General features: G+C 32.8%; 9 protein-coding genes and 1 pseudogene across 19 annotated transcripts in view; 2 read left to right on the plus strand and 8 right to left on the minus strand.

Annotated features, from left to right (window-relative positions):
• The window catches only part of LOC121211109 (type I inositol polyphosphate 5-phosphatase 2), a 4,895-nt gene extending 711 nt beyond the window's left edge, over positions 1-4,184 (minus strand). Inside the window, exons 1-11 of one of the 2 annotated variants that reach the window (XM_041083400.1) lie at positions 3,817-4,184; positions 3,191-3,291; positions 2,981-3,086; positions 2,805-2,897; positions 2,357-2,444; positions 2,163-2,267; positions 1,135-1,948; positions 740-924; positions 430-538; positions 197-345; positions 1-41 (exon numbers count right to left, since the gene is read on the minus strand). The exon at positions 1-41 is cut by the window's left edge and continues 185 nt beyond it. In XM_041083400.1, the coding sequence (XP_040939334.1) occupies positions 1-41; positions 197-345; positions 430-538; positions 740-924; positions 1,135-1,948; positions 2,163-2,267; positions 2,357-2,444; positions 2,805-2,897; positions 2,981-3,086; positions 3,191-3,220 (1,720 nt within the window). In that variant the 5' untranslated portion in view covers positions 3,221-3,291; positions 3,817-4,184. The other variant, XR_005906484.1, reaches the window with a different exon arrangement.
• A 17,210-nt stretch (positions 4,185-21,394) lies between these two features.
• Positions 21,395-25,483, minus strand: LOC121211111 (tobamovirus multiplication protein 2A). Of its 2 annotated transcripts, none has more exons than XM_041083402.1 (7): positions 25,334-25,483; positions 24,499-24,811; positions 23,746-23,845; positions 23,487-23,567; positions 23,289-23,393; positions 22,228-22,437; positions 21,395-21,739 (listed from the first exon to the last, which is right to left on the minus strand). In XM_041083402.1, exons 2-7 carry the CDS (start codon positions 24,735-24,737, stop codon positions 21,632-21,634), a joined length of 843 nt encoding a protein of 280 aa, XP_040939336.1. In that variant the 5' UTR covers positions 24,738-24,811; positions 25,334-25,483; the 3' UTR covers positions 21,395-21,631. The 2 variants fall into 2 exon arrangements, with proteins under 2 accessions (XP_040939336.1, XP_040939337.1); XM_041083403.1 differs by having other exon boundaries at positions 24,499-24,750; positions 25,334-25,478.
• A 6,894-nt stretch (positions 25,484-32,377) lies between these two features.
• LOC121211112 (two-component response regulator-like APRR2) lies at positions 32,378-38,101 on the minus strand. 3 transcript variants are annotated; one of them, XM_041083404.1, is made up of 12 exons: positions 37,840-38,101; positions 36,929-37,130; positions 36,260-36,339; positions 35,809-35,875; positions 35,589-35,635; positions 35,207-35,284; positions 34,555-35,109; positions 33,772-33,912; positions 33,239-33,493; positions 33,020-33,103; positions 32,854-32,931; positions 32,378-32,759 (listed from the first exon to the last, which is right to left on the minus strand). In XM_041083404.1, the coding sequence occupies exons 2-12, from the start codon at positions 37,056-37,058 to the stop codon at positions 32,580-32,582; spliced, it is 1,695 nt and encodes a 564-aa protein (XP_040939338.1). In that variant the 5' UTR covers positions 37,059-37,130; positions 37,840-38,101; the 3' UTR covers positions 32,378-32,579. The 3 variants fall into 3 exon arrangements, with proteins under 3 accessions (XP_040939338.1, XP_040939339.1, XP_040939340.1); XM_041083405.1 differs by having other exon boundaries at positions 37,917-38,063; XM_041083406.1 differs by having other exon boundaries at positions 35,216-35,284; positions 37,840-38,057.
• Positions 38,102-41,581: 3,480 nt separating this feature from the next.
• On the minus strand, positions 41,582-46,926 carry LOC107946720 (probable methyltransferase PMT14). Of its 3 annotated transcripts, none has more exons than XM_041083407.1 (8): positions 46,556-46,926; positions 46,238-46,366; positions 45,009-45,675; positions 44,174-44,384; positions 43,725-44,007; positions 43,065-43,451; positions 42,412-42,489; positions 41,582-42,131 (listed from the first exon to the last, which is right to left on the minus strand). In XM_041083407.1, the coding sequence occupies exons 2-8, from the start codon at positions 46,285-46,287 to the stop codon at positions 41,891-41,893; spliced, it is 1,917 nt and encodes a 638-aa protein (XP_040939341.1). In that variant the 5' UTR covers positions 46,288-46,366; positions 46,556-46,926; the 3' UTR covers positions 41,582-41,890. The 3 variants fall into 3 exon arrangements, with proteins under 3 accessions (XP_040939341.1, XP_040939343.1, XP_040939342.1); XM_041083409.1 differs by having other exon boundaries at positions 46,354-46,366; positions 46,556-46,915; XM_041083408.1 differs by lacking the exon at positions 46,238-46,366 and having other exon boundaries at positions 46,556-46,915.
• Positions 46,927-47,900: 974 nt separating this feature from the next.
• LOC107946721 (uncharacterized) lies at positions 47,901-48,404 on the minus strand (annotated as a pseudogene).
• Positions 48,405-50,638: 2,234 nt separating this feature from the next.
• Positions 50,639-51,633, minus strand: LOC107946719 (non-specific lipid-transfer protein 8). 2 transcript variants are annotated; one of them, XM_041083410.1, is made up of 3 exons: positions 51,499-51,633; positions 51,010-51,415; positions 50,639-50,923 (listed from the first exon to the last, which is right to left on the minus strand). In XM_041083410.1, exons 2-3 carry the CDS (start codon positions 51,354-51,356, stop codon positions 50,914-50,916), a joined length of 357 nt encoding a protein of 118 aa, XP_040939344.1. In that variant the 5' UTR covers positions 51,357-51,415; positions 51,499-51,633; the 3' UTR covers positions 50,639-50,913. The 2 variants fall into 2 exon arrangements, with proteins under 2 accessions (XP_040939344.1, XP_016736644.2); XM_016881155.2 differs by having other exon boundaries at positions 51,010-51,562.
• A 2,082-nt stretch (positions 51,634-53,715) lies between these two features.
• Positions 53,716-56,604, plus strand: LOC121211114 (pentatricopeptide repeat-containing protein At1g32415, mitochondrial). 2 transcript variants are annotated; one of them, XR_005906485.1, is made up of 2 exons: positions 53,716-56,123; positions 56,467-56,604. XR_005906485.1 is itself a non-coding variant. In XM_041083411.1 (1 exon), exon 1 carries the CDS (start codon positions 53,748-53,750, stop codon positions 56,025-56,027), a length of 2,280 nt encoding a protein of 759 aa, XP_040939345.1. In that variant the 5' UTR covers positions 53,716-53,747; the 3' UTR covers positions 56,028-56,138. The 2 variants fall into 2 exon arrangements, 1 of the variants encoding a protein (XP_040939345.1); XM_041083411.1 differs by lacking the exon at positions 56,467-56,604 and having other exon boundaries at positions 53,716-56,138.
• LOC107946717 (expansin-like B1) lies at positions 56,171-57,552 on the minus strand. The gene is made up of 5 exons (XM_016881152.2): positions 57,419-57,552; positions 57,224-57,330; positions 56,938-57,119; positions 56,674-56,806; positions 56,171-56,599 (listed from the first exon to the last, which is right to left on the minus strand). Exons 1-5 carry the CDS (start codon positions 57,540-57,542, stop codon positions 56,396-56,398), a joined length of 750 nt encoding a protein of 249 aa, XP_016736641.2. The 5' UTR covers positions 57,543-57,552; the 3' UTR covers positions 56,171-56,395.
• A 3,407-nt stretch (positions 57,553-60,959) lies between these two features.
• Positions 60,960-62,824, plus strand: LOC107943055 (haloacid dehalogenase-like hydrolase domain-containing protein Sgpp). Of its 3 annotated transcripts, none has more exons than XM_016876781.2 (5): positions 60,960-61,335; positions 61,676-61,790; positions 61,919-62,070; positions 62,163-62,424; positions 62,521-62,824. In XM_016876781.2, exons 1-5 carry the CDS (start codon positions 61,307-61,309, stop codon positions 62,710-62,712), a joined length of 750 nt encoding a protein of 249 aa, XP_016732270.1. In that variant the 5' UTR covers positions 60,960-61,306; the 3' UTR covers positions 62,713-62,824. The 3 variants fall into 3 exon arrangements, with proteins under 3 accessions (XP_016732270.1, XP_016732273.1, XP_040939346.1); XM_016876784.2 differs by having other exon boundaries at positions 61,246-61,335; positions 61,714-61,790; XM_041083412.1 differs by lacking the exon at positions 60,960-61,335 and adding an exon at positions 61,496-61,563.
• A 62-nt stretch (positions 62,825-62,886) lies between these two features.
• LOC107943054 (dynamin-related protein 1E) lies at positions 62,887-67,583 on the minus strand. Its single transcript, XM_016876780.2, has 15 exons — positions 67,199-67,583; positions 67,042-67,105; positions 66,523-66,630; positions 66,121-66,222; positions 65,937-65,987; positions 65,782-65,843; positions 65,454-65,544; positions 65,301-65,365; positions 64,903-65,097; positions 64,707-64,826; positions 64,542-64,612; positions 64,196-64,421; positions 63,900-63,950; positions 63,437-63,805; positions 62,887-63,293 (listed from the first exon to the last, which is right to left on the minus strand). The coding sequence occupies exons 1-15, from the start codon at positions 67,334-67,336 to the stop codon at positions 63,165-63,167; spliced, it is 1,842 nt and encodes a 613-aa protein (XP_016732269.1). The 5' UTR covers positions 67,337-67,583; the 3' UTR covers positions 62,887-63,164.
• Positions 67,584-69,070: the final 1,487 nt, after the last annotated feature.

Genomic DNA, 69,070 nt, shown 5'->3' on the forward strand with positions numbered 1-69,070 from the left:
GTTGTTTTATGCCTTTTCCTGACCAGAGTATACGATCACACCTACCAAGCGAATTAATACACATTATAAGCAATCGAATAATGTGGCAGTTTATGAATAATCAGTGACATTGTGCCAGAAATGTTGGATTTCCAGAAATCTTTTCTAACTTTTAGATCACATTTTTGTTCGTTACTTTACAAAAGCTATTGCATACCATGCCGGAGATCTCTTCTTCTCTCCTTCTCTAGGGATCTCACCAACATATCTATCTGAGTCCATTTCATACTTATAGGTGGGAGGAAAGTCTATTACCCCTTCTTTCCATCCATCAAATACATGGCCACTACACAGTTCATTATGAAGCTGTGGAACAGAATTGAAGCCATTAAGTTTTGTTATTAAAAAAGCCTGTACACTAAGGTAAAACTAGATCACTCTGATACTCACCTGATCATAGTTGATTAGTTTGTCCCAGCGCTTTAAAGCAACAAGCTTTCGCACCTCGGCATCCAACAAATCGAGACGATAATTCAAATCCCCGAACCAAAATATCTGACTGTCAAGAGAATAGCCATTTACAAATTAATGTCTCATGTAGAATTCACTGAGAATATAGGTGACATTGATTGACATTAGCTGTTTGTTTGCTTCAAATTAATGCAAACTGCTCCACAAAAATTGGCAAACTGACTAGTTCTTGCGTACTTGTGAAGTGTGAACAGAATAAATAAAAATTAGATGCTGAAATTTTACTTACTCATGAGATGGAATTGTTAGGGGCTGATCTGTATCAAGGGCAGATGAGAAATGGGTACGTCGTATAATTTCATACACATCGGAGTTACGTTTTTGCTCAGCTCCGACCTTATGACCTGAAGTCAGATGAGAACACACAAAGCACAGCCTGGACTGAAAAAGTGTCATGCTAACAGAAACGGATCCCTGCAAAAGCAAAACCCATTTAAGAAATCAATAATAATAATAACGCATGCATGTTCAGTGTTTGATCAGTGCTAATGGTAAATGTCATCCACTTTGCAGCCGAAATAATTCACTAGAAAAGTATTTGTGGTAGCTATGAATCGTAGTTTTGGTGCCAAAGACATCTGTAAAATGCCTAATCCGTTCCTAGAATAGAAGAATAGTCGATACCTTGTTTCCCATGTAGCCCATAAGACCAATTCCAACGGGAGAGACTTCCAAATTGTTTATATGTCTCCTCAGCCTCTTTCGTACCCATATCGATATGTATATTCCAACCATCTGTTTGCTAACTATCCTTACGTAATTTGGACGTGACTTTGCCCCATCATTATCTTGTTGCTCCACTGGTACTTCTAAGAAAGTATCATCCTCCTCTTCAGGAAACTCGTCAGATATCTCGGAGAAAGAATCAACAACCTCTAGCTTTGGTTCCTCATGCACGATTGACTCTAGGTTTCCAGAGCTAAAGTGTGATCTTTTCAATCTTCTTCCTGTTAACAACGCATGATGCGGACTACAAAGGATGGAGTTTTCTGCCAGAGTAAAGCCAATTCTAGCTGAGCTGCTTAGTACTCTCCGCAATTTCGAATGTGAAGAGACAACTTGTGGGGTTGCATCTAACGAGTGTTCTGGCCAGTCTAACCTAGTGTCAAAATCGACTCCATATATTCTCTTCATATTTAAATTTTGTCCAATGTCAGAAACTTTCTTCAACTCTTTTTCTTCTAATTCATAGCCATTAGCAGTCTCCAGATCACACATAATTCCCAACGGCGTGGCATCTATTTCATCTGCTAATGCATCTGCGACCGAGGAAGTCCTTAATACAGGAGAAGGTGGGGCACTATAGCATTTGTGCTTGCTTTCAGGTTCCGAAGATTTGTTCAGAGTCCTTCGAATGATTGCCTCCCATTTAGGAATCGGTCTGTTATCCTCGGCTCCGAATACATTTCCGGCATTCAAAGGGACTACCTCTTGGAAGCTGTCCAAAGCAGATCTAGTATTAAAATATTGGATGAAAAAAAACAGAAGCATCTAAAAACAAAAACCAATAGTCAAGTAACAACCAGCAATTGAGAGAGAAAAATATAAAAAAATTGCATATGCACATGGTGCTTACTCATCCATAGCAGGCAAAGATGTGGAAGATTAAACCTCAAATGGTATAAGGTCCAGCAGAGAAAGGAAATACTCACCCAATAATGTAAATATCTGCTAGCTCTTCGGTGCAAAGCCAATCATCAATCTTGAGATCCTCGAATGGAAGTCGTCCAGCAACATTCCAAGTGCATATTCTCAACCTATATATGCAACCACAATACGTTTCAATAAGAATTAATACCCAACACCTTAAGGCGTTAACTTTAAGCATAAGCAATTTGCGGCCAACCTCACATCCTTTATATTGATGTATTGTGCACGCAGAGTTTCTGATTTCCCCCGCCTGTGTCTGAATCGATAACCCTTACTAGGTGAATCTGAACAATGAGACATCGAACCATAAAAAACAACTTCAGACAAACAAATTATTAGATAACAACAATTTACTTAAGACCTTAGCCAGGCTCATATTTTGATCTCTATAATACAGGGGTATGGACATTGCATATATATTTTAACAGTTTTACATATAGGTCACATGCATGGTTAAGAACCAAGGCCATCCGAGGGCGACATCAATTGAAATCAATGTTTACCGCATAGCCAAAAACATGCATGGCAGAAGGGAACCAGAAGAATCAACACAGATAAGTTTGAATATGCTCTTAAGCTGAAAGAAATATTGAACAATTTTTATTCTAACAAGGCAAAGCACAGATGTAGAAAACAAATATTGCCTGAAATTCGGCTTCTGCAGTCAGATTGCTTTCCTGGTGTCCTATGGGTCTGATCCTCATCATCGTCCAATCTCGAGTCTTTAATAGAGCAAGCTGGATGAAAATTGAAGAAAAACATCATCAAAAGAAGAAAAGTATAAGGAAAAGATAGATTGATCAATGTGACATGACATTACCATCATCTTCACTCTCGGTTTCGGTGTCAACCTCATCTTCACTAAAATCATGCACTTTTGGCTTTATATTCAACCATTTCTTCATCACAATGGATGGCCAAAAGGCCTAAAATCAAAACAATTTGACCAAAGTTAAGCAATTCAATCATCACTCTTTACATTATTTCCAAATTTGGATAAAAGCAAAAACCAGTAAGCACCAAAGCATACCTCAGAACGCCTTCCCCTCCTAGTTTTCATAATCTTTTATCAAAAAAAGAATAGAAAACTGAGAGTAGATATAAGCAGCTTCCAAAGAACAGGTTGTGGACCTTGAAAATGGAAGCAAGAACAGGAGGCTAAATTGTCTGATATTCACAGTTCTGTAAGATTAATATATAGAGTTATAACAGACAATTACAACAAAGGACTAAAGTCGGCTTATTTGATGCCAAGCACAAGGAAGATTCATGCTAGGCACCAAACAGAGAAAAACATGTTTCACAGACATATAAAACCTCAACTTGCAAAAAAAGATAAAAAGGAAAAAGAAAATTCTCTATGGTCCTCTTCTCAGACGTCCAAAATTCCTCTGCTAGAAAATTGGCAAAAGCATTTTTTTTTATATATTATAAAATATTCAATTATAACCAGAAAAACAGACCCAGAAAAATCAAAAAGTCACTTTCAATATAACATAACTACAGTCATGATTCAATTGATAATGCAACACGCTTTCATGTCAAGCAAATCACTGGCTATGTAAAGAAAAAAAAATGTTATTTTTAACTCAAATGAAAACCCAACAAGATTAAAACTTTAACAAATGCAAACCCAAACAAAATAGCGAACTTCACCTTAAGGTGGTAAACAATTAGAACCCAGATCATCAATCTAACCCCTTAAACTAACAAAAAAATTTTCCGACCACAAATAATAACTTAGAATGATGACACTATAAAAGCAAAGAAAAACACTGATTAAGACAAGAACCAATAAATTTGAGGAGGGAAAAAAAAGACAAGAAATCATAAATGGGGAAGGGGGAAAAAAAACCGATGATCGTACTATTCAGCAGCCAGGATTTAGTTATACCCCACCATTACAATAAATATAAAAAAATATGAAGCAATCCAAATAAACAAAAAGGAAAGTTGACACTACTGGGGCACTTTAAAAATATATAAAAGTTTTTAAGTCAAATGGGTAATCAACATTCAACACAAAGTAAACCAACAACAGCTGTAGAGCCCCATTGGCTGGACGGTTTTCATGCAAAAACATATCTTCTATAAATAGATTGTAAATACAATAAAATACTATAATAATAAAGTAAACCATATTTATTAATCATGAAAAAGAAAAGATAATGAGGTTAGATGTTCGAAAATTTGACGCATGAACTGTAACACAAAAGGGACCACATAAGCTGGATCATCCGCACTATATGTGAAGGTAAATAGCTTTCTGGGTATCAACTGAAAAATCCACATCTGTTTTCTTTTACTTTTCTTTTGTCCATATTAAAAAAAAACCTTTATGGTTTTTCTTCTTTTTTTTTCCTTGGGGGGTTAATTATGGGAATGCTGACTTTAAGGTTGTGGATTATGAGGAGATTTGGGAATTGGGATTATAGCCATGTAAAAAGGAATAAGAATTAACTAAAGCATAAAGGCATTTCCTTTTTATCCTCTAGTTCTCCTATCTAAGTAGGGGACAGGTGAAGTTGTGAACATGCGTACGGCAAGTCGTACTTAAGGTTGTCTTTGAGACAAGAAGTATATAGGTTGAAATATAGAATGTAAACTCAACTATTGGGCTGTAGCAATACTGTTCTTTCTCTTTCTTTCTTTTTTTGGTGTCTAAAACTTTAGGGGGATTATAATGTTAAAAAAAAATTAGGTGATTACAACTTGTCTCCAATTTCAACTTGTATTTGTGGCTGGGCTTCCATTATTTTTTGTATTGAATCAGTCAAATAGTCCATTTTTTTCTTACTTTGTATATGATGCATTAAAAATTGCTATAATTTTGTGTATTATTAATAAATACATATTTTTTTAAATATTGGTGATGTATAATTTTATAAATCAATAATGTAAATTTATAAAGAAGAAAAAAAGAAAAATAGGTTTCACTGTCAAGGGAATCTATTATTATCCAAACAAGTGTACAAAATTGTTAATCCTATAATAGCTGGAAAACATGTCAAGCCAGCTCAGCTCCTAATAAAGAAAATCTAAGTTTCTTTCTTAAAAAATCAAAGACTATGGTCTATATGCATTGCCAAAAAAAAAAAGAGAAATTTAATTTACATTGGCAACTTTTTAAGTAATATATTGGTTAAGGTTTTGCAAAAGTAATGATTGGAATAAAACTATGCCTTTTTTTTTCCAGTTGTTTCCTTTTTCTCTCATAGATCGTTTGCCATATAGCACACGGATTTTCTTAGTCCTTCATTTTTTTTATAAAAAATTTCTTTAAATTAATTTTTTTAATAATTTTTATGTCTATTTTATGATTTATATTTGGAGTTTATAGTTATCCTTCAATAATGTGCCTTATTACTACACCTAACACTTATTGGTTAAATTAATATTTTTTTAATTTAAGCGTATAACAAAATTTAACTTTTAACATTTATCTATTTTATTTATTTGACCATTAAAGTTTAAAAAAAGTTGAACTGTTGTTTTTCTACCTACAATATTAACTAAAGTTAAATTTTTAAACATGATAACATGCATATGTACTTCATGTTAATTTTTTTATTTTTTTAAATTGAACTTTTTTAATATTTTTATAATTTTAAAATTATTTGTTGACATAATATATAAGACAAATATTTTAGCCTTAAATGCCAACATCACTAAAAAATTAATATTTTAGTCAGTATTTTTATTAAGAACACAATTTGACTTTTTTGAAAGATTAATGAATGAATTGACAAAAAAAGTAAAAATTAATTGATATCTAAATTTGACATTATACATTTTATTTAAGACATGATATTTTTTGACATAATGATAAATTTAATTCCCAACATTCGCTTATTTTATCATTTTAACTTTGATTCTTTTTTCTGATCACTTTGGTCCTAATTTTTTAATCACTTAACCCTCAATATTAAAAATTTAGTTAAATTGTTTTTTTGGATGTAAAAGTTGATTAAACTACTAAAATTTTAACGAAATTAACATGGTAGCCCATGTAGCAATCTAAATGTACATAAAATTCAAAAAAAACATAAATTTATTTGAAAATTTTAAAAAAAAATATCAATAATGGAACACATGTAAACTATCACACAGACTGTCATGTTAATGTCGTCAAAATTTTGACATTTCAATCAACTTTTTCTATTCAAAAGAAAGTAACTTGACTTCAATTTAAAAGATAAAAGTCAAAATACTCCAAAAAAAATTATGGCTAAATTCATTAAAAAATGTAAATATTAAAGATAAATTCATAAAAAATTGTAAATATTAAAGCTAACTCATTATTTCTTTTCTTTTCTTTTCTTTTCTTTTTTAAATCGAATAGGTCTTATTCTTAGATTTTTAGTCATGAAAACAATTGATTTTTACTAAAAATACTAATTCTTTTAGAGAAACCAAATACCTCAATTACAAACAATTCTTGAGATATCAATTTGGAAAATTTATTTCGATCATTTTTTTTTAATTTTGATAAATTAAGTAGTTTTAATAATATATTAAAAATTTAGATAAATTTCTTTTGTAATAAAAAAATAGTGACACATCAAATTATAAAGTTTAGAAAAAAAAAAGAAAAGATATTTTTGTATATATGTCAAATGAGCAAAATTTAACTCAAAAAAGGGCTTACAACCCCTAAACTTTTTCAAAAAAATTAATTGAGTTGATATATATTTTACTCAATTAAACTTTTGAATGTTAAAATTATAATTAGTTAAGTTTTTTATCGTTAAAGTTAACGATCAACTATTATAGAATAACAAAATTCATTTTTTTTGAGGGGGTGTTTAGCCACGTGACATGATAGGATTGTGTAACGTGGCGGAAACTAGTATTTTACCTTTAAAATTTATAAAAAAATTTATAAAAAAAACATAATCTTTTAATAAAATTATAAAAATATTTTTAAAAATTATAAAAAAACATTAATATGCAAAAATTATAAAATTATTATAAAAATATATAAATTATGAAAAATAAAAAATGTAAAAATTATAAAAATGTTTAAGATATAGAAAATTAATTAAAATATTATAAAATAAAAAATACAAAAAATGTATTATTAAAAATTATTCAAAAAGAATATAAAATATTGAAAAAATAAAATAATATAAAACTACAAAAACATAAAAATATAAAAATATTTACAATTTTATATATAGGCTCATTGTCACTTGCCTTCTCAACCTCTTATCTCACTTTAGTTTACATATTAAAACACTCCCTTCTCATCGATAATGGACGAAGAGAATATAAGCTTTTGGGAGGTCTGTGGTAAACGAGCACAGCAAATAACTTCAAGGATCAAATAAATATTTTATAATTTTTAATAGTTGTAGTATTAAGATGGTTAGTATGCAAATAAAAAATATTTTTTTATATTTTTCATATATTTTTATTTTATTTTATAGTTTTTATGCTTCACATAATTTTTTATAATTTTTAATATTTAAAAAAATCAGTTTTTTTATATTTTTTATAACGCATATAATATATTTTTTCAATTTTAATTATTTTTATAATTTATATAAAAAATTCATTTGTAATAATTTTTATAAATTTCTATATTTGTCATCAAATGACAAATCACACTTAAAAAAAAAAGGAAAATGGATACCTCAAAAAGAAAAGGAAAAAAGTTGGTCCCTAAGGAAGAAATGTGTAGAAACAGGGCAACTTCAAAGTATATTTGCAAAGCTCTCTCTTTTCCTTTTCCCCCTTAAAAAGTCCGGCAATGCCTTGCCTTTAGTCGATGTCATTTGGTACAAACACAGCATAGATCAATCTTATTTTCATCCCTTCTTTTACGCAAGCTTAAGCCTTACTTTATCTTTTCTCCACGGTGTCCACAAATCAAAAAATGCCATTGAAATCTCAAAAAGAAAAAGATAAAAGGATAAGAATGAAATGACATGGAAATGGAATTAGCGCTAACTATTCTATGTACATGCGTTCATCAAAATCCACTATTGTAAAGTTTCTCTATCACTCGACACAAAGTATATATATCTTTACAGCCTTCACTTCGAAGCAGCATCCATGTACACTTTATTGGCTTTATACCCTCAAGTTCATATCTCATGACATGACAGTTCAATGTTTAAGCAATTGGCAAAGACAAGTCTGATGTTGCTAATTTGGATGTTATGAATTACTTAGTTATTAATCAGACACGGATTCTCAACTGTGAAAAGAGATGAAAGAACCTTAGAACGTGAAGAGATAACTTTTAAGTGTAAAGAAGAAGTGTTAAAAAGTTGTACATGTCGAATGCATCTACGGAATATTTCAATTTTATTTAGCTATGTGTCTGCTGTTTGGTTGGCTAAGAGGTTTTGAGCACATATTTGTATTGCATGGTCTGATATTCTTAAATTATAATTTTTTCTCTAGAGCAAATTCAATAACTCTGAAAATTCCATAGTCAGAACGATGATCTATGTTACTCTATAACTGTTTTGTAGAATCTGATTAAAGCGGTAGTCAAATCCATCATGTGGGTCGGAAAGCTGACATTTGTACGGCTTGAATATGGCCTTTTCTATAATGCGAGCTAACTTATCCTCTAAACTTCCATATATCAACTTTCCTCTCATATTTATATTTCATTTTACTGAATAAATTAATTAATATCGAGTAATGAACAACTTTAATAATATTTGATTAGTGTAACCATAGTTGAATTAGTGATTAATGTTAGGTGAAAAAATGATTTAGAAATATATAAAATAAAATTATATAACATATACTAAAAATGAAGTAAAAACATCATTCTAATCTCTTTCAATTTTTATTTTGAATAAATTATTTTTTAAGTCAAAGCAAATTTAATTCACAATAATTTCAAAAGTGAAAAATATAATTAATTATAAAATTAATATTTTCTATCAATTGTATGTAATTTTGATAGATATAATAACAAATTAAACCTTCAATATTTACATATTTTATCATTTGGTCTTGATTATTAAAAAAATCTAAAAATTGTATAAAATTTTAAAACATTTAAAACACTTCAAAAGAATATATAAAAATATTTTAGCTTCAAATATATATAGAAAATGTATAAACCTTGAGAGTTAATTTTGTTATTATATAAATCAAATTATGCAAAATTGATCAAAAACATTAATATTTGGTTAATTGTTATTAGATGCTTACTTTCTAAAATTGAAAAATATTAAATTATTCCAAATTTTTTAGTTAGGTCAATTTGCTCAAAATGAAAATTGAGAGGGATTAAAAATATCATTTTACCTATTACAACTCTTCTCTTACTTCGCCTCAAAAAAAAAAACTTTATTTCAAATTGTGTCCAGTATCACCAAGTGAAAGCTTGTAAATGGCTCTAATTTAATTTCTTTTAATTTGTATTTTTGATTGTGTCCTTACGTTTTTTATCAAGTATTGTCAAATTTGTTAGGAATTATTATCAAGAGAATTTTCTCAAAATGAGGACAAGAAAGAGGAAAATAGATTATTTGGTACTTCGATTTTCGTGCATCATTGATGCAATATAGCCTATAGGAGTTTTTAACAATGATATTGGTTAACTGTATTTTATCATCAAAGAGATCTAAAAATGACGGAATTAAAATGCAATTTTTAATTAATGTGACATATCTCTTTAATAACGCAATATTGTTAGTTTGTTTCTTTCTTCCATTGATAATTATGTAAGAATTTATAGTATTTTTAAAGGTAAATTACACCATCAGTCACCCAACTTTAGGGTAGTTGACCAAACAGTCACTTAGGTTTCATTTCAGTCACTCAACTTTTGAAAAGTTACAAAACAGTCCTTTTTTTCTGTTTTCAGTCACAAACATCACGGCAAAGTGACATGGTAGTTGACGGCGTCGTTAGTGTTAAAAAACCGTCCAGCTGGTCGGTTACTCTCACTTAACGGCCCTACCAACACCATTTTAGGGTTAGAGAAAAAGAAAAAAAAAAGAAGAAGAGGAGGAGAAGAAGAAGAAGGAGGAGAAGAGGAAAAATGGAGATGCCTGAAGTGATTCCGGTGTGCTACTGTGGAAACCTAGCCAAGTTAAACATATATTGGTCCAATGACAACCCAGGTAGGAGGTTTTTTGGGTGTAACAAATTTGGCTCTAGATTTCAAAAACCATATCGATTTTTCAGCTGGTTTGATCCGCCATTCACGCCCCGATCACGAATTATGTTGTTGGGTCTTTTAAAAAAAGTGAGGACATTGGAGGACGCAAAGAGGAGGGAGAGAAGAACCTAGTTTTTGGTGCTTGTATTTGTAACTTTGTTGTTGTTTTTTAAACCTTAAAAACCAGCTTATGTTGTTGTTGTTAGCATTGAAAATTGGCTTATGTTTTGTAATGTTATTGCTGGTATATTGATGGTTGTGTTGATATACATAGCTGCTAGTATATTGTTGCTTAACATATGTTATACATGGCTGCTGGTATACATGGCTAACCAGCTCATGTTGTTGTTTATAAACACTTGAAAGACTTGAAATGAGATATTTTTGTTGATTACAAATTGTTTTGTAATATTTTTGTTGCTTACAACAGTTAGAAGAGAAGATAACAGATGGAAAAACACATGTATTTCTCAATACTCAAAATGCAGAAAAAGATAACAAATGAAAAAACACATATGTATTTCTCAGTTCTTACACATTTGTTTTTTCAATACTCATATGTTAGAAGATAAGAGATAACAAAAATAGCATGGATCAATGCTCATATATTAAGGCCAAAATGCCAAACTATTTACAAAAGGAATGAGGGGTAAAATATTGCCAAATTTTCCTACAATTAACACAAGTGAACAGATGTGACTTGTAGGGAAATTTACAAAAAATTCCAGTGACTATATGCCTAAGTTTATCAACAGTAGCAATCATAGGCAAATTTACACATTTTCAAAAAGTTAACAAAATAAGGTTTGTTCACATCATCATCAATGGTCTGTCATGGATGACCTTTGAGTAGGAGGCATCCATCTAACAGTGGTTGGTCTTCTTTTAAATGGGAGATTTTCTCTTAGGTTAGATTGTTGATGAGTTGGGGCACTAGGAACTGTGTTGGAGCAGCTTGTTGAGTTGGGGTACTCTCTTGTTGATTTGGGTAGCTTGTTACTGAGTTGGGACACCAACTTTATGTCCTTTGATCTAAAGAAACAAGAGAAATCTGTTAAACAAATTCATAAACAGAAGTATACAAAAAACTTAAAGCAAATGACTTACTGGAATGTTTTGGCCAACTTCCCCTTTGCAACTCCTCTTATTGTGGCCTATTCTTTTGCATTGATAAACCATAATATATACATATTTTTACCCCATGCTTGGCATATTTTTGGATGATTTATCATAAGATTTAGTGGAATGGATGCTCCTGGTCCTTTAATTTCATGTTTTATATACAGATGAGCATAGGAAAGTGAAAAGTGCAAGAAAAAGGCCAAAAACAGACAAAATGGGCCTAATTCAGTGTTTCACACGGCCTAAGCACTCCCACACGGGTAATCCATACTCCCGTGTGTGACACACGGGCTGGCCACAAGCCCGTGTGTCATAGTCGTGTCGACATTAAACCACATCAGAATTACACATAGCCTGAGCACCTTCCCACGGGTGTGGCATACAGCCGTATCCTTGTCGAGCCCTAGTCTAATTTTATTCGGAAAAGGCTAATTTTGGGCTATTTTAGGCATTCCAAAGTCTATATAAACACCCTAGAAGAGGATCAAAGGGGGACACAAAGAGTAGAAGGCTGAAAATACTCGAAGACAGCCATTGGAATAAGCTTGGAAGTAGGAATTACTTCAAGATTGAAGATCTCCATTCAATTTCTACCGAAGTTTTTGGGTTTCTTATGTTTTGTTATTTTCTTAATTTTGAGATGTTTTCCCCTATCGTTATGAAGTAAACTCCCTACATACCTAAGGAAGATGAAACCTAAGATAGATCTTATTATTATTTGAATTATATGATAAATACTTGTCTTATTCTTAATTATGAGTTTTAATCCTTACTTTAATATTCCAGGATATTAATTCAGGTTTTGATGTGCTTATTCAGTAGAGCAAAAGTCCCTATTTAAGAGTAGATCTTCCATAATTAAGCGGAGTTACATGCAATCCTAGAGATAGGATGACATAAATCTGCCGAATTAGAGTTAAATCTAATAAGGGAGTCCATAGATGTAACAACCTAATTTCAGTGAAATCGGAATAGTGGTTTCGAGACCACAAACCCGAGTCCGAAAAATAAAATTATTTAAATTTCATAAAATGATAGGTATTATGATAGGAATATTGCATGAAAATTTTTATCGAAAAATTTCATCAATTATGTGTCTAATTGCAAAAAGGACTAAATTGAATAAAATGTCAAAGTTGAATTCTAGAAGTTATAAGGATTAAATAGTTATAGAATTAAAAGTGAGAAGTCCTTATATGGCAATTAGACCATTGATGAAAAATATGTAGATATTTTTATGAGTTATCCATGGAAAAATTGAAAAAGTTGAAGGACTAAATTGAAAATTAAATTAAATAAAGTATGATAAATGATTAAATAGAATAAAACTCATTTTATATCATCTTCTTCATCATAAAATACATGGAAACCCTAGGAGAGAGAAAGGAAATTTCTCAAGCTTGAATTGATAAGTTCTATGTCCCGTTTTTAGTAATTTTTATATTTTTGAGATCGGGAAAGCTTAATTTCTTTATTTGAGTAATTAAATTAAAAGAAAACCAAAGTTTAGAAAATTACCCATGGATGAATATGCTGTAAATTGAAAGTTTTTTATAGAAAATGAAAGATTATTGATAGATAAACCACTTTTACAAAGTGATTTTTAATGAAAATATGTGTAGGGATTAAATTGTAAAATAATGAAATTCTTGAAAAAATTCTAAAATTTATGAAATACATGTGCTGTAAAAGTTATATTGAAATTTTGAATAAGCTTGGAATAAGGAGTAAATTGCATGAATTTCAATTTCCGAGCCTAGGGACGAAATTGGAATTAATAAAAGTTTAGGGGCAAAATGGTACTTTTGCCTAAAATGTGAAATGGGCTTGATTGAATGTAAAAAATCGTAGAATTGAAGATTAAATTTATTTATATAGATCCAGAAGTGTCGAACAAAGAAAAAGATCGAGGGAAAGAAAAAGTCTCGGATTAGTAAATACGATCAATTGTCAAGATAAGTTCGTATAACTAAATTAAGCATGTAAATGTGTTGAATTGATTGTTGAATATTGAGTATTATGATTTGTAATTGGTATGTATATGTAATAAATCAATCTTGATTTGTGATTTATTACATTAATCCGTTTGAATATTGATTTTCGATTGGACAAATGATTACCGTGTATATGAGATCCTGCACATGTTGCAGGAAAGGTTGTTCCAAAAGGGATAATCTTTTGATCTCATTATGAAAAGGAATGTAACCCGAAAGGGTAATACTTGAAAAGGATTTGTGTACCCGATGGTACAATTTGAAAAGGTTAGGTATACTTTGTGTATACCATATGAAAAGAAAATGTATACTTTGTGTATACCACTTGAAAAGGAAAAGTACACTATATGTGTACACTTGAAAAGGTTATGTGCACTTTGTATGTACAAATTGAAAAGGGTATGTACATTTCATGTGTACCACTTGAAAAGGGAATGTGCACCTCGGGTGTACAACTAAAAAAGGAAAGGTCCATCGGAAATTCAAAGATTCAACGGAAATGTATTAACAAATGAAATAAGAATAAATGACATGATGAGCTCATCTATGCATAATAATATTTTTGTACTAACCAATTTGGTTGAATGATTGTGTATAGGCCATATTTGTTAGTTTGCTAAATTGATGGATAAATTGCCTTATGTGTGATTTACTTGTTATATATGAATGGTAAGTGTAGTTTGGTTAAATAAACTTACTAAGCATTAATGCTTACTAGGTTTATATTTTTCCTATTTTATAGTGCTCAAGGCTTGTGAAGGTTGGAATTACGTTGGAGCTATCATCACACTATCAAACCTTTCATTTTGGTAAAAATGATAAACCTATTTTGATATAATGGCGTGTATAAGCTTTTGTGGCCAAATGATAAATTAGTATTTTGGGCTGTAATTAAATCATAAAAGTAGTTAGTAATGCGTGTTTGAGACGGATATGTTGTGAATTATTATGAAAACATGTTGATTTGAATGTTGGTAATTGGTTGAATTGGTTGGTATATACTTGTAAGATTTCATGCAAGTAAATGAATTGGTTTGGGGTGAGAAATGAAGCTAGAATGGCCTTATTTCGTCTACACGAGTATGACACACGGAAGTGTGTCTAGGCCGTGTGTGACACACGGACAACCCACGGGCATGTGAAATGACCGTGTGTCCCCTGCATTCTTAAATATGAAATCAGGATTGTACACGAGCAAAAGATACGGCCGTGTGTCTTAGACGTGTGAAGAACACAGGTTTCAAGCATGGTCGTGTGTTAAAATCATGTGAAAATGGCTTAAAAATGGTGAAAAATCAATGTACCACACGGCCTAGCAGTACGAACCTGTGCCCAGGCCATTTGCCCCTTTGATCCTTAAAAATTTCAAGTCAGAATTCCGCACGGGCTGGCCACACGGGCGTGTGCACCTATCTTCAAGGATAAATTTCCAAAGTTGCTAGTTTAGTCCCGAACCACTTCCAAAGCATGTATTGCGCCCCTTATGCCCATATTAAGGACTTTTTGAAGAAATTTGAAAAGTTTTGATTTGGAATGCAAATTTATGAATTGGTTTTGTACAAATACTAATGTATAAATTCGGTAATGCCTCGTAACTCTATTCCGGTGACGGATATGGTTTAGGGGTGTTACAATAGATCTAGTTAATCTGACAATAAGGGTTTTAATTAGAAAGAGATTTCGATTAATCAACCTAGAGTCAGTTGTTTTTAGTCTCAAGAGAGATATTAACATAAGTTAGGGATTTTTACGGATTAAGTCAAGTGAATAAATAGTCTAATTCAGAAGTAATAAAGTGAAGTCTAGGTGGATTCTTCCTTGGGTATTGTCTTCTCCATCAGTTTTCCAAAAGTATTTTCCAACTTTAATCGCTGTCGTGTTCTTAGTTAATTAGATAGTTAATCTTAGTTTAAAAACATTCATTTAATCCTAAGGCTAGATAGTAAAAAAGATAGTAATTACTAGTACTTTTAGTCCTTGTGGATACGATATTTCCGGTCTCACCATAACTATACTACTGTTCGATAGGTGCACTTGCCTTAGTCAAATTTTTAGTTAGTTTAGCGACCATCATGCATTTACTGCACCTCATGTCCACCCTTCTCTTGCTCAACCTTTTTATTGTTTGTGTTTCATCAGGTTTTTTTTCCTTCTAACCTTAATAGGTCTGCCAGGTGGTCTTCTTAGAGTAGGAGGCAGTATTGGCAGCATGTTTGACAAAGAGGCCCATTGTTTAGGACCCCTTACTGGACTTATAAAGTTGGAGTAAATTTGAAGTTGGGTTTGCTTGGTGTACCAGGTTTGTTTATAGGTCCCTAGGAACTCATTTTTTAGATGAATGACAGCCAATGCATGTATGCAAGGGATGCCAGTAAGATCCCAATTCCTGTAGAAGCAGTAATTCTCAACTAAGTCCACCATATGCTGGCTGCCAAGACCACATTCAACCTGATACTTGTCCCTACCAGCATGTGATGGAACACACCTAAAAAACAGTCAGCATGCTTGGTTAAAAAATAATCACTAAAACCACTTTTTGAGCAGCTCCAAAAACAATGATACACCCCCTAAAAAACAATCACTATATGTATATTATAAAAAAAATAATCACTACATGCATATTAAAAAATAGTTAACACACCAACAATTACTGCATGCATATTAAAAACATTCACTAAAACAGCATGTGACTAGCAACATGAAGTCAGAATAAAGGCATTAAAAAGATTAAAAATGGTAACTTTACCTCAAGGAATCTTTTATATTTACATCCAGCTTTTTTTTTTATCTTTGGACACAACATTCCTTTCCATTTGCCAGCTTCTTCTTTCTTCTTGACAATAAGCAACATAATCTTAGTCCTTATTGTTTCCATCATGGTCAGAGTAGGTTTCCTTCTTGCTTTCAGTATCATTTGTCAGTAAACAACATAAATGATTAGTGAATTGCTAATGATTAATAAGAAACATAAAACATATGGGTTTACCTTGTTAAATGATTTAGAAAGATTATTCACCAACATGTCAGAATGGCTCCTAATTGAGAAGTGAGACTTTAACTAGTGAGTAGGGTTCTTTTCCTTCAACCAATCATAAGCATGTTGATTGGTTTTCCTTAATTCATCCATAGCATCCTCAAAATCCCTTGTTGTGCTTGCTCTAACAGCTTTCCAAAGCAAATCTTTTAATTCTTTTGTTCAGAAACCAGCCTTCTTGAAATTGGCATACAGATGTCTAACATAGTGTCTTGTTGCTACATTAGGAAACAACATACATATTGCTTCTAAAAGTCCCTGCAATTAGAAAAAAAACAGTTTAATTCATTGATAATCCCTAAATAAAAACAACATAAAAAATAAATAAATAGAGTTTTACCTTTTGTTTGTCAGACATGAAAGATATTTGGTACGAGCTCACAATTTCGAAGTCTATTGCAAGCAACTCCAAGAACCAAAGCCATGATGCTTGATTTTCACTTTCGAAAATAGCATATGCAAGAGGATAGATGCCATTATTTGCATCTATCCCAACAGCTGCAAACAAGTGGCCACCATAGTAGCCCATCAAGAAACATCCATCTAAACCTACTATCCTCCTACAACCAGCCCTATAGCCATCTTTGCATGCCTGCAGACAGACATATATCCTTTGAAACAACTTGTTATCCAGATAACAGATTGTTTTTGTTCCTTTATTTTGTGTCCTAACCTCCAACAAATACTCATAAATCTTTTCATATTAAGCCTTATGAGCTCCTTCAATTAATTTCAATGCCCTAAGTTTAGCCCTCCTACATTTGGTTAGTGAGACTATGCAACACAAATCTCTTTTGACATCTTGTTGTAATGATTTTAGAGAATAATCAGGATTAATAATGAATTTTTTTTTATAATGTTCACCTATCCAAGCTGAAGTTACATTCTTATTTTTATATACTTTAGAACAAGTATGGTTAGGGTTTAAACTCCTAATTTGCCAAGTCTAGTCAGTAGGGTCATTAGTTTAGAAACTCATATGAACCAAGGACATTTTTCACTGCAGACTGCCTTTAACCTTTTAAAATCATTTTTGGGGAACTTAATAAAATAATTGTTCAACCTACCATACTGCTTGGCAACTTATTTTAGACTGTCCTTAGACTTAAATACATTTCAACCTTAAGTCTAGGATTACTCATGTCATTCTCTAGGTTGAACTCAGGCCAATTTTGGCCATCCGAGTCAGATTCATGTGCACTATCTAACCTTCCAGAATCATCACTTTCACACAGTTCATCTACTCCTATACCATCCATGTTTAAACCATCTAAATTAACATCTATCCTATTAAACACATCACTTTCAGATGCATCGCTACCAGACACATCACTACCAGACATGTCTTCTTCATTCTCATTAAAATTGTCATCAATTAAACCTACCAAACAAAGTACTCATCAATAAAGGCAAACAACAAAGGCAAACACTTTAACCATTTCTGTCAGAAGAACCAATACAAAATACCTAATAATTTAATACAAACACAACCATTTTTGTCATACACATGGAAAACAATAACAGACAATAACTTGTACAATAAAAAAGGTAAATAACAAATTTTGATTTTGCCACTTACAATATAGTAGCTTGGATACAAACAATGGCAGATATACGCAGCAAACATCAATTTGATAATGGCATTCAAATTTTAATTTTGCCACATACAATATAGCAGCTTGAATACTAACAATGGCAGATATACACAACAAACATCAGTTTGATAATGGCATTCATACAATGGCAGATACAAATAATAAACATCATACACATGGCATACAATACACATTATATGTCATACACTTTAATAGCAAATAAAATCAAAATCAGAATCACTGAGTGTTTCAAAATTGAAATCAAAATCAAAATCAAAATCAGAATCAAAATCAAAATTAAAATTGAAATAACCCTAAATCGAAATAACAACATTATAATCCAAAAAATTTAAAACTAAATGCAACAACTTACCCATTAAAGTGGATGTAACAACATTGGTAGCTTCTCTTCTATTGCCCATTGTCGCTGAGAATCAAAAACACTGAATGGTTTCTGGTTTCGTCTTTTTTTCTCCCCAAACAAAAAAGACCAATTGTCCCCTTCTTAATCAATTATTGAAACAATTTTTAACCCCAAACCCTTCTTAATCTATTTTCGAATCAATTTCAACCCTAAAAACCCCAAATCAAAATCGAAATTTCCCCAAATCGATTTTTTTTCCCAAGCCCCTAAACCCCTTGAATCTTAATCTATTTCTAACCCTAAAACTAAACTCATATCCCTTCAATTTTTTTCCCTAAACCAAGACCCCTCAGCCGCTTCACCAACGTGGCAAGTTAACTTGCCACATCAGCTGGTTAACATGCCACATCAGCAGTCTCGTTAACCCCCTAACGAAAACTGTTAATCAGTAACTATTTTGTCACTTTTTCATAACGTTAGTGACTGCTTTATAACTTTTCGAAAGTTAAGTGACTGAAATGAAACTTAGGTGACTATTTTGTCAGCTACCCCAAAGTTGGGTGACTGATGGTGTAATTTAGCCTATTTTTAATTATGTTATGTGTTTTTATGCATGTATTAACTTTGATTTATGGGGGTTATTGGGAAAAAGAGAGTTTTAATAAAAAAAAGTTAAAGAGTTATTGGGAAATGGGTTTCATGTCACAGTCGCACAAGAGCCTTGTTGAAATTATACACCAAAAGCCCCCAAAAATGTCAGCATCCAAACACTTCAAAAGAAGAAAAAAAAAACCCAAAAAATTAGAAAAGGAGTTCACCTGATTCACATCCCCCCAAATGGACAATTCTTTCAAGATCAAAGTATAGTATTATTTTCACCAAATTTCCATCTACTTATCAAGGCACATATTTTTACCATAAAATTGTTGTTAATCTAATAAAAGCACGGTGATTAGTTAATTATTTGAGAAGGTTGTATCACACTAATTTGTTAAATATAAATTTTATTTAGTCCATGAATAATATTGCCATAAATCGATTAAAAGTTCAAAACCAGAGACAAATTGCCAAAATCTCCCCCTGTTTTTAATTTTTTTTTCTTCGGATCCGTTGATTTGTTAAGTCATGGACCACCACAAAGCAAAAGGTACAAAAATTTTGATAAGTAGTTGTAATTAGTCATTTTCTTGTACAATTACCCACCATCACTGCATATACAACTCAGAACCCTAATTTTAATTTTAAAAGCAGCCAAACTTTCCCATCAATATCCTGATTATTTGAGGTATTGTCAGGGGAATGAGCGGATCAAGAATAAAGCTTTTGTTGTGTGTCATTCATCCATGTTTATCGTTACTCAATTAACAAATCATACAAAGACAAAAATGAAAAGTTAATACGGGGAGTAAATTTCGATTTAATTTAAAAAAGTTAAAAAAAAGTTGAATTTCAAGTTATTTGAATTATTTAATTTAACTCAAAAAAATAATTTGAGTTTTAAATTTGAATTGAGTTTAATTTTATAATTCGAATAATTTAAATAATACATTTGTATAAATATCTTTTTGATATCTGTCATATTTGAAAATAAGTAAATTGGTCTCCCTCAATAAAAAAATTACAAAATAATTCAAAATAATTTTTAAAAATTCAAAATATTTATAAAAATTTCAAATTTTATATTTTTTAAAAAATTATAAAAATTTCAATAAAAATTCTAAAAAATATAAAGAAAGTTGAAAAATAAAAAATTGTCTAGAATAATAATTTTAGAGAACTGAATAAGAATTAATGATTCAAGTTTATTATACTAAGTATTTTTTTATTTTACTTTGAAATAGTTTTCAAATATATATGGTTTTAAATTTATATGCTCTAGCATGGAATTAATTATATTTATACTGTAACAATAATTTAATTTGAGAGGTTTAAATTTTTAATTTAACTCAAACAATTTTGATTCGACTCAACTCGACTCGAAATTCATTCTGCTTGACTCAATTCGAAAAAAATTCAAATCGAATTAATATAATAAAATAAAATTTATTTAACTCGATTAACTTAAAATTTGTAACTCGATTCGATTGAATACTCACCTTTATGCATTACACATAATCCTTTATCGTCAACTTTCATCACTACCAACTACTCAAAATATATTAACCCAAATGAAACTGGATATACATTTTGGGGGGGGGGGGTCATAATTGATTTGTTTTGTTGTGTTGTGTTTATGAAATGGGGAATTTGAGGGTTTGGACCACATTGGAGAGTGGACAAGGGTTTACCTTGGGGGCGTTTAAATGAGAGCTGCGATGGGGACGCTATAAAAAAGAATAGTGAAAATGACTTCCACTTAACAATGCTACTAAATTACTATCTTTTATTTTAACCAACTACTGTGTTCGTGCGTTGGGAAATCAATTTCGAGGGAATAGAAGATGATGGTACGTCTGTTGACTTCTATCTTGGGCGCTCTCCTCTCAACCACTTTTTACCATTGGTTCAGACTTCAACTTCACACCCATAGGTTGAAACCTACAAGGCTATACCACGAGTTTGAAAAATAGCTGGTATTATTCAAAGAGAAAAAAACATGGTTTATGTAAATTGATAATAAAAAAATACAACATTCTAGTCTGACCATAATTGTCATGTATATAATTTTATTCCAATCATTCAATTATTTATATTTTATATTGATCTAATTTGAATTTATTAACTTTTTTTTCCTTGAATTCTTAACATATGCAATTCCTAACTTTTTTTTTTTGGTAAAATACTATGGAGCTTGTGGACGTCCATTATAAGCTTACTTTCTTTATCATTTTATGGCGTATTACCCTTTTACTGCATGGGAAAGAAGAGATAAGTGAAAAGGCAGAGTTGTATTTGCCTCCTCACTATATCTAATTGATGGGTAGCTACGACCATCCTTGATGGCTGCAAAAGAATTTATAAGCCTAAACAGTTAAGCTCAGCTGCAACTTATTGTGAAACCCAAGTGTAGCAGTCCAAATTTTACACACAAAAATGGTTTAAGCATTTGGAAAATGTTTGATCTCTAAAAGATGTCAAATGGAGTGGGAGTGGGAATACATATAAAGTAACTGAATTTGTGTATCCTACACAAGATCAACCAAAAAAAAAAAATTAAGTTCTCATGCTATCTTTTAGGAAGCCAACCAAATCAAGATTTCTGCCAAAAACCCGGAATATCATTCTTCATCACATAATTGTGCAACGGCTTCTTTCTTCGGCTGGTGGTGGCACCACCTGCTGGTACCTGTTTGACTCTGCGGGGTTGTATGTGAACTCAGATGTATCCAGCCCATACTGATTCAATACATAACCAGTGAAAAACAAAGTTAGAGCTACAAATTAAGCAAAATGTTAAGAGAACAATAAGGAGAGCTAAACATTGGGGTTAGAGGGAGGGTTCTCCATTCTGATAAACTAAAAATGCTTTTTGGCCCACCGGCAACCAAAATATGTTCAGTCCTAAATATATACGGAGAATTGCAGAATATTTTAGAATTTTACCAAAAGTAGTAGTTTGAGATTTTCTTATTGTTATTTATTGTCAGGTAGGATGTGTTGGCCAGAGAAAGAACATTCATTTAACACAAGCATTTGATTCAAGATTTTAGTATACAAATTTACATAATAATCTTAAACCCTTAATGTTAGCACTTATCAGATTATTAATTCAACAGAAGGATCCCAGTCTCCAGAAAATCAAGTTATGATGTGAGAATTGGTGCAAGCAAAACGTTACAAGAGAAGACAATTATATGTCAATCTATCAAAGAGAAAGAAAGCACCTTTTCTCTCATACGTGCACTCCAAGCATCATTTCTGCTGGGCCGTTGATCAAGGCTGACAGAAACAGGTACACCTGAAGCTGGAACTGAGGGTGGCCTGCTAATTAAAGGCTGTCTTTGTTCCCTTCGTGCAATGAAATCATCATCACTGTCATAATCAGCAGGAATATTGGCAGCCCTGACCATAAGTGCTAACCAGAAAATGAAAGCCTGCAAGTTCAAGTGGTTATCACACCCAATCTGTAATGTTAGTGCCCACAGAAATTAAAGCAGCCTGGATGTTATTCTAGGAGACATCAGTGACAGTTTTCAATTGATTCAAGGCTTCATTTTGATGCATAAACAGCACCAAAGCAATAAATATTCATTTTTCTGTGCCATTATCATCCAGCACGGGAAAAAAAAGGTCATAAAGCACAACTCCATCTGGTTTCATGCATACAGAACATACAAGGCAACTTATCAACTTACTTTTGCTTTTGACAAATATAACACAGATTTCTCCAAGTGACAGTCTCTTATGACTGAAATAATTTCGATTACAATCAGCTTATAATCCACACAGAAAAGAACAGAACAGAAAATGTCCCCATTAATGATAGACGATGAAGTTTTCAACTTCCCTTCATTATGATAAAATTAAATGCATTTTGACTTTAATCTTTGATTACAGCCTTTAAATATGATCATATCTATTTGTATATGCAGAATATATTCACCATAGATAGACATCCAAGGCCAAATCCTATCTACTTAGTAAGAACAAGGAATCGTAGGTTATTCTGGGCATTGTCATCCCAAAGCATCCTGCCATATTTCCAAAAGCTAACTGAAAGTACAAAGAAACAAACTGCAAATGCCATGAATAAAAAATGAAGTTTGCATGTTTTAAATTAATAGGAACTCCAAGGGGAATCCTTGTGCTAGAATTAACTTCCTTCAACAACTCTCAATCTATCAACTGAAGCTCAGTATTGAGCATTAGAATGAACATGAGGGTGCTTGCATGTGAAGTAATCTATAAGTCCTAGGGATTAGCAGCACAGTCACATTACTCTTACCTCTAGGACAACAATTCCGAGAGCAACCCATTTGACAATAGTCCAGTTTTCTTCCAGAAATTCATATATCAAGTCAAAATCTCCTGTCTTATCTGTAGGAATCTCCTAAAGAAATTAGCACAAATTAGATAAACAAGCAGACCATCTTCAATTGAATAAGGGTGCAGGAAGGGACCAAAAAGTTAACACAAAACTTACATCTTTCCAGCTTTTGTCAAAAAAAATGAAAGCTGCACATCCCAGTTCCACCAAGATCAACATGAATACGAGCAGCGAATACTATGTTGCCTTAAGGAAACCAATCATCGTGAAAGAGAACAAAAATGATTGGAGAAGGAGGATTAACCAATTAGCTATCCGTGAACAACTAGATTATAACTTTGCTATGATGCTACATGATATCCACGTGACATCATTATTGCCACTTTGGAAAACATCAAATGAGTAATTAGGATACACAAGTCAAGCAACATAAATTCCTTGTTGCAGTGCCAATACAACCAAAACAGGATATAATGAAGAGAACCACACCTACTCCAATAAATAAATATAAAAACCTGCAAAATTAGAAATTCGACAGTCAAAACTCGAGAGAACATGCAGACAATTCTACTCAAATGAGCACTTGAAAACAAGCATATAAATAGATAACTCAGCACTATATCCTTCAATAATACACATGACCACGAGAAATCAGAGAACAAATAGTTGACAAGTCATGAACCAGAATGGTGGATACAAATTGCAGCTGCTCAATCTCAGCCTAGCTAGCCTCGGACTTTAAATCAAGATCAACACAATCTAAGCCCAAAATGATGAAAGCCTGATTGAGTTCTTCTCTTTCTTGTGAGAATCATAGATAACCAAGGGGGGAAAAAGGAAGAATTGTTAACATTGCGATCTCACTGCCTTGGAACTACCCTAGCTGTTACCTATTTTGCAGGAGTCATCAAGAGTCAAGACTAGCAAGCCTACGAGGTAAATCACATTCCAAATATTAACTGCCACCAAGCCAACGGTAACATTGTATAACAAGTAAAATGACCCCACCACCAAGCATCAGGGGGATCTTGGAAGAAAAAACCATTAAAGCTAGTATGATTGAAATTCAAGGGCAGTGAATGAAGGGCAATTTTACATATTCTACATAGCCATATTTTGAAATAAGACAAAAAATATCTAATTATAAGCAAATATTGTGAACTCATACCATGCTTTTGGTAGATTATCAAATATACTAGACGAAAGAGAGACAGCCATGAGCATTGGCCGACCAAGCTGTATCAAGTCTTGATCACTGCCCACAGGTGAGAAAAGCATGACTGTATCAGCAGCATCTTTGTACTTAACAAACAAGTAGATTCCATATCCAACCATTGCCAAACCAGCAACAGTCACCAAAAAGTTCAAGAGCTTCAGCAAGCATTCTAAGCATCCTCTACAAGCCATCCTCAATAATGATCTTCGTTGATTTTATTAAAGTTCTAGTAAGTATCTCCTATTTCACCAACTTGTAAAATTACCTTAAAAAAAAAACTCACATTTACACATTACATCTATAATTGAATCATCAAAATGGGTATCTCAAATTGTAGAAGAAAATAGAATCATGTGAACTATTACAAACTCTTTTCATTATTTTAGAACTTTTTGCAGATAAAAAAGAAAGCAGCCAAAAACCTAGCTTCTTTCACATACAAAAGAAAAAGCATAACATTCTTTAAGAGCGTAAATTTCTGAAGATACAGATTTTTTAACTTACAATGTTATATACACACACACGCACACATACATAAATATCATGTTTTTCTCCTGATTTTTCTGAGGAATCAATTTGGGTTTTCAGAATTCTTGGTTCCAATGAGATCCCAGAAAAAAACGCTTTAATAAAATCATCTTATTTATGCAATGTAAAAAAGACATTAATCAATAATAAACAAAATTTCTACCTAACTTCACAAGTAAAATCAAAACCAATACAATGCTTAATATATAATTTCTAGTTTAAATCGCACGAAAAAAGATAAATTGATTCGAGCACTTACAGTTTTCGAGTGAGGAATTCGATTACGAAAAGTATTCAAAGGATAGGAAAAAATAACGACAGTTTTTTTCTCAAAATTTTAGCTTATTTCTGGCATATTTATTTTTGTTTGCTCTTGTCAAAATCAAAATGCCATTGTTGCCCCTCTTCTAAGGATGCTGGATATTTAAATATTAAATATCAAATTGTTACAAACTTCGGTCCGAATAATCACAATACAAAATCAAATCATTATATCATAAACAGATTAAGAACTAATAAGAGCTAATAGAAACAAAAACAACAAATTGATTGCACTAATTGAACTAAAACCCATCCATTACAATTGCATATGAGAGAATTTAAAAACCTATACATAATATTGTAAATGATAAATCTCAAACTTGAATACTTAAACTTAGGGTGGGTTTGGATGGGCGATTGAGTGCGGTGTGGTGCGTTTAGTTTACTTTTTGTCTCACGCTACTGTATCACTACAGTATCTAATCTCACCGCCACCGCTGTTTTTACACTAAGCGCAGGTAAACGCACCGCCCATCCAAACTCACCCTTAAACTCAGGGACTTTCATATTTTTCATCAAATATATATTAAATGGATTATATAGGTCTATCAAATATATGTATATATATCATTACATGGATGGTATTTAAAAAAAAAAAGAATGGTATTTTTATTTAAGGAAAAAGATAGTTTTAAAGATATGATTTTAAAAGAGTGAGTTAAGTTATTTTATTTTAAAATATCATATAAAATCTAAAAAAATAAAAATCCACATATTTTCTGATTTATGAAATGGGATTTTATCAGAGTTTTATATAAATAAGTATAAATATAGCTAATATTTTATAGGGAAAATGAGATTAGAGATCCAAACCATTAGCAAAGAAATTGCAATAATTAGTTCAATAAATAGATTGATTTGCATCTCATTCTTAATGATTTAATATACTTCGATCTTTTGATTAATACTTTGTTTTTTCATTTATAATATAATTTATCACAAAAATTGTTTTTTTTTTCAAGAATTATAATTTTTATCTACAGTCACTAATTAATAATTTAAATTAAATTAAAAACTAAGTATAAAAATAGAATTTCACAACATTTACTATTATAATATTTATATTTTAAAAATAATTTCAAAAGATTATTTATTTAAATTTAGTCTAATAACAATTATCATGTTTCTAAAATTGAATTTATATATTATTATGTTTTAATTTTGTCATCATATAGTTCAATTGGCATAGATATTGTTGCTAATGTAGGAGGATATGAGTTTAAATGCGTTTAAGCGCATTATCCTCTTATTTATGAGTTGAAAATGAATTATGAATAGTTTTAGGCATTGTGTAAAAAAAACCTTTACATTTTTTTTAATGATAGAATGAACCTAATTGTAAAAAGACACGTGTCATGATTTAGAAAGAATTTGTTAAAATGTGATATAAGAACAAGAATTTGGGCGGTGAGAAATTAGAATAGAAAACAGCAATGTTGTGGTGGAATAGCAATTTTAATAAAATCTTTTTCCTTTTTACATTTTGGTCCGTCTTTATTATCTTATAACTTCTATTTTTATTGAATCGAGTTACACAAACGATAAAATACTTTAATGATTGTTGTCGTTGATATTATTTTATAATAATTATCATTTTTATATATTAGAGAGGAAAGTAGGGGCGGGAGAATAATAGAATACGTTTAGAATTTGGAGGGACCGTAACCGTCGTTCAAAACACCAACTAACTGTCCATATTTTATTCCCAACTAACCCTATCGGATGCTTCCATATTTATTTAATGAATACATATTTCTTATAGTTAAAAGTATCATTAAAATTCTATGCTAGATGTTCAAATTGTATTTTGCTCATTTTACTTAAAAATGGGTAAATTAATTATTTATATTAGATTAAAGAGTAAATTAGTTATTTCATTAAAAATTTCATCTATTTATACTATTAAGTGATGATGTGGTTAACGGAGTAAATAGGCAGCAACATGTAGAGTGACATGTGCATCTCATGTGCGATGCCAGTAAATATTAAAAAAATTTAAAAAACTTAAAATAAATATTTTTAATTATTATTTGAAAAACTACGTTCAGGATAAACTTGGACAAATAATAGTTAAAAATATATAAAATTATTTTTTAATCATTTATTATTATTTTCATAATTTTAAATCATTTTAAAATAATTTTCTATATTAGAGTGTAGGTTGGAGTTAGACTCCAACACTCAAAATTTTGAAGAGTTCTACACATTTATCACATATCATTCGTATAGAAGAAACGAAAATAAGAAAAAAAAGTCTTGTTAAGTTAAACAATTATTTTATGAATCGTTTGGTGACTCAATCGGTAACTCAAAAGTGTAACATAATTTTTTTTATTATGCCAATGGGTTAGATTGTATTCACTTTTGACTTTTTTTTCTTTGTATGGATGATGTCAGCAACAACTTAAAAAGCATCTTATGAGTAACACCATTCGAACCCATATCAATGAATTACTCTGTTACTTCAACTTGACTTCATAAAAAAAAGAATCCTATAAATCAAACGCCCTGTGAATCTGTAATTTTTTTTCCCGACTTGATAAAAATGATGGCATCGGAGTATGAAATAGTTAAAAGTGCAACAAAGAAGGGTGGTCCAAAACTATTGGAATAAAATTTTGTTGTAACTTAAAATAAAGAAAGAAAAAGGCTGGGAGAAAAGAAAAACTATTGGAATAAAATTTTGTTGTAACTTAAAATAAAGAAAGAAAAAGGCTGGGAGAAAAGAAATATGGAAATAATTGTTGGTTGATTCACATTTTTATCTAGTTGAAGTGCTATTTAAATACAAAAAAAAAATATCTTAGAATCATAGGATTAGACCTTTAGTATCGCAATTCGTGCAGTCTAAGTTAACTTAACTCTCATAAAATAAAGATCCTTACAGAATTTCTTCAAGGCACCAAGTTATATAACGAAAGCAACACAAGCCAAAAAAAAAATTTGCTCAAAAGAACAGAATAACCATATAAAAACAATGCACGAGAGGTGTTTGAGTAAATACTCTCAATTTAGTATTCACAAAATGAAGGGAGGCTCCCTATTTATAGTTGAGCTCCCCAAAATATAACGGTCTAGCCAAATTTATATCACAGACGAGATGAAGCTTATCCCTACAAGGTATTTACAAGATTTACGCAATCAAATCAAATCAAACATTTCCCTATTTACTAATGTAACCTAATTTTTCATATCTGCTTCATTAGGTCACCCAGGCTTTAAATAAATAGGTTTCTCCTTCAGTTTTTTGAATTGGGTCAATTTTTGTGGGTCAAATGATCCCATCCAACTGATTGACTTCCATGGGATGCATTTTGCGCGATGGTCACAGGCTTTGAATTGCAACCCGTGACACTAGAATCAAACAATTACCAGATTTTATGATCAACAATCCCCTAAATTAGCAACAATAGTGAAACAAAAAATCATCAAGGTTGTTTTGACTAAATCTTGAGCAGTTGAAGCACAACTTGAACACTCCTTCTTGCTTTGGTTGCTGCAAACTCCAAGTTTCTCTAAAAAACTCAAACTTGCTTCTTAGTAAGAGCTTTGTAAATATATCAGCTAATTGAAATTTAGATTTGCAGTACTTTAAACCAATTAAACCTTTCTTCAACACTTCTTCAAGAGAAAATAATTTGATATTGAAATGCTTCATTTTTCCCATGAAAAATAGGATTGTTAGAGATAGAAATTGCAACTTGATTATCAATGAACACTTTTGTGCATCCTTCTTGCTTCAAATCCGTTAAAAAAAATTAACCACAAAGGTTGATTGATAACAGCACTAGTTGCAATAAATTCAACTTCTATTGTAGTTTAAACCAAACTTGAAACAGTAACTTGAAATGCTTTTCAAATCATCAAGCGAACCTCCCCAGTCACTATCTGAATAACCTTGCAAAACATAATCCTAATTTGCACAAAATCTGATTCCATAATTCAGTGTTCCTATCACATATCTAAGGACTCTTTTAGCAGTTGTAAGATGTGTTTCTGTTGCACAATTCATAAATCTAGATAATAGACTTACAGAATGTAAGATATCAAGTCTTGTAGTCGTTAGATACATCAGGCAACCAACTAGATTTCTGTAAAAGGTTTTATCGACTTTTTCAGCTTCATTTTTTTGCTCAGTTTCTCCTTTTGACACATTGGAGTATCTACACTCTTGCATTCATCCATTTTGAATTTTTTCAAAATTTTCTTAGCATACTTCTTTTGACAGATAAACACTTCTTCATTTTTCTACTTTATTTCCATTCCTAGACAACAAGTCATTTCTCTCAAATCTGTCATCTCGAAAGTTTGCTTCATATCTTCTTTGGCCTTTCTCACAAGTTCTTCATTGCTTCCTGTAACCAGCAAATCATCCACATATAAGGAAACAACAACAAAATTGATTTCATCACCTTTGATGTAGAGGGTAGCTTCATTTAGACTTCTTTTGAAATGCAATTGCATTAAGTGCTCATCAATTTTGTTGTATCATACTCTCGACGCCTCTTTCTAGTTTAGCGGCAAGAGCAAAAGTCTCAGAAATATCAACACAAAAAATCTAAGCATACCCTTTTACAACAAGTCTAGCTTTATGCTTGTTGATTGAGCTATCGGGATTCAATTGGTTCTAGATGCCTATTTCACTCCAATCACTTTTTTATTTGCAGGTCTTTTTACCAACTTCCATGTATCATTTTCTTCGATCATCATGAGTTCCTCCTTCATTGCTTAAATCCATTTTTGATCCTTCTCAGCTTCCTAGAAATTTGTTGGTTTGAGTAAAACCGCGTTGCATCTTTAGTAAATATCAGAAAGTGATCTCATGCCTCTAACGGGCATATTATCAACCGACTCATCTTCCTTGAGTTGCAACTTTGAAACTTGATCAAGTACCACAGCTATTTGTTTTCCTACTCAATTCCACTCATCATTCTCCATGAAATGGACATCTCTACTTATCAAAGTTTTATTAGTGCTTGGTTGGAAAATTTTATAAGCTTTTGGGAAAACTGCAGTGTGTACCGTTTCTGCCAATATTTTTTTGGCAAATTATTTTCAAACGTCAAACATCTAGCCATCTTCATTATGGTACCATTTTTTCTCTCGTTGACTCTATTTTGTTGTGGAGTGTATGGAGCAGTGAGTTTATGTTCAATCTTCGCTTCTTCACAGAAAAGATTAAATTAATTATAGGTGTACTCCCCGTCATTATCATATCTCAAAGCTTGAATTTTGTGTCCACTTTGCATTTCAATCCATTGCTTGAATTGCCAAAATACACCAGCTACATGATTGCTTGAATGGAAGTCTCAATTGCTTTCTTTGTTGGCAAGTTTTACAATTTGGAATTGCACATTCAAGACAAGGGAGACCTTGAACCAATTCTTTTCTTTGCAAATTTACAACAGCTACATGATTGAAATGTCTAGGCCTCTTGTAACAAACTTCAGCATGGATATTTGTTGTAGAGAATATGACTTTCTCCTTCTCCAATAAATCAACTGCAAAACTCTTCCCTTTCATTTTTACTTTAAATACACCGTCGTCATTTGTATCTTTAATTAAACACTGATTAGTTTCAAAGATAACTTTGAGACCCTTTTGAATTTGACTGATGTTAGGTACAAATATCTTTGATAAATTTTGTACATAAATGATTTCAATTGCAACTGTACATTTTCCCTTAACCGCAATTTAGTCTCCATTGCCAATCTTTACTTGGAAAACTACCGAAGTATCCAACTCTTTGATCACAATCGAAAGTTATATAGTTGGTGCAACCACTATCAATAAGTCATTTCTCACTTGAATGAGAGATTGCAAAGCAAGTGGCCACAAAGAAATGCTCATCCGTCAGCAACTTGAGTAACATTTTTTTGTTGCAAATTCACTTGTGCAACCGTCTTTTGCTGAGTATTGCTTTTTCAAATTCTTTGATGATGTCTCATCTTCTGATATTTTTTAAATTGTTTGTCTGACTTTTTCCAGCATTTGAAAGGTGGATGACCCTTTCTTCCACAGTGTTTGTTGCAGATTTTGTTCCTGTATTTGTAATGGATGAATCAAAACCCGAATTTCTCTTCTTGTTCTTCTCATGTTTCCTTCCCTTCCCTCCTTGATTATATTGAGCTTTCGTAGCTAATGTACTTAACAGACCCTTCAGATCTCATGAGCCTTCTTTGCTCTTATGGTTGCAAACATTCATCAAATCTACCAAACTAACCTTTAACATATCTTTAGTATTTTCCAACGAGGAAATGATTACTTCAATTTTTTCTGGAACAGTTAGAAGAATTTTTTGAACTAATCTAGAACCAGGAAATTCAAATCAAAATAATCTTTGTTTGTAATTCCAAACAATTTGTCAAAGTACTCCTTCACCGTCTCAGAGTCATTCATCTTCTGTAGTTCAAACTCTCTAATCAGGTTCAAGATTTTCATTTCTTTAATCCTTACATCTCCTTCATATTCCTTCAAAGAATTTCATTTCTTTAATCCTTACATCTCCTTCATGAAATTCCAAACTTTTTACTCCTTCAGGAAATTCCAAACTTCAAAAGCTAACTTCATTGTCATGATTTGAGAAAAAATTCATATTCATATGAGATTACAGAAAATATTCATATGAGACTACAGAAAATAACATAGCTCTTGCCTTTAATTTTCTTTATTTCTTCTCCTTGTAATTCTTGATTTGCGCCATAGTTGGATTGACAGATAATGAAGGAACTCCATAATCTTCCTCCACAACTACTTATAGATCATTTGCTTCTAAATGAGCCTTCATCCTTGCTGCCCAAACATGGTAAAGATTATCATGTGCAAGTGCAAAAGAAATTTCTGAATCCATAGAAGACAAATTTTTTCATGGCTCTTGATACCAATTTGTTGGAATAAATTCAATCTTTTATAATAAAATTTTGCTGTAACTTGAAGAAAGAAAGATAAAAAGCTAGGAGAAAAGAAAGGTGGAAATAATTGCTAGTTGATTCACACTTTTATTGAGCTGAGGTGCTGTTTAAATACATGAAAAAATAACCACATCCTAGAATCAAGCAACTACCAGATTTTATGATCAACAATCTCCTAAAATTAGCAACAATAATGAAACAAAATACCAGCAAGGTTATTTTGACTATAAATCTTGCAGCAGCTGAAGCACAACTTCAACAAAAACAAACCAGTCACGTGGTGCCATGGCATGATGAATTAGGGCCATTGATGTGAGGAGGGAAGGTGGAGATGCCTTGTTTAGAGAGGTCAGCTAGCACAGTATCAGTGGAAGGAGGCTTGAGGCCTAAAGGCAAAGGTAACCATGGCTTGCTTATTGCTTCTTTCACAACCTTGTCGATTACCTCCTCTGCCTGCAGTGCATTCAAACACAAATTAATCACAGGGTTAAAACAAAATTAGTGAAAATAAAAGTGCAATATCAGATGAAGACACATTGTAGCATACCGGCTGATGTTCAACAGAATTTTGAGGCATGCCACTTCTGTTATCCATGGTGCCAGAACAATGAAATACAGATGCATTCTGCAGATTCGCAAAATATTACAATTCATTCATATACTTATTTGCTTTTCTTTTTTTTAAATTCTAAAAAGGGTCATTGTATGTATACCTGATAACTACTCACTTGAGTGAATGCAGAACTATATCCATGAGGTGGGGGCATAACAGGGCAGCCCCACGCATCGGCATGCGCCTGAATAAAAAAAAATGATCATATATCAAATATGTAGCTGCATTTCATATCTCTGTCCAGGCACTGTGACATACCGGTTAATTGAGTCAGCCAAGTAGTTAAAAAAGTTGAAATTGTAGACCCTAATAAACTCACCCCTGGATATGGCTTCCAATGCCAACTTTCAGTTGGTTGCCACAAGGGGTAACCCTGTGAACCCCACATTTGGATGCTGGATGGTGCTCCCCACATGGGATAGAGTGGACCAACTGGGACATCATGATTTGAGTAATGTGGTGGGAAGGCTATGATCGGTTTATGTGGATAACAACTCCTTTGGGTTTGATCTCTTTGTGGCCACCTTCGATTATCCTCCTTGGGCAAAATATGTTTTCTATGCATTCTATATTTCTGCTTCACAAACAAAAGGCGAATCATTTTATTCACCAGTGCTCAAGGCGAAGAGAAGAAAAAGAAAAGGGCAAAATCTAATCGTACTGTTATTTAAAACAAGGTAAATTTCATGTATATTGCAATGTCTTATGATGACTATCTAAGCTTAGCTAGCATAACAAAGGAAATCATTCTTTTTGAAGCAAAACTGTAACCAGAACTAAATTTTCAACAGGAAAAAGGCACTTTTATTATAGAATCAGATTGTGTATCCGGAAGGCAAAACTGCTACCAACCTGTAGATGACTAGCAACATTATGCCTAGTCAAGCCTTCTACTTTCATCAGCTCTAGTATTCGAGAAGGGATGGCTTGATCTATACCTAGTTGGTCCACCGCTTGTACAAATTTCTTGTGGAGTGCCGGTGTCCAGTCTACCTGAAAATTCAGACCAAAAAGAATGTATTTAATATCTACACCCATATACAATTGTATGACAAAATTACTTAACCATAAATATTCAAACGAAAGTAGTAATCAAGAAAAGTTTGATGGGAGCCCTTTATCCAAGTCTATGTATGCTATAACCCATCCAACCTACTTGTTTCAACTTTTTCCTTGTTTACAAGAAAGTGTTAGCCCGAGGACTTGATCTTAGGCCTTATATAACAAAGGAGTTAAGAAGAAAAAGACAACATAAGTGAATGCTATACTTCTTCCAAAACTTTGTGGTGTAATCTAAAGAAGTGGATAATGATAGCAAATAGTGAGATGACAAAGCTGGAAGTAATGTCTCGAAATATCAAAAGTAATCACCTAAAACTTCAGTTTTGAACAGAAACAAGATGGATTTTGGAATCAGGTGATGATAGAATAGTGATTATCAAATACTCTCAGTAAGCATGTTTCCTTTGCTGGTATCTGATGAAATATAATGGCTGGACTACTGGAAAAGTGTAAGATATTCTGCAAGCTGAAGGGAATGTTACCATAAGTTTGAGTAAGGTTCTATGCATTTTAGAAACTTCTTAAATGTTGCCTATAAAAGATGACAGGGAATGACTTTTTAAGCTAGATTACCTTTGACTTTTTTCGATTAGCTTTGTTCAGACAAGAACTATGAATACCAGAAACTGTACCAGGTTTTACAGCAACAGCTTGAGAATTTTTGCTATTTACTCCGTTTTCTGTTTGAGAATACGTGGTGCTCTCACCCTTGGTACCATCAACTAAGTCAGCCTCCTCTGTCACCATGGTATCCCTTGGTCCCAGAGGTTGGCCAACTGGTATAGTTACTTCAGCAATTGTATTGTCACTTGTAGTTTCGACAGATTTGGATTCTCCATCCTGCTCACTGCTCTCTTTTTCAATCGAGCAGTTAGCTTGATCTTGGCAATCTCCATCTGCTGACAACCTCCCTCCCTGTTCTAGTTGTGGTGTTGATGGAGCTGGGTACTTATCACTTCCTGTTGATGGCTCAGGGTCATTTTCATGAATCACAGATGCATCTTGGGTTTTATCCAAGTCTTTATTCTTAGGTTCTCCGTTTTCCAATTGTAAGTACAACATTGAAACCAAGGATTCTTTAACAGGCTTTACTGATTCAGACAGGTCAGTCCCCACAGAATTGAATGCCTGTACATGACTAATAAAATGAGAATTTCTATAACAAAGTGCTTAATGGACATTTACATGTAAATTCCATTGTTATTCAAGCAGTATCCAGATCAACCTTACGAACCACGTGTTGCCATATATTCCTTAGTTTTTCCTCAGACAGCGGTTTCTTAAGAAACTCAACTGCACCCAGCTGAAAATAAGTTGTCAAAACATGAGTTAGCGATAATGGCACGTGGCAAAGACTCAGAGAACCTAGGCACACTATATGACTTCAGTCAAGAAGACTTGTACATGAAGGTTTAAAGTTTCTGAAAGCACTGAACTTCAACCAAAAAATCCAACGTTTCTCAACGGAGAGTAGAGTAAGAAGAAGAAAAGATTACGACAATTAAGAGTCTAAAATTCATTTGAATTGACAACTTGGACAAACATATATGTGCAGAAGAAAATGCATGTAAACTGCTCAGTGTATGGTAGGATGGAATAAATCTTACCGCTATGCACTTCATCATGGTGCTGATGCAATGAATGTTTGAAGTCACTGAAATAAAAATGACTTACAACATTATTAGGAACTAGAAAATATGCCCAACAACCATAATTATGATCACAGATGCCAATAAAAGTTTATGTCCAGGGTGATAAAACAGAGTTTCATATGCTATAATTTGAAGATCTACAGCAAAACAAGGTAGGTGTAGTTTCTGAACTTACTAATGGTAGGCAAGTTCTTTGCAGTTTCAAGAAACTTAAAACTCCCATTCTTTTTGTTTGTATTAATCTGCATCATACATGCTGTTAGTATAAAGTTACATGCAAATGACCAAAGCAGCGAAGGATTACACTATTTATCTTGATAATGAAAGGACTGAATAGATATTTATATTAAAGCTTTGGATGAAACAATTAGTACCATGTTGATAGAAATGCGGTGGCTTGCTATAATTGAATTTTTATATATAACAAAGCAAGAATAGCATATAATATTAAAATTTCTAGTAAGCAACTAGTACTAGTGCCAATACAACAATCAGATAATGCCAAAGATCTACCGTGTTCTTACTACAAATCATCAACATTTGAAATATGCATTTTAACTGCTTTTCCACCCCACCCCCCAAAAAGAGATACTTTTTGTAAAAAACCGTCAAAGTCCATTCATTACCTCTACAATGGCTACATGGAAGCTTTCAGGTCTACTTGAAACCGCAGAAAGAGCTTCATTTTCATTGCAGAAGGTATAAACTGCAAAAGGCACAATAATTTTTATTATACATTCAATGAGACATATACAGGGAGAAACAGAGAAAAAAGGAGATAGAACTAAAGGCCCCAATTAAAGAAACTATGAGATTACTATGAAGATAGAGTAAAAACATACCATTTAACCACCATTTAAAAAAGGAAACTACAAAGAATATACTTGCATTTTCTTTTTATAATTTTATTTCACTGAAAACAGGAGATCTTAAAGGGGGAGAAGATAACTGAACTGAAATGGGCATCCAGAACAACTTAAATCTGAAAACTGATATACCATTAAAAGAAAATTTCTATATTTATGGGAGAGTGAAACTAATTCAGAAAATTGATCCCTTGTTATAGAGCTCATGACCACAAAGTTTCCAAGGTTTATTTATGGTTTCAATCCAAAGCCAAACTTCCAGAAAAAAAAATACTAATTTAAAGCAAAGGAGCAATAACAGTTAGAATATATGCTTTGAGGACAAAGATGGGGACCAACATAGTTAAGAGAAAAAGAAGAATAATGTGAAGTGGATACCCCAAATGAACTAAAAACTTCTAATTCAAGTAAAAAAGGGTGGATTCTAACCAATATAGTCCATTGCCTCAAGCTTTGATTTTAACTCAGCAGCAGAATTGCTGTCCTCATCAAGGAGAAGGACCTTGAGACCCTTTGGAAAATCCTTCCATTCTGATAAATCATTTGTAGTGCAAATCATAGCTGGCTTGGCATCCTTTCTTAGGCAACCGACAAGTAACGCAAATTGCTTCTTATCAAAATCAGATTATTTCTGCATAACCACAACAAATTTCCCATAAACAAATTTCTTATCTTGATCTAATCATCAAAACTGGTTTTCATCAAAGAAAAATACAAATCCCTTCTTTTTTCTGTGAAGCAAGATTAAAGCAGACTATGCTATAATAAACTTTAAGACAAAATTCAGCCAAATTAAACAAGTTTATCGTGTAATATAGTTAATGAGAACGTATTTTTAAGACCCTACCGCAAATGCAAAGGTTTTTAACTGAAGATTGACTCATAAAAAGGGGTGTAGCGAACAGAAATACCTTATTTAAATTCTAATGCATGATCGGTTTACAGTTTACCATGCATGCAGTATTATATATTATTGATCATTTACCAAATCAAAACACTTCCTTAAACAGATAATTATCTGTATAGTAGCTATGAAACGAGAATTAAGAAAGATCCTATCCTTTGTGCAATTACAAGTACTAGTATTTGAAGACAAGAAGTAGACAAAATAACCCATTTAAGATATCCTTAAATGCAGCAGAACATAGCAAAAACAACGGCCGAATTGGGAAAAGATAAACAATTTGTTAATAGAAAAAAAGGAATGGGAAGCATTTGAAAGTGAAAATACCCGAAAAATAGATGAACACAACAATGTTAAAAGACCATTTCATGCATGCAAGAAGAAACATCAAATAAGCCCAATATTATTGCAAAAAGAAAAAGAAAGAAAGACCCACCTCTCTTAGTCTCTGAAAACGAAGTAGCATGCAACAAAAGAAGAATATTACCAAAAAGAGAGGGAAGGAAAAAATACCCCAGAAAGAAGCTACTGGAGAACGACTAAGTCGTTTAGGGGATAAACAAGATTTATGGAAGATAGATAACTTTCCATTTCTCCTCTCAAGTCTTAGTTTTTTGAACTACTACAAGCTCTTTCCTTTGGCTCCATATAATTTTTGTTTGGCCCTACTGTTAAATTTGGCACCAACTTTTATCGGTGAAAATCAAATATTTTAAAATAGTCAAATAAGTATCAAATTTTAGGAAAACTTTTAGGAAAATAATCAAATAAGGTTAATCTTTTAAAATAAAAAGTGTTTAAATAATTTTTTATATATATTATGTTTTAAACACATATATGGAAAACTCTGATTTGAATTATTTCATGAAGGTTTATCTTTTTATAATTTTTTTTTTGAAAATCTTTAAAAATGTATTTTTAAAATTTTAATATTAGGCGAGTAATTCTTAAAAAAGATGTTTTAACTTTTTTTTCGGAATTTTAGTGGAAAGTTGGAAATCATTTCAACGAATAAAATTCGATTTAATTAAAAAAACTATAAAAAAAATTAAATTTTGAGTTATTTTGTTTTTTCGAGTTAACTCGATTAAATAATTTGAGTTTCGAGTTCAAGTTGAGTTAAGTTTTAGGATTTAAATAATTTGAAGAACAGTGTAAATACATTTTTGATCCTTATCAATTTTAAAAATGAGTAAATTGATCTTTTTTACACCAAAAATTACAAAAAAAATTAAAATAATTTTAAAAAATTCAAAGTAATTTTTAAAATTCAAAATAATTATAAAAATTCCAAAATTTATATTTTAAAAATTATAAAAATTTTAAAATTTTCTAAAATAATAATTTTCTAAAATTTTCTAAAATAATTATACTAAAGTATTTTTTTCTTATTTTGCTTTGAAAAAATTTTGTTTTGAATTTATGCTTTAACATGAAATTAATTATTAGTTATATTATAACAATATTTTAATTTGACATGTTAAATTTCACTTAATTTGCCTCGACTTGAATTTTATTTCACTCAACTCAATTCAAAAAATTTCAAATCGAATTAGAATAATAAAATAAGACTCATGAACTCAATTAATTTAAAATTTATTTCACTCAATTTAATCCAACGCTCACCCGTAATTAAATATTAGTCTCCAATTTCTTATACCTCACAATTGCATCCAAACTTCAAAATGGGAGGTTTATTTTTCTAAAGCTTTTTTTTTATAATAAAAATTATTTGTATTGATATGTATATGTTTTAATAATTAAATTTAAGTATTTTTATTGAATATATATTCGAGCTTTCAAATTACAAAACTCTTTATTCAAAACTTGGCTCTCGGACAATAAGCTCAGTAATTAGTATTATTTTTTCTTTAGCAGTTTTCTTGTGACCACCTCAAATTTAAAAAAAAAAAAAAAACCTTCAATCTTTTCCACTTTGTCTAATGAACCACCAAATGTTACCACATGTTGTGTTTCTTCTTGTCTTTTTTTATTGGAATTGTTGTTGGGTGCATGTAATCTAACATGATATTATTACAAAGTTTCTTATGTATTCTCCAGCATGTTTTCTAGTCCATGTTGGCACCAAATTAAAGTGAATATTCATGTTTATGGGCGTTTTAAAATGAGAATCAAATCCCAAATATTAATTCAATTCATCTATTTTATATATATATATACAAAGAAGATTTATTATGATTTAACATGCAGAAATCTTGTCATTTAAAGGATTTGTCCCATCTTCATTCCACATTACCTACTATGTATCCTCTTCTAACTACTTCTTCGATCTAAATTTATAATAAAAAATGAGTTACATTACATTATTTGTCATTAAACTATGGATAATTTTTTATTCTGATCACTTAATTTACGGTTCAGTTATTGAAACTATTCAAAAAATTTTATTTAAATCACTTAACTTTTCAAGATAATTTATTTAAATAACTGAGTTGTTAAGTTTATTTTTTAAAAAAGTTCTGCTAATGAGCTCCAAGTGACATTCGATGACCGGTACACATCGACGAATAGAAAAATATACTTTAGATCTTTAGATCTAAGTTGATCTGACGGTTAGTATTGGAGATCGAAGAAAAGAACTGTTTGAATTTTGGTCCATAAATTTGTTACGTTCAAACTATTTTATGAAAAAAAAATCTAAATTATACAAGATAACGAGAAAAAGAGCTTTCAATTGGAGTAGGTAATGTAAACAGAAAAAACCATATAAAATCGATTTTAATAATTCAGTGACTTAAATAAAAAAAATTAAATAATTTAATGATCAAATTATAACTTTAAATTTGTGGGTAGATGAATTTCATTTGATGAAAATTCTTGGAATTATGGAACTGAATAATACGAGAAAACCTATTTTTTCTTAAAAGATCAGCTAGTATCCATCATTAAATTGGTGAATTGCATTGTCTCTAGGTGTGTCGGTTCAAGCTAGGAAAGGTCACCAAAGTTCGTAACACATGTAGGAGAGAGATGGGGTGAATGGGAAACAATATATATTGCCCAAATCCTTTTCCTACTTAATTGTTCACCACACGATCGTCATTTTTCTCTTGCTATATGGGTCATTGGACACTGTTGAAGCTCGGGTGGTCGGCAAAGAGGTGCAAACTTGTGAAGAAGCCCACAGATTTAGAGGAGATGATGATGATAAAGTCTGGGATTTAATCAAGACCACAGATTTGATCCAAATGTCAAAGCGGAATTCATGTAAATATTGTTTACATGGTTTGTGTTTCAACTCTGTTGTAGTTGTTGGGGATACTTTTTTCCTCGATGAAAGGACACAACGAAGAATGACTTGTTAAAGTTTGTCTTAAAATTAAACTTTTCTCTCTACTTTTCCACTTTATGGCTTGTTCTAATTGGTAGCTAAATCTTTTTGGGAAGAAAAATGCAGTTTAACTGCTTTAAATCTCTTTCTTAAATACAGATAAAACTTATTTACTCATCAATCATTCACTTACCATGAAAGGGGGCGCAACGTGTATTGGTGCAGAGAGATGGATGGTCAAAATCAAAGGTTGATTACCAGTAAAATCATGTGATTGCTTGCATTGATCATACATAGCTGAAACAGACTTCTTTAGATGAACATGAAGTGGCCTACCATTAGCCAATTGAGCAACAGCAGACAATAAAAAGTGACCACCATTCACCAACTCACACTGAGATCAAAGATGGGTTATCCATTTTATGCTCGTGGAGTGGTCGGTGTAGCTGTCGGCCACCGGAAACTAATAGGTTGGGCCCAATGACATAGACCAATCGGGTTATATAACTCATCTCTAATCAGTGTTCAGGCAAAGTGGGATGCTGATTGTTCAGTACTTAGCCAAGGTCAGTAGGAAAACTTCATTTTGCTTTGCCTAGCACCATTATGAAAGTCTCTTTCAGCATCATTAAAGACATCATTTTATCAACAACAATTGTTAAGCTTGTTGGATGTAATAATAAAATACATTACACTTTTTTTAAATTTTCTAAACAACCACACTAAAACGACAAAGAATACCTTGTTCCATAAAATAACAAAGTATGTGCAGTACTTGCAATCGTGAAGTTACTAGAAGCAGAAGCTGAGATCAACTAATTGATTCATACAATTATCTTTAAATCGAGTATCAAATTCAAATGAAAGCATGTGCTGAGAAGTAAAATGATAAATAGAATTGTTTATTGTCATTCATCACTATGCTTTCTTGTATCTTGACATAATTATTTGGGCAGCTACACAAATAATGTAAAAAACACAATTTCCTCCCAAAATCACACAGGATTACAAGCTAACATAATTGTGTATATTCTCTACATAGTGAATAACACAATGTAGCAACTTAGGTATCTTTTTGAGGGTTGTTGATCGGAACTCTTTAGTCCCTCTGTCTGAACCAACTTCATCATCAGTTCGAGATTTTAACCTTTGCTTTTTAGTTTTACCTTGAACTACTTGACCTGTTGATGTTGGTTTATTCAGCACTGGATGTACTGTTTCCTTTGATACCACCAACCCAGTACTGTTTAACTGCAACTAGAATTTTCTCTGGCACAAGGGGACCATCCTCGTGATCATTCATCTTGGTGTCCCATCTCATGCCTCCAGCAATTTTCCTAACCTTGTTTAGGACATCGACATCATCCCGGAATATCACAGCTCCTTCAGGCCGTAAAATGCGATCCATTTCCAGAAGGATGTCTTCAAAGCTACACCTGTATAATCATTTACACATACCATAAAATTGATTAGAAACTATAGATAATGGCATCCCAAGAACGCATTCAGCATACAAAGACTTCCCTATTCCACATAATGCCATTGAAATATAACTCTTCACTTCATAAAAACTACCGTTTATTATTTTTTAATTTTAAAAGGCTTAAATGATGCAGCATGGCTACAGTGGATGTGTATATTGAATTATATGCTGAATGACAACTTTGATTCCTAATGAAACATGGCACATTGGAAAAATATGGATAAGAGACTTACTTATCTTGATACAAGCTAAAGACACCATTAGCATGCATAAGGTCATATGTTCTTGGATACGTAGAGAAACCTTCGCACCTGTCACAAATAAGAAATGAAAATGTCACAAACAGTGCCAGTGGGGTTCGTTTCTGAAGTTTCTAAAGTTATATTCAATGGAAACAGGAGTAACTAAGAAATATGATATGACCAATTATTTCCAATGCCTGAAACTGTCACTAGCTCTGCACGTGCAAAGTGTTCGAGAGTGTCTTACCTAAGCTACTTCCAAGCTTCTCCTTTTGGGATAACAGTATCAATTTGAGAAAGGCCTTAACTGATGTGCATTGAGTTAAACTCTATAGCAATTTATTTAACAACTAACATCACATGTCCAATATCAGGATGGTACCAGTTGTTAATAAATTATGATTGGAGTACATACATAACAAGTCCTAAAATATATTTCCCCGAAAAAGTGTCTGAGACTTTCTAAGAGAAGTCTCATAATCAGGCTGTCTACTTTCCATTGGTTTCCATACCACAAGAAATAAAATATTTGAGGTAAACCTCCTTAATCTACTTCCCTATGATAACGGCATTGCATTTAGGATGACAAAAAATAAAAGGAAATCCAATAACTACGGATCATAAGAAGAATGATTGAGACATACCAGTCATGATATATTCCAATTAGACCTCTCTCATAGATCACACCTAAGGTGTCCTTGCCAATTGTGGGCACAACATTCATCACCCAAGACTTGGGTGATTCGAGAGCTGCTGCAAATCCTCCAAGACCAGCATTCATGTCCATCACGTTTCTGTATCTTGCAGTACCAATCAATCTATTTATCCTTTTGTAAGCATTTACATGCTTCTTCCAAAGCTTATTGTCCTCTTGGTAAGTTTCAACTGAGACCCCCTCAACAAGTCCTTTGGATATACGAGGAGGGACAGCAAAAAGCCTAGCTGGGAACTTCTTCAGTTCCCCTCCTGCCACTTCACTTGCACTACTTACCTTAGGGAAAGGGGTTATGCATGTTTCCATTTTCTTGTACCTAAAACATGCCAAATAAAAGAGAGTTAAAGTGACAATAGAAAAAGAAAATAACAATAAATTTAGAGATAGATGAGTCAGTGGAAATGAAATGAAACATAATGGTGCGCATGCAGTTAATATACACCCATAACACATTTAACCCAATACAATTTTCTAAGAGATGATAACTTGAAGCAATGAAGAAATAGCAAAACTCTTATTGACTAGCAAATCAATATTAAATAGGAAATGCAAATATAAATAAATGAAACTATCACACAAGTTAACTCACCAAACATCATCTGAACCCCTAGGTTTACACATATTGGCAGAATTCCTGCGGCAGGATTTGTCATTAACTTTTTTCCTAAAAATAGCAATATCTCCCTTCTCATATTTTTTCTCCCAGCAAAGTTGTTCAGCTAACTCTTCAATCTTTTTTTGCTCAGCCTTAAGATCTTCCTTAGTTCGCTTCCAAATTTGGTAGTAGGTCTTCCAATTAATTGGAGGGCCAGACAACACCCAGTATCCACCAGGCCTCAGGACTCTATCAACTTCCATTAAGTACATTCCATCTAAGTAAACAGGCACACGTGTAGAAAGGTTATCAATTTCCTGGTAGTGTTGAAGTTCAACGTTGGTTTTAGAGCATTTAATTCCAACCTCTAAACATACTTGATTAATTAATTAATTACGTGTAAGCAAATTTCAACGGCTAACATGTTCATTACTACCACTTACCATTTGCAGTCCATGGTATTAGGCATCGAGAACACTGAGCCATATCAAATGCTCTTGTTGGATATGGAAGATTAATGGATCCAAGAACACCAATTACAGCAGGCACACCTCGCTCCAGTGCAAACTGAACCTGTGCTTCATGATTGTCCCGAGGTGCAAAAGACATAGCCAGAACATTTCTCTTCAGCATGTAGGCACCCCAACTTGCAACCTACATTAAGATTTTTTGTATTAGTGCAGGTGGCTTATATTGAATAAAAATGCCAAAATGGATGCCCTGATGATGATTGTTAGTATAAAGACAAAAAAGAGTTTTGATACAGGCAGGCCGTTTTGAACAAGATACCACTCCAATAGGATAAACATTATATGTGATGACTAAAACATAACAAAAGATGAAAGAATAAATTATAAGAGAAATGGAAATTAATTAGAAAAAACTTACATGATCCTAAACAACAATTCTGTTCCTATGGGGCATAACATCTATGGGGAGGTTTTATTAAGTAAGGAATAAGCCTTTTTTTCTTTTTTAGGTGATGAGAGTACTAAGCCAAGCTGGTTGAATATTCCATGCCTCACTATGGTATATCCAATGACTAAAAACAATGCTCATATAAACTATTTTATGGGATTCAAATAATTAATAAGCTCACAGTTCTAAAATCAGTAACAAAAAATAAACTACATTGTAAAATTACTAAACACCTTCTAACCATTAATCCTAGAACATCCCCCCCCCCTTGGCACGTGGCACAGAAGTAAACACATGCGTAATGGCATCATTAATTCTGAAAAGGAAAGCTGTATAACAGATTCTTGAAAATCAACTTACTCCACAACCAGTATCCAATGCTGTTCTGACAGAACCGTCTGCTATTGGGATGACAGAGGCAAGCTCATCAATATACGCATCTGCACCTTGAGGGAACATAGTTCCTCCTCCCGGAAATTTGAACACATTTCCTTTGAACTGTACCCAGTTCTGGACAGCCTTCTCAACTGTTAGGCTTTTGTGAGGAACATTAGCATAATGGACATAGTCACGACTCTTTGGCCATTCAAATGGTGTCATATACCCTTTGGGTGCTGGAATGAGACAGTGTAGTTTTTCTTCTTCAGGGGGACAGTGTCTTTCCCGGTAAATCATGTTATCCCTGGGAAACTTCATGGCTCGGTCTTGCTCTTGGCAAGGGGTGTAATCAGTGTATTTTACATCACACGGCTTAAACACCTGAGCTTTTGGTTTGGAAGGCTCAACAATCTCTACATCGTTGTGATGTGTTTCAAAGTTCAAATTTGTGAAGATACTGCAGTCTGCCTGCTTTGTCACTTCCAATGCTATACTATCTCCTTTGCCGAAACCACTTCGCTGCCATGCTCCCAGAATGTAGAAGAAACAGCACAAACCAATAACAGCAAATATAGATAGTGGGCTCCGTTTTTTGTTGCCCGATGGATTGTGCTTGGATACCATGATTAGAGTGGGAACCCAAAGTACGCTGTAATAGAAAGTAAGTACAAGTAATGCAAAGTTAAACGTGTAAGAGAAACTAATTATAGAGTTCCAATTGTGCAAGTATCATTATTAGACACAGTACACTTGCTTCAACCAATAACGACCAAAAAAATGTAGAGCCAAATATGAAAAAGTGGCAGGAGATAAAATATTTTCAAAATCCTATGAGTTCAGATAAATTCTAATCTCAAGCAATGACAGATATAAGCAAAAGTAGTAAATAAAGTAATCAGAATTTCAACTTTGCCACTGATAACTTTTCAAAATAACCAAAACCAACTGAAACAAAGGGTTTCATGTGAAGCTCATCAGCAGCGGTTAGGTATATTCAGAATTGAATGGCCTTAATATATGATCTTTGATATATATAAAGCCAATATATAAGTATGATTCTAATCATTTAGTAACTTTAACAAAGAGAGCAGTGAAACCTAATCTCAAGACTTAACTATACAATCAAAGGTTTTTTTTCTTTTTTTTTTCTTTTAAAGCTCTTAGACTTGCCTACTGTACTTCCAACAAGCTAAAAGTTCTCTTACACTTACCGATCTACTAATGAACAGTAAAAAATGTTCAGTTGTTTATAAATTTCCATAACATAGACCCTCAGATATCAACTAAACAACAGGCATTTTCATCTAACCGATCTTAACAAATTCACCTTTATCTTTCAGCTGAAAACACAGACAGAAAAAAGAAAACAGAAGATAGAGTTAACGACACAGATCCATTCATTAAAAGAAACAACATTTGATAGGTCTACGCAGAACAAACAATGAAAAAGGCAATAAAAGTAGAACAAAAACTTAAAAAGCTTAGAACTTTGAAGTAAAAAAGAAGAAATTTGGATCAAATAAAAATACCCAGAAGAAAAGAAGAAAGAAAGAACTCCAAAGCAGAGCCCTTTTGGCTGAGTATGTGAATCTAGATCTCTGAAATACAAAATGAGTGGAGACTATTATAGTGAGAGAGTGTAAGGATTAATAGAAGACGTTGGCTTTACAGTGAAGGGAGTCTTTCCTTTCCCTACCCCCTAAAAAAACAAAGGTCAAATTAAGATCTAAATTATGACTTATTTTAAATATCGTATAATAATCATATTTTAACCCTAACATATTCAATTACATTGGCAAATATGAAGAAAAATTAGATAAACAGTTTGGATCATAATAGTTGTAAATCTTTCCCTATGCCTTGACCATATAAGTTAAGTTAGTATAAGCACACAAGTCGGTGGAGACCAGTACATCTTGTATTTATATCTATTTATTATGATACTATATTTTTATTTTACCAAATTTAAGTCTGATATGCATATATTTATTCCTTGCCGACACTAAAAGAGTACAAGATGTATGCATACACAAAAAGTACAGAATTTGTGATTTATAATCTGTGGATTGAGATCTAGATTGAAACATGAATACACAAACATTTTCCTCAGATTTTTGTTCAACTAAAAAATTTATTAGGCAGCTTTGGATTGGACCCACTTTTGTCACTATGACCGACAGCTGATAATCATTAAAAATGGAAACGGTGCTTGGTGCACATGGCCGCATTGGTGACCACTTTGTCTTGGGAATCTCTACTGAAACTAAGAAACTTTACTGAGTTTGGTTCGATCATGTTTCAAGTAATTTGCTTCTTCTCTTTCAGTTGAAACTGAAATATAGATGACTGTTTTTTAAATTTAAAAATAGTGAATAGGATAAATTAAGTTAATTATTTAATTTAGATAGATAGATTTTATTTCAGTTAATTTTTTTTAAGTTATTGATTAGGATAAACTCTTAAGAATTTTTTAGATAAATTTTATTCCAGTTTAATTAAAATTAAACTCTAGTGATAAGAATAGAAAGATAATTACTCTTTTACTGATTAGGTTTCTTTGATGGAGTTTTAACTCTAATCAATTTTCTAATGAAAGAAATAATTTGAAATTTCTAAAATATAGGCATTTTCTGGATCAAGGATGGTTGAAGATAAGCTTTAAGCTATTTTGCGTCTGTTCAATTTTTACAGTATGTTACCTGTTTGATCTCAGGCTCGTGCTATGAGTGCCAGTATGGTGTTTGATGATTTGTCACGCCGAGAAATGAGAAAACCGAGTTTATGAGATTCTGATCTTTGCATTTGAAGATGACGGGTGGAATGAAACATTCACCGAGATTCTTAAATTTTAAAAAAAAAAAGAGGCAACGCGCATAAGAATAATGATGTATTTTCTCATTAGCTAAAATTGCAATAATCACTAAAGAAGAGTCTAATGTGAACACTCGACATGCTTGCAATCGATTTTTCATCGTCAAAAGACGACACGAAACTGGGGAGCGTCGGATCCCTTGGTGGACAGAATCTCCCAGCGGCAAGGCTCGAGCTTGTCGGACACGGGGCAGAATCCGGCTAACGTAACCTTATCTGCAGTAGCGGCTACGGACCCGAACTCGAATACCGTAACACTCTCGGATCGGGGAATTTCAACTGCGCCGTTCATGCCCGGAACGGGTTTCGGGGTCTCATCGGACTTGGGTGCTGTTTGGGAGGTTTGGAATCACCTCTGAACCAAGATAGAAGACCCATGACCGTGCTGTGCGTGCTTTTCGATGGCCTGTAGGGAATTTTGGAGGACGCGAGGATTTTATTACGAGATGAAATTGGAAACTCCGTAAAACGCAGCGTTCTATTCTAACATCATCTTCTTATTTATTTTCATTATGTTTTTGTGCATCATAAAACAGCAAATATGCTTTTTATTAAATTTGTGTGATTAAATATTTATTTCCATGTTTTATATGGATGAAATAATAATAAATTTAAAAAAGTTGTGTCATTAAATTTTATTTTGATGGTTTTATATGAATCGCATAATAATAATAAATTTAAAGTGGTAATTATAATGAGTATTTTTATAATGATCTTGTCAACTCAAGATAATGGAAATATGATAGGTTACATGAGAAGTCACCACCACTTGCTATAAATTGGGTGGTTATTAGAAGATTCGTCTCTTGAATTAACTCTTTGATCAAGTAGGATGTATCTCGTCAAAAAAAGCTGGAAGATACTATTATTCGTTCCTTAGGTATTTAATTTAATTTAGAAGATGATATTTTAGATAATTAAATTTCAAACAGGTTAAATTATTTCGTACATTGATTTATAATGAATGATAATGCATTTTATCACAGGCATCATTTTTATGCATCCCATAATGATAACTTGATAGTAGATCCACCACATTAACGCTACTTGACAAGACAATAAAAAAAGAGTCAACTCTCTAATATTATAGCCCACATTCTGTCACCTTACTCTCAGCCTACCTCCACCACCACTATCTTTATGCTCAATATCTTTCGACTTTTTGTCTAGATAGAGTGAGTCAAAATCCATCAACTCCACTACTCCTCTCATTACATCTCCTGTAAGATTTTAACCCAATTATATAATTAAAAGTTTATCATTATAAATTGAAAATCTGTTAGGGTTACAAACATAAAAGTTACACTTAACATTATAGTCGTCATCACTTAAGGTTTGCTAATTAAGGAAAAATGTCCAACGAGAGAAATCAAATTATTAAATATTCTTTTTTGTCAAATCTAATTGCTAACTTTAATTCCGCACTATGTACTAAACTTACAAAAATTATATTATCCTAAAAATCTTGAAATCGATTTTTATGTAATGTTAAAGATTTAATTTATATAATATTTAAATTTTAAAGATTTTACATCTTCTTGTGTTCATGCCACACAAAAAAAATATGGTAATCAATTCATTTCCATAAAAAGAAATTATACTTTTTAGAGTTTTTTTTTTCATTACAAGCAAACATTTCGATGTAGAAATGTTTGTTTTTTCTTTTTTAACTTCGAATGTATAAATGTTGTAACTGACTTAGAAAAAACGCCTCAATTAGACATGTATGCATGAATTTCAATATCAATTAGTTAAAATGTGAATACAATAACATTAGACATGCAATTTTCTTTTTTGCCATTATGAATTCATTCAATTACTTTTAAAACACCACTTGTTACACGTAAGACAAAGCAAATACTTGTCACAATATCCAACGGACACCGGAAGACCAAAGCAGTCACCTCAACGCCCACTACAAATTAAACAGTATAAGGATGAATAGATGGTAGTCCATCACCTCTCAAAACCTTCATTAAAGAGAATGGAGGTGCACGCACCAAATCTCCCATTCTCATCCTCTTTTGAGCTTGACCAGCAGTCCAATCTGACGCTTTATTAGCTTCTCTCTTGACTTTTTCTAAACAAAATCTCTTCCAGCTTTCTACCATGATCCTCAATAGATTGAATAAAAGGTAGCAACTTCCAATTTGTACTCCCACCAGCCCCTTTAATCTCTTTACACACTATATCAGAGTCAGTTTCCACAATGACTTTTGTTCATCTGCTCCTTAACTGCCCACTCCCCCCCCCCCCATAACTGCAATTGCTTCAGCTTCCTCAGCCGAATCAACATCAATCTTCTTGGCCACGCCTGCAATCAGTTCTGCTCTATCATTTCTCATTACCACTCCTATAGCAGCTCCACTCGTGCAAGAGAAAGCACCATCATTATTCATTATTAAATGTTACTATATTCTTCTTTTTGGTACGTAAATGTTATTATATTCATTATTTACTTAGGTAGTGTTCTTTTTCTTCTTAAATAATTTTATTAGAAAAAAATTAATTAGTTTCTTTCATTTATTAAATTAATAAGATTAATAAAATATTTGCTTCCAGAATAAGAAAGGAAATCAAATCTAGAATGTAAGTTATTATCTTTTTTATGGAATTATTGCTTTGACGTCCATTAATTTAGTTATGATGGCTGTCATTATGATTACCACCGATTTATTCCTATGATAGAATAGAATGCAAGAAATTTGTTATCTGTGGCTTAAAAATCCAAACATGAAGTATTAGGGACAAATAGAACATCATAAGCATAGACATTCAACAGAAGTGCAAAATAAGAAATATTTGAATACACAACATGATCATCTCATATGTATGAACCCTGAAAAAGAGGAAAACAAGTAGATGGTAGCATTAAACTTTTATTCACCCAAGGAATCCAAATTCCAAGACCGGAGGATTCCAGTTTATTGATAAGCAAAACAATTGAGCTTCTATCATGGAGTTTTTTAATTACTTCATGCCCATCCAAGCACTCCCAGTTTCAGCTTCCAAGCTCTCAACCAACCCTGCAAAAGGAAAAGACAATTAAAAAAAGGGAATTGATGTATAAAAAAAAGATAATTTTTCCACTTCATAAGAAGGTTTTACGTACTTGGAACAATCGACATTTGGTGAAATGGCGACGGGCAAAGTGATTCCACAATTAGAAGGAAGAGCCTGAGCTAATTGGTTATTGGGTTTAATATTCTTAGACGCTGATTTGATGCATTCACAAGCAGCCTTCTTGTCGGCAGACGACGAGGCGGCGGATGCCAGAGCGGAGGCTCCCGCACAACAAGCGGACGGTGGTTTTCCGCTCCCCTTCGTAAGATAGTTCACGCAAGGCCTCAGGTCCTTTATCACAACACTGCACGAAATGGCAGCGTTGGAAGCTGGGGCAATCAACAGCAGAAGCATAATAACACCCAGAGCCGAGATTTTGATTCTCGAACCCATCATTGTTCTTCTGTAAAAAAGAAACCTTTGGCTTTAATCAATGACTGCTACTTCTGATTTACCTGCATTTATAGGAAGCTTTGAAGGGCTATACTCATCGATCCAAGAAAATGAGTGAAAATATTTTAAGCTAATTGTTTCTTACACCCAAGTAAGTAGGTGTGTGCTTGATGAAAGTTTTAAGTAAACCAAAGAAGCCTCGCCATGTCGGTTCATGCAGCCCTATACGAAATAAGCAACCAGCATTAGGATTTTAGCTTCTTCTTTTTCTTAACAAAAAGGGTTTCGTGAATTGATAAAAAATTTATCAATTATTTACGATTTAATTAAGTAGAATTGATGTTTTAATAACCAAATCAATTGAAAGCTTTGTGAAATTAGCTTTTATATATTTTATGGTGAAGTGTGTGTTTGGTTAAGATTTAAGAATTCAAAGCTGGTGGAATTTGTACATTAATTCAAAGACAGGAAGATTACTTGCATTACAAGACTACAACATATTGAAAATCTATGGCTAAAGTTTTGCCATGAATGAACATCTTAACCAAACTGCATATTAAATATATATAATACTAAAACTACCATATATTAATGACTCACTAACAATAAAAACAATTTATCATTATTCATAAATTTTGTGAATTAAAAAAATATAAATTCAAAGAGTTTTCTCCATGTTTAGAATCTGATAGGGCACAATTTGAAATATTTTTTTAGAAAAAGAAACAAAAACTCTTTATAAATAATGTTTATCTTTATCAAATTTTTTTATATAACAACATTTAAAATAAAATTTACATATTTATTCTTAACTCATTTTGTGAAAAGTTTATTGAAAATATTCTCAAAAGTTTTAAAATACTCAAAATTTGTTTAATAAAAATATTTGATATATTTCAAACATTTTAAGTATTTTTGAAAAAAGTATTTTAATAGTTAAATATCGGCCGTAGTTATTTCTAGAGGCTAAAATATCGGTGCATGTTTTTTAGGTGTCGATACTACACTATTCTAGAAGATTTTAAAGACAATTTTTCACATTCACAACTAAATGAAGTGAAAATATATATTTACTTTTTTTCATATTTCTCTTGTAATTTTTTTATACAAGCCTTATTCATTTTTCTTAAGAGCTTACACTTTATAAACAATCACTTGAGGTGTTATTTGTTTATATAATTTTTTTCATTCTAAATTAAGAGGGTTATTAGTTATCGAAGAGGTTTTTAAGTCTTAAAAAAATAGTGTCTTGAATAGATAAGAATTATAAAGATTGTACATTGGTAAAGGTGACAATTCAAAGTTGTGAAGAGAAATTTTTCTTTTTTTAAAAAACAAAGGGATGAACAGAAATCTTTTAATAAGTAAAGTTAATAATAAATTGCAGATAAAATTGTAAAAATATGTCAAAATTTTCTTTTTCTTCTTTTAGAAATGAATTTTAAATTTTTAATTCATATCCTTGTAGTTTTGAACTAACAGACAATATTTCATAAGCAGACGTGATATTTTTGAGCTAACAAACAATATTTACTAAGTAAACAAAGGAAAGAAGAAAAAAATTGACTTTGCCAATAGAATGTCCTTTGAACATTTTTTAGCACAAAAATATTCTCAACAATATCTTCTAATAGTATTTTTAAAAATGATAAATTAATTTTTGGATAAATTGGACCATTAGTCATTAAACTATGAATAGGTATTCGTTTTGGTCACTTCATTTAAAAAGTTATAATTTGATCACTAAATTATTCGAAAGTTTTCATTTAGGTCATTGAACTATGCAAAAGTTTTTATTTAAGTTACTAAGCTGTTAATTTTTTTTAAAGCTCCGCCAGCAAGCTCCAAGTGATGATTCGATGATCGGAATAGTGGATCAGTACCTATCAACAAGTAAAAGAACATATCTTAGATCCAAGTCAATCTGATGATCAGTGTCAGAGATCGGAGAAAAAAATTGTTTGAATTTTGATTCGCAGATTCTTAATGTCCAAGGTTATTTCATGAAAAAAACTGAACTGTAGAAGAGAAGGGGAAAGAAAGCTTTCAATCGGTGAAGGCAACGCAAACATGAAAAGCCATATAACATCGATTTTAACAGTCCAGTGACTTAAATGAAAAGTTTTGAATAGTTTGATGATCAAATTGTAACTTTTTTAGTTAAGTGACCAAAACAAAAACTTACCAATAATTTAGTGACTAATGTTATAGTTTACCCTAAACTTTTTAAAATAAATAAGTTTTTTTGTAAATGAAAAATTATTATTTTTAGATTTAAAAAATTAAACAAGTTTTAGAAGTTTAAAAACTCCACTATGTGACAATGATGTTATATTTATGGTCTTAAAACTGTCATTTTAAGTCATTAACAACTGCTTTTCAAAATAAAGGCTAATGCGCGCCATCACTTTGTCAAAAGCCTCGCATTCTCTTCTTCGCTACTATCTCATCCATGTTCGCTCCCAACCCATTTTCTCAACCCATTTCCTCTATGTTCGTTCCTTTGAATCTCAATCCATTTTTTTAAATACTCATCACTCAAAACTCACGTTCAATGATTCACAACTCCTCACTTTGCTATCCAATCATCGTCTCTCGGAAGCTCGTAACCTGCTCGACAGAATGCCCCAAAGAAGCAACCATGGCCGCGTTATTCACTTAACTTCTCTTATCTCGAAGTTCTCAAGAATTGGTTTTGTTAATGAAGCCAAAGCGCTGTTTGAAATTATGCCTGAGAGGAATATTGTTAGTTATAATGCTATGTTGTCGAGTTTTATAAACTGTGGGAGGATTGGTGAAGCAAGAAGGCTTTTTGACGAAATGCCCGAGAGGAATGTGGTTTCGTGGACTTCGATGTTATGTGGGTTGCTGGAAAGTGGTAGAGTTCTTGAGGGAAAGAGATTTTTTGGTAGTATGCCTGAAAAGAATGTTGTGTCGTGGAATTCTATGATAGGTGGGCTGATTAAGAACGGGGATTTGGACGAGGCAAGGTTGATTTTTGATGCAATGCCGGTCCGTAACATAATTTCATCAAACACTATGATTTATGGGTATGCTGAGAACTGTAGGATGAAAGAAGCTAGAGATTTGTTTGAGGTAATGGAGGATAGAAATGTGGTTACTTGGACTAGTATGATAGCAGGTTATTGCAGAGCTGGTGAAGTGAATGAAGGGTATTGTTTGTTTTGTAGAATGCCTGAGAGGAATATTGTTTCTTGGACTGCCATGATTGGAGGGTTTACTTGGAATGGTTTCTATGAAGAAGCCTTGTTGCTCTTTCTTGAAACGACTAACTATGAAATAAGACCAAATACTGAGACTTTTGTATCACTTGCTTATGCTTGTGCTGGAATGGGATTTCCCTGTCTTGGAAAGCAGTTACATGCTCAAGTAATTGTTGCTGGATTGGAGTATGATGATTATGATGGCAGGTTATCTAGGAGCCTCATTCAGATGTATTCAATATTTGGTATCACGGACTTTGCATATTATATATTTAACAAGAACTTGAATAACTCTTCAGTTCAATCTTGTAATGCTATGATCACTGGCTATGTTCGCACTGGACAGTTGGAAAAGGCTCAATATGTGTTTGATATATCACCTATTAGAGATAAGATCTCGTGGACTTCAATGATTGATGGTTATTTAAGCATTGGTCAAGTTTTTCAAGCTAGTAATTTATTTAACAACATGCCAGAAAAGGATGCAGTTGCATGGACAACAATGATTTCAGGCTATGTCCAAAATGAACTTTTTATAGAAGCTACCGCTTTATTTTTGGAGATGCGGGCGCAAGGTGTTTTCCCTTTGAATGCTACATATTCTGTTCTTCTTGGAGCTTCTGGAGCAACCGCAAATCTTGATATGGGGAGACAAATCCATTGCATGCTTGAGAAAACACGATATGAATTTGATTTGATTCTTGAGAATTCCCTTATCTCCATGTATGCCAAATGTGGGTTAATAGATGATGCATATAACATATTCTCAACTATGGTGTCTCGGGATCTGATTTCATGGAATTCAATGATCATGGGATTTTCTCATCATGGACTAGCAAATGAAACTCTAAGGGTTTTTGAAGCGATGCTGGAATCTGGATGTCACCCAAATTCTATTACCTTTTTGGGTATTCTATCGGCATGTAGTCATGTAGGCCTTATCAGTAAAGCATTGGAATTATTTAAATCAATGAGTGATATTTATCGAGTTGAACCTGGTTTAGAGCATTATGTTAGTATAGTCAATCTGTTGGGCAGAGCAGGGAGAGTAAAGGAAGCAGAAGAGTTTGTCAGGAGTCTACCTTTTGAACCAGATCGTGCTATTTTGGGGGCATTACTCGGCGTATGTGGGCTCAGTGAGACAGGTGCTGAGATCGCTAACCATGCTGCCAGGAAACTGCTTGAGCTGGATCCAATGAATGCACCTGCCCACGTGGTTCTCTGCAATATATATGCAGCAAGAGGTCTGCACATAGCAGAGCAGAAATTGAGAAAAGAAATGGGATTGAAAGGAGTAAGAAAAGCCCCTGGGTGTAGTTGGATACAGCTGAATGGGAGAGTTCATGTGTTCAAGTCTGGAGATAAACTTCATCAACAAGCAGATGAAGTTTTATTACTTTTATTTGGGATTTCTGACAAATCATGCAAAAGTATTTCACCCAGGCTTTGATGTTGTTTGATAGGATTATGGAAAAAGGCAATATTAGACCTAACAATGCTTCTCTTGTTAGTACCTTCACAACATGTGCGGAACATAAAATTAAAGGTCTTTTCCTTGATTTTATGGATAGTGCTGTTTTCTACAATGACTGCTTCAAGAAATTTAAATCTTTATTAAGAAACATAAAATTTCATTAGTCAAAGATTACATAAGAATTTTACTTGCTAAAATTTGTCACTCCTTCCTTGACACAAAATAATAAAATATATATTGTAACCAATTAAACATAATGAAAGAACATATTTGAGGAAACCTAGAAACTTATTCTTTTAGGTGTGTTGCTAAAACAAAGAAATGAATGACTCTGGTGCAGATATCTAGATATCAATTTGTACTCCTGTGTCATATGTCTCTCCAGCTTTCCAATTTTCTGGTATGTTGTTAACAGGAACAATCCAAGATTCATCTCCGTCCTCTCCGCTCAATAACATCCTTAAAGACAATGGACCACTTGGTGGTGAAGTGGTTGTCCATACTGCTCCATAACTCCTATCCAAGAGCTTGCACACAAAGTTTTGGGTCTGCAGATATTAGGAGTACCCGATTTTGTAAGTATTTTATTCACGGAAATTTATGGTCTGAAAGAGCATATTACCTCACATAGCTGCACAGCTGTGATATCCTTATCCCCTTGTTGATACCATAGGACAAATGCTAAATAGTAAGGGTAGTTGCTGTTCTCATCTATCTTGATAGTAATATTTTTGTTGGGGTAGCTGCATGAAACACTGAATAAACAGAGCGGAGGAATGAGTAAGAGATCCATGATTTTGTATATATGATACACTTCTAGATTATTGAAAGTAAGGTGGATTAAAAGGGGAAAAATGACATGCTCCTCAATATAGTGATGTCTTACCGCCTATATTCAATGTCAACAACTCCAAGGGCTAATAGAGATGCAGCTGCATCTTTTGTCTGAGCCATCCTACCAAAGGCTCGTCTGCTCAGGATAAAGTCAGTATTGGGACCTGAGCCTTGATCGGTTATAACCACGGTCACACCTTTGTCTGAGCAATAGTGGCTGTTGGTGCACCTCACCTATTATAGCAATAACGGAAGAGCAGGTTAGGTACTATTTAAGCATGTGAAAGGATATCTATGTTATGTTTCATGACATATCAAGGCAAGCCTTTCTTTAATACCTGGTAGCAATCACCACAGCCTACACCATTACGGTAGAGATCAGATGCTGCTGATACATCTCCACCATTTATTGTTGCTCCAAAAGAACCAAAACCGCATGCCCCCACTGCAATTCAGTAAAGAAAATAAATGAGCATGTATGTTTGTATTATGCACGAGCACAACACAAGTACACATTCCTTGCATTCTCTTACCATCTGTTCCATGTTCATCAGAGTTTGGGTAGTAAGCTGCTCGCGAATGGATGAAAGTCGTTGCCTCTGTTGTCAGAAGCAAAGTTGTTAAAAGGATCAGAAGGGATGGAAGAGAGAGAGCCATAGAGGATTCAATGAACAAAGATTACAATAAAAGCAAAGAAGACAAGGTGGTAGTGCATGGAACAAAGGGGTCTGCAGGCTGGTATTTATAGTGAAGCAAGCAACCAAAATATCCTAGTTTGGCAAGCCTTGTCAACTTTGACATTCTTTAAATTATTAGATTAAGTGGAATTCTGTTAGGATTTTATTTCATCTATCTTTGTACTTGTTTTGTTATTATTTGAAAACATCCCTCTGACTTCTCAAACTCTAAAGAACTTTTCCTTCCCTGAATGAAATTTCTTACAAGCATTTAGACAATAGTGTCATACAGGTGGACTATATTATGGTGTGAAAGATGCTAGTATATACATGTACATGTACATGTACATGTACATAGTCATAAACATATATCATATTAATCAAAGTTCTCCCGAACCGTCATTTGTAATGAAGATTTTGTTTAGCTTTTAATCGTCAAATGATACCCTAATATTCTCATTCACATCAAAGGAAATATTATATATAAAACCAATGTGTACATTTTGTTTGATTCTCTAAACATTTTCTAATTTGTACATGCAAAGCTTATTTGACCATGACAGCAGGTTATTTATCTTATTGACCTTTACTTACCTAACAAAAGAAATAGGGGGCTGAAAGTTGAAAAGATGACTTCAATTACTTTGAATGAGACTATAGGATGGAGGAGAGTTTGGTGCTTTTCCATAGTTTAAGAATCGTAGCTATTTTAGCCATTATTTTATTTCATGGGGTTCTCATTGGCTAATGACCACATGGTTTGTGATTTCTTGAAGGAGGGTGGAAGATGTAAAGCAAACACCCCCATCTCTCTACGTTTTGTCTCCCAGCGTGTTGCTAAAACTGTGAAGGGTTGTCTTCAAAAGAATGTAAAAGAAATAATATATCGTTTATATAATATAAAAAGAACTATAGCATATATGTATATAATATGCTTAGAAAACACACCACTAAAGTTTATTCATGATTTTATATTAGTCTTTGTAAATCCTTTATCAAACCTTTAATCTTGTAAGAGATTGTAAATATTTGGATTCGATTTAAGAATGATTACACTAACTAGTTAAATAGAGGTTAAGGTTTGGATTGGTAGCTGGACTGAAATTTAATAAAAGGTATATTATAATATATAACTTGTTTTCATAGGAAGGAATTTAAGCCAAGCTGGAAATTGAAAGTGTGATGAGAGAAGGGAGGAAGAAATGATGCTGACACAGCACGCCAACATAGACCCAACGTGAAGATATCCATTGAACCCCCCACCCACATCAGCTGTGACATGTAATCCATTTTGTTAAAAAAAAAATCCTTAGTATAAATAAGCAAGTTGTAACATATATTGCTGTTGCCTGTCATACATCATTCAATTGAAAGCTGAAACCTTATAGGTCAGTCCAACAAGCTTATGTAAGGGTTTCTTTAATCATATCCTAAATGTACTTTATGACTAATGTTTGTAAAACGACACTGCAATACGCTATGTTATGCTCAAATCAGTCCAACATTACATTATTTACCATAAAGTATATTATAAGCATTAATTTGGTGGAAAGTTTTTTAATGATCCCAAGCCTTGTTTATTTTATGTGTTGTGTGTAAATAATAGTAGCATGACAAGTAAATAGAATATATTATCTCCCACTTGCAGGTTCAAAATTAGTGTCTTTAATTAATATACTTTTCTCTTCTTTCTTTTTCTACTAATTTATTTGGATTTGGAAGGAAACAGATTTCAGCTTTTGCATATAGTGAAAAGAATAGAGTTAAAGCCTTCTGCAAATAGTTCACTGCACAAATATATAGATGTATACAGACATGCATGCATGCATGCTTGCATGATGTTGAGGTATATATGTTATTTCTTTGGTTCTTCCACGTTAATTATTTGTATATTTATAAAAGAATACAATGATATAACTAAAAGACAAAAAAGTTTAGTAGAGGAAAAACTAAAGTAATTGTACTTGTATTTTATTTGATCGAAAGTTCAATTTATTTCATATGGAAAATGTACAAAAGTCTTGTACAGACAAAGGTTAAAAAATCACAGACTCAATTATAAAGAACAAAGAAAATGGTTGAGCACCTTAATTCTGTACCGGACTAAGCACCAAAAGGCAGGAAATGTAAAACTTTATAACAGAAGAAAAGAGCTTCCATTGCTTGAATTACTCCTACACCCCAACAATTAATCTAAGCTAAACATAATCCCCACAATTTTTTTGTCCTTTTCTCTCATTTAGTCTAAAACTTACATTTCTCATCCCTTAAATTGCCAATATGTTTAATTGCTAGTTTGTGGTTTTGTATGTAAGTTCCCAAAATGATCTAATGTGCATTTTCTAGGAAACCAAACATTAGAACAAAATGTTTTCCCCACAATATCAACACAAGTTCTAAGACCAACGGCTGTCAGACGAAAATAGTCAAAAATTTTTAAAATTCAACTTAGCAAACAAGAATTATTTAAGGTCAATTACAAGGGAATTTCAGGAAAAAAGACAAGATGAATTCAATTTTTTTTATATATTTTCTTTTCCCTTCGAATTATATGCGAAATTAAGAAAAGCCCATCCAAATCCAATCCGTACAAAACAAAAATCAATTCAACTGTGCAGGGCCCGGTCTTAATGTTGGCTAAAGCCCAAACCTATGGACTTTTTAAGCCTCACCTTGTCAAAATTATAAAAAGAAACTACTTAAAATTTTGCTATACTGACTTAATTCACCTTCAACCCTTTTCTTCTTACAATTTTATTGGTTTCTTAATACAATAAAATGTGAGAGGACGTACCCAATTTGGATTCCTCATACTTTTCCATCTAAGTTCATCACAAGTAGTAGTATTCAATCATTTCTTATTCATAAAATAAATTAATTCTAAATTTTTTTTAATTAATAAATCTCAACTTTATATATGAATCTTAATTCAATCTATATTTTAATACATAAACTTAGATTTACTATAATTATATAAATAAAATTTTAATTGTGATTCAAATTTGAATCAATTGCATACATCAATTTATTTTTTATATTAAATAAATATAATTATTTATGTATATAATATATAAACATAAAATAATGTTTTATTGGTATTTATTTTAAATTTTTATGAAAATTAGATAAATCAAAATTTTATGAATAAAATTGTATATTAAACAAATATTATGTGTAATTTTGAGATTTATTTTCTATTATTTTTATTAAACAAAATTATATGTTCATAAAATATAAAATAATTTTTTAATGGAAGTAAAAAGAGTAGAATAAGCAGAAACGTGTTAAAAAGTGAAACAAAAAGTAATACTTATAAATAAATAATAATAAATATACATATAATATTGATGTGTGGCACGTGGCAAATATATATTGATGTGTGTGGTGGGCAGCCCTCAGCTAAGTGGCGAGCTGGTTGGTTTGATTTTGAGGATCCCAAATTTCCAGGAAAGTTCAAAACTAATAGGTGGTGCCGAGTTGCTCATTTAAATGTGACTTTTCCATCTATTCTAACTAAAAGTGAAGAACACGAACCCGAACCTGAACCTGAACCTGGTGCTCTTTCCAAATACGGAAAACACCTTCCCACTCCTTATTTTATTCCCCTTGCCCATTTCTCGATTCCTTGGTACATTCCCTTCCTCAAATTTTCGTCTTTATATATTCATCACCACCTTCACTTCGATCTCCAATTCTAAACCCATCTCTTCCAAAAACCTGATTACCCCCCCCCCAACTATAACAATGACGGCTGGTGAAATTTCTCTTCAGAGGTATGCAAATTCTGTTTCCTTCTTTCTTCTCTTGTTTGTGTACTTTCATTCGATATATATATTGGATTTGAGATGGGTTGTTTTCAGTTTCTCGTTTTAACATTGATCCAACGTAGTAATCTGGGTTCTTGTTGTTCTTTTTATTAGGCCGAAAATGATCTTTGTTTTTATTTGATTGTATGTTCTACTATTCTGGTCATTTTAAATCTGACGTTTCACTACCCTGAGGTCAAGATCTCTTTTCTCATATTTTAATTTTTTTTAATGTGTTTGTGATTGTTTACATATGCATGCATTTTCAATAAGGTTGTCTTAATTTTGTTACTTTTTTGAAATGCAGCAATAAATCTATTCCTGATCTTGCTCCTTTGGAAGCAGTATTATTTGATGTTGATGGAACTTTATGTGACTCGGATCCTATCCACCACCAAGCCTTCCAAGAAATGCTCCTAGAGGTGTTTGTTTTTTTCTGTAAAGCATAGTTTTCTAAACAATTTCAAGCATGCTCTCTGCCTGAATTGGACTTTTACAAACCTGAGAATTGTTTGGGTTACTTTTAGTAATTCCTATTGTGTTATAACAGATTGGTTTCAACAATGGAGTTCCAATTGATGAAGAATTCTTTATCAAAAACATTGCTGGGAGGCACAATGACGATATTGCTGCTACTCTCTTCCCTGATGATTTACCGAGGGGCGAAAAGTTCTTGGAAGATAAGGAAGCCATGTTTCGGAGGTAAAATGCATTTGCTTCTTCTGCAACAGTATTCAAGTTTTCCAGTTTGCCACGTAGCATTAGTAGTGTTAATACTTTGTGTGGATGAACAGGTTGGCCTCAGACAACTTGCCACCTATAAACGGATTATATAAACTAACGAAATGGATTGAAGATCATGGGTTGAAGAAAGCTGCTGTTACTAATGCTCCAAGACCTAATGCTGAACTCATGATCTCAAAACTTGGGCTCAAGGATTTCTTTGATGTTGTTATTGTTGGAAGCGAGTGTGAGCATGCCAAACCATACCCAGACCCTTACTTGAAGGCACTTGAACTACTCAAGGTGTCAAAGGATCACACATTTATATGTGAGGTATGCGTTCAGTTTCCCAACTATGTTTCAGTATAAAAAAACTAGCAAATACGAACTCAGAATTTGAAAACTTGCTCTGTTTTTTTCATCGTCCAGGACTCTGCATCAGGGATAAGAGCAGGAGTTGCAGCTGGAATGCCTGTTGTGGGGTTGACAACCAGAAATCCTGAAAATGTACTTATGGAAGCCAATCCTACTATGCTTGTAAAGGATTATGAGGATCCGAAGTTATGGTCGGCCTTAGAGGAGCTTGATAAGAAGGGAGATTCTTTGAAAACAGCAGCTTGAGCGTGAATTCGAAAGCAATTTAGGAGCAAGAACTTTATTTGGTTAATAATTTTGCCCCACATGTACCCAAATTAGATTTGATGAACTATATACATCGATTACTTCCGTTGCCTATGTTCATTTCATTACTGCAATAGTATGTATTTTTTACTCGTTCATTCTTTAACACCGTACTTTCAGGAAAAGGACTAAAATTTCAGATTCACTATGGAGATACTATTTACTTAACATTTCTACAAAAGGATTTAGAACGATGACTCTGGTTTAAGAAAACAGTAACCAAGCATAGACCAATCTTTTAGAAATGTTTAGGTTTGGCTGGGTGAAAAGAAGCTGCACAAGAAAATGCAACAAACGAAAGCTGAAAATTCAAGAACTTAAACCTTCTCCAGCATCTCCCTTGTTTTTTAGCTGTGATGCAAACGGTTTCTTAGCAGGCAGTCGGGTGAGTTTCATCTGGCCCACAAGACTGAATCAATCTCATCCCTCGCAGATTTGTATAACTCAAGCCTCTTGACACATTGTTGCCTCCTTTCCATCAATGCAGGATCTTCATCCAGTAATTGTGCCAGCTGCTTGCCCTTCAAGAAAATAATGAAAACTAATCAACAACAGTTTGAATGGAACCCGTTCCAATCAAATTACTGAGCGGATGACACATGGATGTGTCGAAATGAATGTATGTGCATGTGACGGAAAATGCAGGAGTAAAGATTATTGGTACCTCCTTTTTGCCCAGTTGTATATAGAAGTGATCAAGCAATGAGTGTTTGGCCTCCCTCACTTGGCAATAAACCACAGCCTTAGGAATGGTATTTCTAAGCGTATCAGACACCATCCCCACATAAGAATAAACATTTGATCCTATTCTGCGGAAGTGACTTTCAGCATATCTATCAACAGATGAGGAAGTTGGGTTTCCACCTTTCTCCACTTCTTGGGGGAGCTTCCGAAAGAAATCCACTGTCAAGTATGATGACTCCATGTCCACCATCCGCAAAGTTGTCTTCTTACTATCTTCACGAAACCTCTCCAATGCTTCACTTGCAGCCGCTGCAATTTCAGCTTGGAGAGTTGGAAAGCGTTTCAACTCCTGTTGAACTCCGAAAGACGAAATTATGTTCATCCATTATTCCTAAAGTATCAGTATTTCGTCCAAGAAGCTGGTAAAGTTACAAACTCCTAACCTGAGTTTCTGCAATTGACCTTCTTACAAGCTCTTTTAAAAGAAAGTGAACCTGCAACGAAGATCACCAATCAATGCAGATGAATGATGTTTTAAAGAATGAAAATGCAAGAAATAATTAATATTTTTTTTAAATCCAGCAAACATCATTCCATGAACCCTTGGTAAAGAAAACACCTACAAGACTGCAACACCCTCTCCATTCTATACACCTTCAAGAAACAGTGGGCGCCCTATGCCAATTACAGAAAACTAGCTGAAATGGCAAGAAAATGGAACCTTGAAAACGGAACTTACAGCATCTACAGAAGCCTCTGCTGGGCCTCTGAAGTAATTAAGTGCACCATCAATGAGACGTCGATAACCTTGCTCAGGAGCAATTAAATGAGGTTGGTACCCATCTGCCTCTGAGACCACTTTCCTTATGTTTTGCAGTGACAAATGACGGTCAAATGGAAGCTTCCTTAAAGCAGCTGGCAGCTGATGGTCAAAAACTCCATAAATGCGATCTCCACCTGGCCGCCTAGAGAAAGATTGGAAACAGAATGATAAAGAATCATGATTGTATCATTTTATATCTTTAATTTGTGCTGCAATTTCTTCACCAAATGAAGGTGAAAAGAAAGGAGCTAAAATATAGTACCCGCCATCCAAATGCTCCTTGAATATTCGATCAAATGCTCGACATAACTCTAAGATGGTGTATAATTGGGCCTGATATATGATAGGAATAAAATAAAAATTGAAAAACAGAACCTATGGATATCCCGATATCAAGAAATAAAACAGCGGTTTAGAGACTCGTCACCCCAGCATCAACAGCAACAGATCTACCAAGATGGGACAACTCTGCTTCAAGTTCTTCTATGCTTTTGTTAATTAAAGAAGTAATGCCAGGAAGGCGAGCTCGAATTAGAGATTCCAAATGCTGACACCAAAGAAATGTTCTAATAAGTAAACATACATGCTACCATACAGAAATGCAAATAGATAGAAAACAAAACCTTTGAGAGAACTTTTGCAAGATATTCTGAGCCCATTTTGCTAGCTAAATGTCCATAATCAGGACTAGAGGCAAAGAACTCGCGCTCCTTCCACCTAGAAGCAATCATGTCGACATTTTTTTTAATATCAGCTTGTGAACGGTTTACAATTCCAACCCAAGGGTGTTGAAGTGGATAAGCTCTTCCCTCAAGAACCTGCGTTAAAAAAAAGAAATATATAGTTAGGTTCTTCCCTCAAGAACATGTTTATCGGGTAAGGGGAAATAAGTAGTGTGTATGAATCCCAATTCCATGTTTAACTAACAAGAAATATATTTAGTTAGGTTTTATGCCACAGAAGATTCCAGTCAGATCATGAACCCACTATTAGTGCATATTAGAAAAGGAAGAAAGCTTACATCTATTGCATTTGTTCCCTTGTCCATCAAATCAAGCTTGGTTAATACACCAAATGTCCTTTCACCTAGTACAGTTAACAATGACTTTGATAAATATATTCTTACAAGACTATCGAATTACACCGTAACCAGAGATAATAAGCAGAGAGATACCTGTTGGATCAACTTCTCTAGAGAGCTTTATAGCATCAGATGTCGCTATATCTTGATTAGCTGGAGTTATGGCCAGGATGATGCAGTTTGGCTGCAATCATTGGAGAATAGAAACCAATCATTTGAACCCCCAAGGGTCTAATAAATTGTATCTTAGATAGTATAAACTGATTAGATGGATTATCAAAAAGATACTTCTAGCAATTTGGCTAGGGGCCCAGAAAACATCAAATACAGTCGCGAGGATGATTTATAGTTATAAATAATATTGCATTACTCTTCTAGCTGCCATCCAGCACAAATTGTGAAAGTGGAAGATTTCCATTACCTTCTCAACGTATGAGCGAACCATGCTTTCTATGTCTTGAACAATACTCTCAGGCTGTCCCTCTACCAAAAACAAAGACATCTATTACAGTATAATAAATGAAAAGAAAGAGGAATGGCTTTAGGACAAAACCAGGAATAAAGCAGGAGGTATACCTACGGCAACCTTAGTTAAACCAGGCAGATCTATTAATGTTAAGTTGACAACTGCAAAACCATAAACCAGAGTTGTCGGATAACAGAAAGCAATATTACAAATAGTACAAGGACACCATAGAATGAAACTAAGCATACTGCTTTGCAACTTCTGCAACAAAAATCAAATTCTAAATGCTGTTACCATTTGGTGAGTAGATACTGAGGTGAATCGGTACAGGAGAAATCTGTTTGGATTTCCCAGTCATTCTATCAGTTTCATCTTGGATTGCCTTCCGAACCATGGCTGCATTATGAAACAAGTAACCCAGACAAATCAACTCCAGCTGGATATTCTATTTTGAATCGCGACCAAGAAATGGATCATTAGTTCCTTACAAATACTTGCAAACAAGCAGTGATAGCAAGCACATGAAGTTAAGAAATCATTGTAATAAAGTTTCTAACAATAATACCCTACAACTTAAAGAACAAATTAATAGGTTGCCTGATAATTTGCATAACAAGAAACTGGCATCAAATCCGGAGAAAGGTGAACAAAATACGAAAGTCAATAATAAATAGGTTTATAGAAGAAATTACTTACAGAAGTCAGTGAATTTTTTCTTGGGCAAGTGAAGGAACTCTCCATATTCTTGTAGCCCTCGTTCTGTTTTATGTAGCTGCAAAACTAGTGGTCTCCTCGTCACAATGCCTGAAATTTCAAAGGCAGACGTAAAAATATAGCCAGCATTTAGCTTTTTCTCTGCTTAGCAACAAAATCAAGGGAATTATGCAAAAAATTTTATTTATCCATCTCCCAAATGAAACAGAATGAAGCATGCCACACCAGTTTTGACTTAGTTTGACTTTTGTTTGAAGGATTAAGTAGAAAAAAAATTAAATCAGTTTGACTTTAATTTGACTTTTTTAAAAAAATAATTCCCGGTGTAGTAATCAATAACTTTAGAGACAAAATCGACGCACGTAACGTGGTTCGCCTTCCATTATTTTATCATTTAAGCTTTTCTTTTCGATTTTCTCAGCCGCCAAACAGAAGTCAAAACGGACTAACGGAGAATTCAACATACAAGAATAAAAAGAAAAAAAGAAAAAGAACCATAACCTGATCCCCTAGGAAGGAAGTCGCGTCCTACAATGCTCTCCAACACCGATGACTTTCCAGAACTCTACATTCACAGCAGATTAATACATCAACAGATAAGCACAGCAAAGCCACGACAAGTAATACGCAAGACACACTGAAAAGAAAGAGAGAGAACCTGGCCACCGACAACGACAACAGAGGGAAGAGCTTCCCAAAGAGTAGGCAAATTAGTGTCGCCACCGTGATCACCGAGCACCGTACAAGCTCTCTGAATCCTATTCACCGTCACAATCAAGCTCTCCATTGTCGCCATTTCACCTCCTTCCTCTTCTTCTTGTTTGAAAACACTAACAGATGAAGAATTAGTATTGGATTTCGTTTTCGAACGGATAGAAATTGCTATAACGAACGAGATTGAGAGGAAACAGCAGAGGAAGAAAACGAGGAAGTGAAGTAGAAAAGCTATTTTCGCTTCTTCTTTTTTTTTTTTGGAAAATAATTAATTTGGTTATTTTGGAGTGTGGAGTTCTTTGTGGGCCTAAGATGGTATGATGGGATATCGGTTGGAGGGTATATAAATGCGCCACGTAAGCAGATATTTATTTAATATTTATTGGTTTTATTTCAAGTATTGTTACCGTTTCAGGAATTTGTTGGTTTCTTCGGTTGTGGGAAGACGCCACCACGCCATTTGGATGGGTAACTGAAAAGAAGAAAAACGGAAGGTGGGCCTGCATTGTAATTTGAATAATTTTGAATTTTGGCGGACTTCTCATCCATTCCACCCTAAACTCTCATTGATTTGATTCAATACCTTACTCCTTAGTCGGTTTGTAAGAGCCCAAATGAATGAATTTGAATATTTTACCATCACATTTTCAAGAATGATTAAGGTGGGTTTTTATTATAATAAGATTTTTTAAAAAATAACAGATGTGGTTAAAAAATAAATAAAGAAATTGTAACTTTTCGATGATGAGTTCCTGTGATATTAAAATTTAAGAAATTATGTTAGTGATTTGAAACATGTTAAAAGTTATTATATATGTTTTTTTTTTTTAGAAATAAGTTTTTTTCTTTAATGCTGGAATTGATTAAGAGATAAGTTCATGTTTCTTACTACAAACTTTACCTGTCATGATTATCATTTAATTGATTTTTTTTCTCTTCATTTTTTATTCCACGGACTCTCACTATAATTAGATTTTTAAATAAATATCACTAACTTTCATACTAAAAAAATATGAAAATTTATAATTTTATGTATAAATTTCATTATTTTTAGTGTGATTAAGCTTCCAATAGTTAACAAAGTTGGTAATTTTATTACGAGGAATCAAGATAAGATAATAAAAATTTAAAAAGATCAATGTTAAAAATAAATTATTAAAAGATCTTAAATTGATTTTTTTAGAGAAATAAAGCTATAATGTTTTTAGAGAAAAAAAAACTTCAAAACTAATTTAAAATGATGTCAAGTGTCTTTTTTTAATTTTTAATTATTATTTTATCATATCTTAAAAATAAATGACATCAAACTAAACTTTCTTGTAATTTTTTTTACTCCAATGATAATGTATAAGATAATTTAAAATTTTTAAATTGAATGCTCAATATTACAGAGAATTTGTTGAAATTATCCCATCTAATCAACATCCCTGTTTTCTCCATTTTGTTGTCAACCTACTTTGAATCCTCAACGTACGTGTACAAAAAGACCAACAAAATAGCTTTAGTAGTTCCTTGTTAACTAAGGCCAAAGAGATTAATCATTCCATCCCTTTCATCTACGTCTACAAATTAAAGATATTTTTTAAGAGTATCTCCACTTAAAAAATCTTCGACAATACTAATCTAACTTACGAGCCGAGTTACTCCACTTCTACACCAACTCTTTACCAAGACGTAAACAAAACTTTCATATCAAATATGGTGCCATATATTTATATACTTCTTCTCAAAATTTCAATCCTTCATTTAATTCATCCCAGCCATAGAGATAGAGGGTATTAGATTTCAACATAGAAGAGCTAGAGACTATTAAGAG

This window comes from Gossypium hirsutum, chromosome A12 (assembly GCF_007990345.1).
Source record: "Gossypium hirsutum isolate 1008001.06 chromosome A12, Gossypium_hirsutum_v2.1, whole genome shotgun sequence".
NCBI lineage: Eukaryota > Viridiplantae > Streptophyta > Magnoliopsida > Malvales > Malvaceae > Gossypium > Gossypium hirsutum.

Excerpts from the sequence above, each read along its gene's own strand:
- LOC107946720 (XM_041083407.1), bottom strand. The coding sequence starts at position 46,287 with ATGGAAATTTATAAACAACTGAACATTTTTTACTGTTCATTAGTAGAT. Across the intron at positions 44,008-44,173 it reads AATACCATGGACTGCAAATG|ATGGAATGTACTTAATGGAA; the intron begins GTAAGTGGTAGT and ends CTGTTTACTTAG. Across the intron at positions 42,132-42,411 it reads TTTAGCTTGTATCAAGATAA|GTGTAGCTTTGAAGACATCC; the intron begins GTAAGTCTCTTA and ends ATGATTATACAG.
- LOC107943054 (XM_016876780.2), bottom strand. The coding sequence starts at position 67,336 with ATGGCGACAATGGAGAGCTTGATTGTGACGGTGAATAGGATTCAGAGA. Across the intron at positions 66,223-66,522 it reads GAAAAAATTCACTGACTTCT|CCATGGTTCGGAAGGCAATC; the intron begins GTAAGTAATTTC and ends TTCATAATGCAG. Across the intron at positions 64,422-64,541 it reads AAGGAGCATTTGGATGGCGG|GCGGCCAGGTGGAGATCGCA; the intron begins GTACTATATTTT and ends ATCTTTCTCTAG.
- LOC107946717 (XM_016881152.2), bottom strand. The coding sequence starts at position 57,542 with ATGGCTCTCTCTCTTCCATCCCTTCTGATCCTTTTAACAACTTTGCTT. Across the intron at positions 57,331-57,418 it reads TGATGAACATGGAACAGATG|TGGGGGCATGCGGTTTTGGT; the intron begins GTAAGAGAATGC and ends ACTGAATTGCAG. Across the intron at positions 57,120-57,223 it reads GCTGTGGTGATTGCTACCAG|GTGAGGTGCACCAACAGCCA; the intron begins GTATTAAAGAAA and ends TTGCTATAATAG.
- LOC121211112 (XM_041083404.1), bottom strand. The coding sequence starts at position 37,058 with ATGATTTGCACTACAAATGATTTATCAGAATGGAAGGATTTTCCAAAG. Across the intron at positions 35,876-36,259 it reads TCCATGTAGCCATTGTAGAG|ATTAATACAAACAAAAAGAA; the intron begins GTAATGAATGGA and ends TGTATGATGCAG. Across the intron at positions 32,760-32,853 it reads ATTCTGTTGAACATCAGCCG|GCAGAGGAGGTAATCGACAA; the intron begins GTATGCTACAAT and ends AATGCACTGCAG.
- LOC121211114 (XM_041083411.1), top strand. The coding sequence starts at position 53,748 with ATGCGCGCCATCACTTTGTCAAAAGCCTCGCATTCTCTTCTTCGCTAC.
- LOC107946719 (XM_041083410.1), bottom strand. The coding sequence starts at position 51,356 with ATGATGGGTTCGAGAATCAAAATCTCGGCTCTGGGTGTTATTATGCTT.
- LOC121211111 (XM_041083402.1), bottom strand. The coding sequence starts at position 24,737 with ATGGCTTGTAGAGGATGCTTAGAATGCTTGCTGAAGCTCTTGAACTTT. Across the intron at positions 23,568-23,745 it reads ATTTATGTTGCTTGACTTGT|TATTCGCTGCTCGTATTCAT; the intron begins GTATCCTAATTA and ends AAGGCAACATAG. Across the intron at positions 21,740-22,227 it reads GTGCACGTATGAGAGAAAAG|TATGGGCTGGATACATCTGA; the intron begins GTGCTTTCTTTC and ends GTATTGAATCAG.
- LOC107943055 (XM_016876781.2), top strand. The coding sequence starts at position 61,307 with ATGACGGCTGGTGAAATTTCTCTTCAGAG. Across the intron at positions 61,791-61,918 it reads TCCAAGAAATGCTCCTAGAG|ATTGGTTTCAACAATGGAGT; the intron begins GTGTTTGTTTTT and ends GTGTTATAACAG. Across the intron at positions 62,071-62,162 it reads AAGGAAGCCATGTTTCGGAG|GTTGGCCTCAGACAACTTGC; the intron begins GTAAAATGCATT and ends GTGGATGAACAG.